This window comes from Protopterus annectens, chromosome 10.part0, assembly GCF_019279795.1.
Source record: "Protopterus annectens isolate FY-2018-M chromosome 10.part0, PAN1.0, whole genome shotgun sequence".
In the NCBI taxonomy this organism is placed as follows: Eukaryota; Metazoa; Chordata; order Ceratodontiformes; family Protopteridae; genus Protopterus; species Protopterus annectens.
Window position 1 is genome coordinate 1633946500 of NC_056744.1, and position 72089 is coordinate 1634018588.

Genomic DNA, 72089 nt, shown 5'->3' on the forward strand with positions numbered 1-72089 from the left:
TCAGGCCCATGATTGAGTACAATGCCCCATTTGGGATGTATCTTACCCGACACCTGCAGCAGTTGGAAAGACCCCAAAAGTTCCTCACCAAGAGGATAAAGGGTCTCAAACATATGTCATATGCTGCCCAGCTGAAGAAACTCCAGCTCTATTCAGTCGCATACCGCCTACTCAGAGGTGATCTATGCCTGACGTACAAGGTCATGTCCAATCCGGAATTAATGGACATGCTCCACCTCAGAAAATCCAAATCCATCAGAGCCACGAGAGCAAGAGATTTGAACCTCAACACAGAAATAAATTGGACGTGCTGGAGGGACAGATTCATAACCCAGAGGCTCACTACACTCTGGAACAGAATCCCAGTCCATGTTAGGCAGAGCCCCTCACTAACTCTCTTCAAGAGAAATCTTGACGAGTGGATGGGAGATCGTAGGTTTACCCCGGGGATCATCTCTGTGCCACTACTAGACAGAGGCACAGTAAACTAAACCCTAAATGGGCGTAGTATTCTCATCGTAAGGGGTGGTGAAAGCCACACACACTCTGGCTAGGCTTATAAATGTCCTAGGGCAGATAGCCTAGTACGAACCTATGAACCTAACCCAGTCCAAACCTACAGAATGAGGAATAACGTTGAATAAGTTAACAACATCCATGATGAGGAAAGTAAGGCCCACCTCATAGGCCAAATCTATAAGCTTACTCAAAAAATGCCAAGAGTCAATGCAGATGTGTTCCTCAGTTTTGAGCAAATTTTTAAGAATAGTGTCAATATATCTACCCATAAATGGGTCTTCGACTCAGCTGCACTGACTATAGGCCTCATGGGTGGATCATTTCTATCCTTGTGAATCTTAGGGATGCCGAAATACTCAGCACCCTAGGAAATTTTACAGTAAGAACGTCTAACAAAGTTACATCAATTTGCCCCTGATCAAACAGGTCTTTAAGTTGTAGATCAATCCTATAATAAGAAATGTTGACATAATCTAAAGAAACTTCCTCTTAAATAGCTCCATTTAGTAGTAAAATATTCAATGTTAAGTTGTCTATCTCGCCTTCGTTGTTGCTGGTTGAGATCGGAGCCGATCCTCGGCTCCGACTCAGCCATCTTCAATAGCTCAAGAGCTGTCTACTGGCTCGAGGCTACCCCTTATCCCATAATGCCTAGCGATAGCTACCCAGATCTCGTTTGCCGCTTCAGCTGCAAAATGTTGTTTTTCTGGCTCAGGCTTGTATATAGTTTTTTGTGTAACTTTTTCACTAGAATTTAACTTTTCTAGTATTTTATTATTAGCGATAGTTCGTTTCTGTGATAGATACTTGTTTATCTTATAGTATCCCTCTTTTTGTAGAACTCGTTTAACTTAGAGAGATGTCCTTCAAGGATGCATCTGCAGTCCTAACATATGGGTTGTCCTGCCTCAGGCAGCCCTTCGGTCGGCCGGATTCCAAAGTCTGGGTCTGGCCTTGGCTGATGTCGCACTTCACCCGACGTCATAGCTGCTGTTTATTGGGTATAAAGGCATCAGCCGACGCCATTTTCCCCAGTCTTTCTTGCCGCGTGGTGCCCGAAGCAGAAGCTGTTCGCAAGTGCCGGTCGGTCAGATCCAGAGATTTCTACTCCGAAGACTTCTAAAAAGCTAAGTACCCCGTTGGGGACTCTTTCTTGCCTCAGCCGATGTCAGAAAAAGTAAATAATTGTTTAACTTGTGGGAAACAAATACCTCATAAGGATTTCCACTCTTACTGCCTTCCTTGCTTAGGCCCAGACCACGACGTATCAGTTTGTCTAGCCTGTGCTTCCTTCAACCGACGGACACTTAGACGTCGGTCGGAGTTTGCAGAGGAGTTTTTTGGTCCCGCTTTTGCTTACAAAATGCCGTCGGAGACTCCGACTACACAAATAGCTAAAAAGCGCAAGGAAAAGGACCGACACTCGCGGCCCACGGTTTCGGCTGAAACCACGGTTAGGCCAACCGCGAGTGTCTTGGTTTCGGCTGAAACAGAGTCCTCGGTTCTTCCTTCGGCCGAAAGCATGCCTCCTACAGCCGAGGCCTCACAGAGCATGGTTGAATCTGCTACTGAAATTACTGCTACAGAAGCAGGTACCCAGGATTTGTCAGATACTATTCCTTTAGACATATCTACCCCTGCACGTGGGGCTGCTAGACCCCCTGCTTCTATGTCCTTCAAGGCTTTTGCCAGGGCTAAAGCAGCTAAATCTTCTAAGGCCTTACCTGCTAAAACTCCCCCACATAGGCCTACCTCTAGTTCACAAATACTCAGCCTGGCTGAGGATCTCATTTCTTTGATCAGGGGATCCCAACCTCACCCAGACAGGGCCTCTCAGCCCCCTTCAGATAAGAGGCCTAGGACTGAACCCCCGGAACCTGTCTCTACAGACTATTCCTCGGATGACTCGGACATTACAGACCCTCAGGAAGGCCCATATTCTCTGTATGAGGATTCTGATGCAGAAGACTCCATTCCTTCTGCTTCTCCTCCTGAAGAATTTTCTTTTGGGGAAACCTTACATGCTATGAGGGAACATTTCCAATGGCAGGGCCAGGATTTTTCAGATTCAAGGAAAAGGCTAAGGACTTTTTTACACTTACCACAGCATAGGCCTTTAGCCATTCCTCCAGTACTGACAGTAGTTGATGATGCATTTAATGATGCCTGTACTGCCCCTGATTCTCTTCCTCTGGCCCCTGCCAAGCCTGACAGATATTACAGGGCCCTGGACACACACTACCATTTGTATAAGGCTCCTGTTGCAGACCCTGAAACCATTTCACAGGGCCGAAGGTGTGGCAGCTGCTTCTGCCAAAAACCCTCTTCCCTCTGAAAGGGAATCTAGAGCATTAGAGAGATGGGGTAAAAAGGTTTATACTTCTGCTGCTCTTTCGGCTAGGGCCTTAGACTGTCAATTTCACATGATTCAGTATCAGGAATTTTTGTTAGACCAGCTAAATAAAAAACTGTCCTCTCCTGAACCTATAGACCGCAAGTCTCTTCAGGATTTGGTACATAACTCTCAGCAGGTCAGTAACCATTTCTTAAAATGTGGCTATGATGCACTGGAGGCTTCCTTTAGATCAGCTATGACTGGAACAGTGATTCGAAGACATGCATGGTTAAAATGAACAATCCTTACCAGATCATGTTAAATCAAAACTCCTAGATGCTCCCATGGAGAAACAAAGTTTGTTTGGCTCCCCTGCACAGGAGGTTCTAAAGAAGGTGGAAGAAAAAGCAAAATCTGTCCAAACAGTCAAGGATTTCTTACAGGTCCAACCTCCGAGGTTTAGCAGAAATTGGCCTTCGAAGAATTGGTCCTTTCCAGACAGCTCCAGAGCACAGAGAGGCAGAAATAGATGCCCAAGAGGCAGAAGTCAATCTAGGGGTGCCTACAGGGGACGTCAGTGGCAACCTACCAATCAGAGAAGTACTGCCACAGATTCAACTACAACCACTTCCACAGGACAGACACAATGACTTGGCTCTGATACCGCCTACTAGGGAACAACTGGAAGCTCCCTTGGAAAGCTAGCCTTATTTTCAGACAACTGGCATTACATTACAGGAGACAAATGGACTTTACAAACAATAGACAAGGGCTACAGGTTTCACTTCCACACTCTACCAAAAAAGAGGGGAATGCCAAACCTACCACCAAGCCAAAAAACAGACGCTCTAAGACAAATCAACAACTTACTAAGGATGAGAGCTATAGAAAAGGTGCCACCTATGGAACAAGGCCAAGGATTTTACTCCAGGCTCTTCCTGGTACCAAGAAAAGAAAATCAATGGAGACCTATTCTCGACTTGTCCGCACTGAACACATACCTCATTGTTCCAAAATTCAAAATGCTGACCCTCCAGCAGCTTCTTCCCATGCTGGGCAAGGAGTCTTGGCTGGTGACTCTAGATCTCAAGGAGGCATACCTGCACGTCCCTATACGACCAGATTGCAGAAGACACCTCAGATTTCTTGCAGGATCAGAGCATGATCAATTCTCAGCATTGCCCTTTGGCTTATCTACTGCGCCCAGAGTATTCACGAAATGCCTGGCATCAGTAATTGCTCATTGCAGGCTTCAGGGAATTCAAATTTACCCATACCTAAACGACTGCCTAATACAAGCGGACAACAAGGCAAAATTAACAAAAGATTTGGAAAATGTCATACAACTGTTGCAAGCCTTGGGATACACAGTCAACATGCAGAAGTCAAGACTAGTACCATCCCAAAGGATAACATTCTTGGGGGCAGAACTGGGCACATCAACTCAGATGGCTTTTCTCACAGAAGAAAAACAAAAGCAGCTACCAGGCTACTTCATGACATTAACAAAACAAACTCAGCTTACTGCAAGGAAAGTCTTGCAAGCCCTGGGTTACATGGCATCCTGCATAATATTGATTCCGCATGCCAGGCTACATATGAGAAAGTTACAATGGTATCTAAGGAATGTATGGTCTCAACACCAGCACAGTCTAGAAGACCACATTCCAATAATTCCATGCCTGAAGCAAGAATTCCGGTGGTGGGCTCAGGCCTGTCAGTTGAACAGAGGCTTGCCCTTCCACAAACCACAGCCAAGCCAGACCATCACCACGGACGCCTCAGACCTAGGATGGGGGGCACACATGGTGGACAAGTGTATATAAGGCCTGTGGACCCAAGACCAGCTGAATCTACACATAAATCTAAAGGAGATGCTGGCAGTGAAACATGCGATCCAGGCATTCATACCACTCCTTCAACAGGGTCATCTGCTGATAAGGACGGACAATACCACAGTCATGTGGTACATCAACAAACAGGGAGGTACACATTCATATCCTCTATGCCGGATGGCAATGGACCTGTGGAATGTGGCCCTGAACCTCAACATTCAACTTCAGGCCAGATTTGTACCAGGAAAAGAAAATTCTCTAGCAGACACCTTAAGCGGAACTACCACGGATGCTCACGAATGGATGCTGCATCCAGATATCTTCAAAGCCATAACGAAGAAATGGGGACTACCACAGATAGACCTGTTTGCCTCCCCACACAATCACCAATTGAAGAAATTCTGCACAAGAGCATACCACCTACTTGCTTGGAGGGTGGATTCACTTTCCTTCAGCTGGAAAAACCTGACAGCATATGCATTTCCACCTCTTCCCTTGATGTACAAAGTTCTACTGAAGATCAGAGAGGATCAACCAAGGGTAATTCTGATAGCTCCAGACTGGCCGAGGCAACATTGGTACCCACTACTGAGAAGCATGTCTCGGACACACGCATGGCATCTACCTCTATGTCCCTGACTACTAACACAGGACAACTACAAGATCCTACATCCAAACTTGAAAACACTGCAGCTAGCTGCTTGGAATATTGCATAAAACAAAATAACCCAGATTTATCTCAGAGGGTTAAGGACATTATCCTGGAGGCACGCAGACCCTCCACAACGAAGACTTATTCAGCCAAGTGGAAAAGATACCTCATTTGGAGTGCAGGAAAGGGAGAAAATGTCTCATTGGCAAACATAGCACACATCCTGGAATATTTAGCAGAGCTGTTCCACAATGGCCTGTCTTACTCCTCCATTAAGATTCATGCATCAGCAATTTCAGCAGAATACAACATGGATCCTCCTGTCTTCTCTCATCCTCTACTCAGGCAGTTCTTGAGAGGAATCAAAAATGTAAAGCCTCCAAGGAAACCACCTTTACCTACATGGGATCTCAACTTTGTGCTGGAAAAGTTAACTCTTCCCCCTTTTGAACCAGCAGCAACAGCAGAATTACAATTCTTGTCTTGGAAAACTGCTTTCCTACTAGCAATTACTTCAGCAAGAAGGGTATCTGAGTTACAGGCATTAATGGCAGTACAACCCTTCCTTATCTTCCATCAGGACAGAGTCTCTCTGAGAACCAACCCTACCTTTATGCCAAAAGTGGTCTCCAGAGTATCATTGAACCAAGCGATTCATTTACCTACATTCTTCCCCAACCCACAGAACAGGGGGGAAAGACTGCTACATACCTTGGATGTGCACAGACAATTACGCTACTATCTGGACAGAACTAAGACCAGCAGAAAAACTGACCAGCTTCTGGTAGCATATGCAACAGGAATGCAAGGAAAAGCAATTTCAAAACAGACAATCTCAAAATGGATAGGAAATTGCATTCGTTTTTGTTACTCTTTTCATGGTAAGACACCTCCTGATAATATCGGACCTCATTCCACAAGAGCTACAGCCACCACTACAGTTTTCTTATGAGGAGTGGCTACCAAAGACATTTTAGAAGCTGCTACCTGGAGCTCCGTGCATACATTTGCCAAGCATTACAATCTTCACTTGTACTCCAGATCCCGAGCAGGTTTTGCAACTGCTGTTTTGCAAGGGATCTTAACTACACCATCTTTATCTTAGTGCCTCCTCCCCCAGTTTGGCTATGGTATTCTACCCATATGTTAGGACTGCAGATGCATCCTTGAAGGACATAGTACAGTTTTGTACCTACCATAAATGTAGATGTCCGATAGGTATGCATCTGCAGTCAGGATTACCCACCCTCCTTCCCCTCTGTGGTAGGGTATATACCCCTCTTTTAGCTAGCTGGGGGAAATCTATTATGGTGTATTTGTTTGTATATATGTATATATATATATTTTTACATTGTTTGCTCTCTACTGTTTGGAATTATTTGCATTTATCCAAATTTAGCCTTACTAGAGGGCACCTGGCATCTGGGGCAAGAAACACTGAGGAAAATGGCGTCGGCTGATGCCTTTATACCCAATAAACAGCAGCTATGACGTCGGGTGAAGTGCGACATCAGCCGAGGCCAGACCCAGACTTTGGAATCCGGCCGACCGAAGGGCTGCCTGAGGCAGGACAACCCATATGTTAGGACTGCAGATGCATACCTATCGGACATCTACATTTATGGTAGGTACAAAACTGTACTTTCTCCCCCACCCCTCCCCCTCCTCTTCTTGTCAGGTTAGCCGTTTAAGTTAGAGGCTTTCCTTCTGCTTTTTTCTTATAGGCTAGCCGTTTAAATTAGAGGCTTTCCTATTATCTTTCAAAAAAAAAAAAACCTTTAGCTATAGTCTTTCTAGTAGGTGTGTTTTTTTGTAGACTGTATATTGCTTCTTGTTATTGTTGTCATAATTGGTTTCTTTCTATTGTAAAGGATGTCAAAGGAATCCAAGGTTTCTGGGTTCAAGAAGTGTGACTCATGCTATCAGAAAATGTCTCTGACAGATGGGCACACTTCTTGCATCTATTGTTTAGGCGCTGTGCACCTGCAGGACTCTTGTTCTATTTGCCATGCCTTTAGTCCAAGAGTCCTGCAGGAGCGTAAGAATAAGCTGATTCTTAGGGGTCTTTTAAAACCCCAGGATTCACCGGCCAAGAGCTCACAGCCAGTGAAATCCCCTAAATCCACTAAGCCGTCGGCTCCAAGTTCAGAGCCGTCTTCAGTTCAGGATTTACCTTCTGCGTCGGTTCCGGCTGACACCGACAAGACAGTCTCCCCGTCGGCACCATGAGAGGCTTCGGAGCCATCGCGGAGCCACAAGAGGTTGATGTCCCCTTCACTAGAGTCGGTGCATTTAGCTCCTCGGTCTCCTTTACTTCAGAGCGAGTGTAGTCACTGATCCTCTCACTCCTCTCGATCCTCTAGACTGTTGGATCATGTGGAGAGAGTGATCAGTAGGTTGCTAAAGTCGCAGGCACTAGCTAAATTGTTGTCCAGCCCTCCTCAACAGGTATCGGCTCCATCCATTTCTCCCGGTGTTCCTCCTCTGACTCCAATGAGTTTGGAGCCGGAGTTCGTTGGGGTTCGAGTAGTGGAACCGTCGGCTCTGATAACTCTTATCTCCTTCGGTTCCGACATCGGCTCCGATTCCCTCGGTGGTACCTTCCATTGAGGGATCTGGGCGCCGGGGCTCCCTTGTCGGCTCCAAGGGGGCGAGTGGCATCGGACCTTGTCCGACCCCGTTCTCCCTCTCGGAGCTTCGGCGCAGGTGAGCTCGGCTCCAACATCGGCCTCAGAGCCGTCCTCCTCAGTGCGGAGAAAGATTCCTATTTCTTCGGAACCGGAGCTTTCTCTGCATCGTGGCAGGGACACCTTTGATGGCATGCAGAGTGTGCTGTCCCCTGAGTCAGCTCCACTATCAGCCCCACCGGCTCTGTCCCCTGTAGTGCCTGTGCCAACCTCTGCTCCTTCTCCAGACCCTAAGCGTAGGAAACCGATGCTCCAGGACACCCCATTGGGTGTTCCCTCCTCTTCTGAGGCCTCTCCTGATCACTCAACAGAGCCCCCTCAGAAGAAAAAGTGTAAGAGGAAGCACATTGACTCCCCCGAGTCTGTCACTTCTGATACAGACTTAGATGATTCGGTAGGGTCTCCGAGATCCCCCTCTGAAGATGTTTCCTTCTCAGACATCCTATAAATGCTTAAGCAGAGGGGGAACTGGAATCCCCTAGCCCCTTCTGAGGATGAGTCTGTATTTCTGGATGCCTTCGGTTCCCGACCTTCCACCTCCTGGGTGTCTCCGCCTTTCGATCCACTTATGACAGTGGTGGCTTAGAAAGGCTTGGTCAGCTCCGGATACAGTGGAACCAACTCTGAGGAGACCTAGTAAATTCATTACAGCACCCCAGGATAAGCAGTTCCTTTTGAAAGGTGTCCCTGTTGATGCTATGGTGGTAGCAGCAGCCACCAAAAAAGAGTTAGTGGAGACCTCTTCGTCTGTCCATCCCCCTAATAAGGAGTCTAGAATGATGGACAGATACGGGAAGCGAATGTTCGCTTCAGCAACCTTCTCTATGAGGTCACTGAACTACCTGTGTGTTATTTTACCCGACTTCAAAGGGATCTCCTTAAAGAGCTTGGAGATACCCTCCAAGATCCAACAGCTGAGGGAGCACAAGCCAAGGTAGCTTCCCAGCTAGCGACGCTTAATTCTGTTGTTAACTCCTCCATGAGGCTCATTTCCTATGCAGCCAATGGGGCGAGTAGAGCCACAGGAACCGGGGTGGCCGTTAGGAGGCATGCGTGGATGCAGCTGTGTAACTTTGCGGAACCCTTTCGAGCGTCCTTCACCAACACTCCTTTTGATGGTTCCTTTCTTTTTGGACCACAGGTGAAAGACATTTGACTAGGTGTGAGCAAGAAGGTAAGAGTCTCTCTGCCGTGGGAGTCCATTTTTCCACTCCCTCTAGACCTTACCCCAAGCGTCAGAAGAGTGGGAAGATGTGGTTCCGTAAATCTCAGGGAGCCTTGCCTGACACACGTAGTGATTTTTCCTCCAGAGGCAGAGGGGGAAACAATAATAATAGACTCTGCCCTTGTGGCAGAGGGGGTCCACAGAACCAGGGCAACAGAGAATCCTTCTCTGATAAGCCCTTCCAGCATCCCTGAAGGGTTGCCCGGCTGCTCAACTTTGGAGGCAGTCGGGGGAAGACTTTCGCTGTACCCAAAAGCCTGGCAAAGTTTAACACAAGACAGATGGGCACGGTCCGTTATATCTGGAGGTTACAAAATTCCCTTCCATCAACCCCCTTTACAATCAAGGAAGACTCTTCCAGATGTTCCACCCAATCTGAAGGAGCAAGCAGTAATAGAAGTTTCAAAACTGCTAGGAAAAAGAGCCATCCAGGAAGTCCCGGCAGACCAGCACGGATCCGTAACTTACTCAAGGTTCTTTTTAGTACCAAACAAGACAGAGGATTGGAGTTTGATTCTGGATCTCAGCAGACTAAACAGGTTTGTGCAAAGAACAAAGTTTCGGATGGTCACGCTACAGTCTATTCTACCCTTTCTGGGTCAGGACAATTGGATGTGTTCGATAGATCTTCAGGACACGTACTACCATATAAAGATGGACAGGCACTCCAGGAGATATCTTCGCTTCCGGATGGGGGCCAGTCATTATCAGTTCAGAGCTCTGCCCTTTGGTCTCACCACAGCCCCCAGGGTGTTCACCAAATGTATGGCAGTGGTCACGGCTCACCTGAGGCATCAAGGATTCCAGATGTTATCATATCTAGATGGCTGGCTCCTTACTGCTACCACCAGGCATCAACTCATACAAGCACGGGACTACACAATAACAATCTGCTCCCAGCTCGGCATTACAATAAATTTCGAAAAATCTGCCTTGTTGCCCTGTCAGTCTATCACTTACATAGGAGCAGACTTAGATGCAAGGGATATGTTTGCAAGGCTACCACTAGAAAGGGTGTCTGCAATCCGTCAGCAGATACAGGTTCTGATGCAGAGCAAAAGGATCCAAGTCAGGTACATCTTCAAACTCTGGGTTCCATGGCAGTAGCCATTCTCCTAATCCTACTGGCGCACTTTCATATGAGAATTCTTCAGTGGCTTCTGTTTACGCAGTTGTCTTTCCAAGAGCTACCCATGACTCACATGATCATGATCACGGATGCATGCAAAAGACATCTTTCTTGGTGGATGGTCTCCCCACTAGTTACTCAGGGCAGACCTTTCATACAACCCCCTCTGGTAGCCACAGTGATGACAGACGCCTCCCTGATAGGGTGGGGGGTAGCATTATCTGGGCAGGAAAGTCCAAGGCACGTGGCAACCTCACGAGTACCATCTGCACATGAATGTCCTGGAAATGAGAGCCGTGCTTCTGGCGTTGCAAGCCCTTCAAAACTCTCTTCCTTCTGGGACCATTGCTATTCAAACGGACAACATGTCAGTGGTGTGGTACATCAACAAGCAGGGTGGAACCAGATCCTACCCCCTGTGTTGAGAAGCACTCAGACTTTGGCAGTGGGCGATTTCCTCCCAACGTTTTCTGATTGCGACGCACATCCCCGGGAGATCCAACGTCATAGCGGACAGGCTCAGCAGAGCTATCTTCATGCCTCATGAGTGGTCTCTGAATCAGGAAGTTGCGAATCTTGTTTTCCGCAAATGGGGGACAGCCTTGCTGTGATTTCTTTGCCACCCCCTTCAACAGCAAATGTAGCAACTACTTCTCCCTTCTTCCGCTTCCGGGTCACATACCCAGAGACGCTCTAGTCCACGATTGGCCCCAGGGACTTCTTTATGCCTTTCCTCCTTTCCCCCTGATAACCAAACTTATACAGAAAGCAGTATCATTGGGTTTCAAAATGATCCTCATTGCTCCCTACTGGCCTCGACAGATATGGTTCCCGTTCCTGCACCGTTACCTTCTCAATCAACCCTGGACTCTGGACCCAATTCCAGACCTCCTGGTTCATCAGTCAGGCGGGTTGCATCAATCCCTCAAAACTCTCCAGCTCACAGCTTGGTTGCTCCACTTCCAACCTTAGCCAGGCTTCCCAGCATTTCCCCAGCAGTCCGTGACATTATCGTCTCCTCTCTCAAGTCTACAACGAGAAAAACTTATGCTAGCAAATGGAAACGTTTTTCTTATTGGGCAAAGGCTAGGAATGTGCATCCATTTTCAGCCCCAGTCCACGAAATCCTGGAATTCCTAGCACAACTATTTCACTCCGGGTCCGCTTCTGCTACGATCAGGGTACAAATGGTGGCCATTTCTAACTTTCATGTTGGTTTCTCGAACTCTAACATTATGTCTCATAAGCTCTGTAAAGCTTTTTTGAGAGGGACAACTCTTCTTAGCCCTCCAGTGAGAGATCCCCCTCCTCCTTGGGACCTTAATTTAGTCCTAACCTCCTTAATTCTGCCCCCTTTTGAACCAGCAGCGTCCTGCTCTATCAAGTTTCTGTTTTGGAAGACACTCTTTCTTGTAGCTATTACTTCAGCCAGACGCGTCTCCGAACTTCAGGCTCTATGTGTTCATCCTCCATACTTGGTTTTTCATAAGGACAGGGTTGCTCTGAGGACTAATCCTTCGTTTCTCCCTAAAGTCTGCTCAGAAAATAATTTAAACCAATCTATAGATCTTCCTGTGTTTTTCCCTAATCATACCAACAGGGCAGAGTACAAACTACACCAATTGGACGTTCATAGGCAATTGCATTTTTACCTGCACAGAACTAAAGAAGTAAGGAAGTTGGACCAACTATACCTTTCTTATGCCTTGGGCAAACAAGGTCTCCCAGTTTCCAAGGTAACCTTGTCCAGATGGTTGTCGCACACTATTTCTTTCATTTATCAGTTAACTCATTATCCCCGGGTACCTTCTCATGGCGCCTCTGTGCTTAACACCGAGCGTGCCATGAGAAGATAGGAATTGCATTATGTTAACCCCGAGTGCCTTCTCCCAGCGCAGTTAACTTTGTAGTCTGATAGTAACTCCAATGTTGAAAATTAAGTTGAAAAAGTAACTGAACTCGGTCAGTTACCTTGTCAGCTTAATTTTCAGCATAGAGTTACGTGGTGGTTATATTCGAGTTTTCAGAGAAAATCGGCTTGCAAGTTACTCTGTACTTTCTTGTCATAGCAAGCCGATTTTCTATACAAGCAAGCTGTTCTGTCCAATCACAGTCCACATAACTCCTCCACCCCTGATCTAAAATCCTTTGTTCTGTGCTTATAATATATAATAAGCGCATACAATAAAGTTACTTCAGTATGTTGTCGTCATGTCAGCTGCGAAGTAAAAGTCCACTGAAGGTGACCGAGACAAGTAATATTCCAATGTTTTGTAAGGAGCTGACATTTAATAAAGTTATGAACTTGTGTTTTTAGGTAGCAGTGTTGAAAAACATACACAAATCCGCTTCTGTGTCAGCTGAAGCTGTTAAAAGTAATAACATAGTGTGTGCGTGTGTCTTGTTACAACATTCCAAAGGCCGATCTCCGTATGCATTTAGAAACTATGACCATTAAACTTCAGCAATTTCAAGTGTTTGAATGATGGTGTTTTTAACTTCTTAACGATCAGATTGCACAGTGAAGCTGTTGGTGCCCCAAGTACACTTCATATTAAAAACGTCATAAATTCTAAAATTGTATGCAGTTCCGTGCCCACATCTGTATTTGTGGATGAATGTAATGATTGCATTTTTTTCTTTCTTGCCAGCAGTGTTTGCAATGAACGGTACTGATGCTTTGGAGAAGCTCGGACCTTTGCAGCACTTTTGAAACACGAGGTGTGACTTAGATGTTGAATATGCCACCATTTTAGTTTAAACTTAAACTGTTTGCTGCTGCTGTGTTAGTCATATTTATATTAGGTGCACCTCTTCGCCAATGTAATTGTATAAAGTGATAGTAATGCGCTGTAATAAATGAAGGAAAGCACTTGTAATGGGCGTACTGGCTGACATTTGTTTTTGGGTTATGCATTAGAATAATGTAGTTTGAATGATGTATACGTTTGCCCTTTATTACTGGGAATTAGACTTTGAAAGACTAGATGCTGCATTTTATAGCTATGCACAGCTGTATTTCCTTCTGAAAAAGGCAGATAACTTACAATACAAAACAAAGACGGTGTTCGGCAGCAGGAAAGTATTTTGATCCTGAAACGGAAGTACTATTCATTTTGTTTGTAGAGATTTTGTGGTATGTGATTGGTACTGTCTGGCTATAGTCTATTTTGGTAGATTTAGCACTTCTCATCACATATTTATTACATGTTTTCATATTATTTGTGAGAGTAAGGGGACTTTTGGGATGTTATCAGTGTTTGTGTGTGCTTCTAAGTAGTATCCCACTGCTCGGTTTAGTTTGTGAACAGTGAAGCAACAAATACCAAAACAGTTGTCAAGACTGAGGTGCAGTATTTTGAAAAATCAATAATTTAACTGATCCCATAAATTGTTAATGACTACACATTCTTGTGCAGTTTTTATATTTTAACTTTAAAGCTGTGTTATCTTGATGTTAGGGAAAGCATTTTTGCAGCAGAATGTTCATTTGCTCTTTTTTTTTTGAGCTGTATCAGTTTTGAATTAGAGCCATACCTCAAGAAATCTGGACAAAGCCATAAATAAAAGTGGGACAAAGGGCCAGAAATGGGGACAATTTTAAAATATTACTCTTACAAACTTAGAAAGATGATAGAAAAGCATGTTTTGCATTAGCATCAATTTTCTGCAGGATATAAAGTCTGAAAAGCAAATGTCTGTCATTGTTTACTAACTTCAGTCTTTAATGATTTGCCACTAATTTGACAGAAAACTGGAATTTTATCAAAAATGGACCAAAAATGTGAGCCCAAAATCTGGACATTCTGCGAAAGTCTGTACAGTTGATAGGCTTAGAGTAAAATAACTATATGTGAGAGGGGCACAGTCTCCATATTATTGGGTGCAGGGGCTTGTCCCATGCAAAGAGCTTAATAAAATATAATAGGTTTATACAGTAAATGAAACATTTCACTGTGGTTAATATTGCAAATATGAACTAAAACTGGTTATATCTATGCTGTGTGTACTTCAGAACCCTTTTTGTTTGAACAAATAAAGCCTTATTAATCTGACTAATAAAACTTTTGTGCCATGAGCCTGTTTGTTCTACAGCCTGTTCAGCAGAAGTGAAACTTGATGGTAATTCCCCTTTACAGACTCTTCTCTTTAAAAGTAGTTTGACCTCTTTCACCTAATTAGTAATGTTTGTATTATTAGAGTGCTTTCTGTTAATGTAACAGTTGAGAGTAGCTAAATAAAACACCTCTAGTTTTGCAAAATGAATATCAAGCCCAGTCTCAACATTGTCTCCTTCAATGTTATATTTCAGAAATCATGACTAAAATGTGTTATATCCAGGCTACTGGAATTTAATAATATCACTGGAAAATTAATTTCTAAAAGTTATGCCTACTGCTTCTTCATTCAGTAATTGACTTGTGTTCATTTTACTGGAAATTTACGATGCAGTCGTGTATTTCCCTTTAGTTAAGAGTACTACTTCCGTAATCCGTAACATGCACATACCAATTTTTTTTTTTGTTAACTGGATTTGAAACGTTTTTGCAGCTCTTTTTAAATATGTCCCAAATAATCACATTAACTGGACTGTAATATTGTTAATGCATTTGTTTAGCCTTTGTACAGTTTTTTTTACTTCTTTATCATACCATAGGTTAATTTTTATTTACTTTTCTTTGGAGATGTTTTGGCAGTACTTGTAAGTAATGTAGATCACTTAGCTCACAATAAATAAAATGAAAATCTATTTAAATATGTGTATGTTTGTTTTTAAACAACAAAATAGCAATAACAGTTCATGGTAGTTGAGGACAGTAAATTACACAGTGTGTGCCCATACTTAACTATTGTCTTACCTACTATCAGATGGAAGAAGCTGCCTACATCTTTCATGCTCTGCCACATTATTCTGGGATATTCATTTTATTTGTATAATCATGACTTTAGCTCTGGACAGCCATTTATTTATTTATTTGCTAACCAGGGTCAGACTCAACCTTGAAGTACTGTCTGGTTAAGTGACTTGCTTAGAGTTGTATAGTAAGCAAAAGGAGGTTGAGGAAGTAATACCCTGGAACACAGGAAGCAGTGTAACATCTCGTAGCCCTAATCATCTGCGCTATATGCAAGAGTAACTTTAGCTCCATGAGAAAACAGAAAGTTATCGGGTAGCTTTCCTTTTGGTAGGTTTAATTTAAAAGATTATGATTTTTTTCTTATGACTAGATATGTTATGCTTTCCAACTTAATAGTATTTGCCATGTTTGTGGCTGAAAGGGTTAACACTAATATAACTTTCTTGCGTTTAGTCCTGCTGTCCAAAATGTTGTTGCTTGTACATACTGTTACACACGTTTCGTTTGGGGAAGTGTTTAATGTTGGTGATTGTGCATACCTCAAAATTGTACTGAAGGGGTTGCTTTGGTGAAGTGCTCATGATGGTGGTTGTACATACTCAGAAATGTTACTGAAGGGTTGTTTGAGGTAAACATTTCATTGAGGTGCATGTATACCCGGACATAGTAATGATTATAGTGTAATGTACCAGCATATAAGACATCAAATACACAATTGAGTAAATAGTATAATGTAAAATAAGCAGGCAATAAATCACTTCTGCTTGTAGTATTCTATTTGTGATTAGTAGTTGCATGAGTGAGATAAAGGTTATCACTTGCTGCCAGCTGCCAGCATGAAGCTACCATATTTTTGTGCATTGTTCCTGGCTTTGTCAGTCATGTGTGGGAGGAAGGGCTTAGTAATATGTAAGTGTTATACTATTTTACTGAATTACTCAGGTGTTCTCGTTACTGATATTGAGTCTGTGTTACTGAATGAATGCTAACGAATGCCTAGTCAGCAGGTTATGTGCAGCAATTATCACCTTTGTCTGATCCTGCATAACTTTGCAGTACTGAAAGGAAGGTCATTATCATAAGTACAGTTACAAAATAGCACTGAGTCATTATCACTTGTCTGGTAAAAGTCTCGGCTGCTGTAACTGTTACTTAGGTTCATAGATACTAGACTAACTGCCCTTGCAAGCCATTTTAAGCCTAGCCAATTATCCCTTGTGAGACTCAAACCCTGCACCTTGTGTTTGTAAGGCAAACACCTTAACGATTAGGCCATCCTTCCAACCGACTCACATAAGTAGAAGTCATTATCACTTTGATGAATGCACAAGGCAGATTGTGTTTTTTCTCTGCTTGTAGTCAAGCCACCCCCTCATTCTTCATCAAGTAATCTGGAAGCACTCTGCTGTTTGCTTATTTTGTAGTTTAGGGTGTTTAAAAGCACATTTATGACAGCATGTAAAAGCAATGGTTTATTTATATTAATAAAGAGGGAATATTACAGAGGAAGCTCAACTCGCATGGTTCTGACATGTACTAGATACTGTGACATGGTTTGGATATTTACAGTGCAACTTTTTAACTGTAATTGTTACTGCTTTGTGCCATGCTACTGCTGCTTGAGTAATCATGTTATTGTAACTGTATAGCTCTTGTGTGCACACAGAAGTGCCCAGGAAATCCTGTTCTTTACCTTCAAAGCACTGATCGACTTAGTAACCTTTGGCTCAGTAACAGAAAATGGATAAGAAAATACCTAATATCTACTGACATATCATTTGACTGGAAATTTCTTAGCAGATAACCTGTAAAATACTTTAGCTAGAAAAACGTAGATAGGTAATTATGTACACTTTGGTTTCATTGTATTTGTAAGGGATGGCACAACAGATAGTGTTATCGCCTCACACTCTCACAGCAAGAGGTTCCCCAGTTCAAATCTCAGCTGGGGTGGCATTTATGCAGAGTCTGCATGTCCCCTGTGTTCACATGGGTTTTCTCTGGTTGCTCCAATTTCTGCCCACATTCCAAAGGCATGCAGAAGGTAGATTGGACATTCTAAATTGGACACAGGTGTGAGTGCACATGTGAATGTGTGTGGTGTGGATGAACTACACAGCAGGGCTGCAAACCATGGACCTAGGTGATTGTCACTGTTGAAGTGATACCACTACCTCGTGCAGAAATGGGAAAAAGGGGTTGTGGACTGATGGATGGATATAGATATAGATATATATATATATATATATATATATATATATATAGAGAGAGAGAGAGAGAGAGTGGGACATAGATACAGAACTTATATATAGGTATGTGTGTGTGTAAGCAGCCTGGACAATATATGATTGACTTCAGTAATTGGCTTACTTTCTTGGTAGTGCCTACAAAGAATGCCATATTTTAGAAATAGTTGTGCATGACTAACGTTTTTAGTACGTTCTCTAATGCTGTGCGACATGAAATAATCATAGCTTCCTGTTAAATTTCGAGGGCATTGTCACTTTTATAGGGTACAATTTAGATATGCTTTATTTTTTTAAGATATTAATTTAAAGCCTGATCAACCTACCACAAAGGTCTTCTGAGCCTTTTGGGTTAGACTATAGATGAATAGCTTCTCAGTTGTGTGTAGACAAAATGAAACAGAATGAAGGGCATAATGTATTACATTAAGCATCACATTATTTTAGGATTGTGGAAGGATTTTTTTCATATTTTGGTAAATAACTTTGCAAGGAAGCATCTGAATGTGCCAAGTAATATCTCATTTTGAAGACAGTATTGCTGGTTCCAAAATGGTAAAAAAATTGTGCCTGTATGTTTGACACGTGCAGATATCAAAGTTTGTTTGGGACTTAGGTTATGGAAATTATGAGTTTTTTCATATTTTGGTAAATAACTTTGCAAGGGAGCATCTGAATGTGCCAAGTAATATCTAATTTTGAAGACAGTATTGCTGGTTCCAACATGGTAAAATAATTGTGCCTGTATGTTTGACACGTGCAGATATCAAAGTTTGTTTGGGACTTAAGTTATGGAAATTATGATTTGTTTTCATATTTTGGTAAATAACTTTGCAAGGGAGCATCTCATTGTATGAAGTAATACCTCATTTTGAAGACAGTGTTACTCCTTACAACATGGTAAAAGAACTGTGTCTGGGCACTGTACACACGTACAAATATCACAGTTTGTTTAGTCTTGTACGAATATGAAAATTACACATTTACAATACTTCTCATTATTATGCCCATATCTTTGCGAGGGAGCATGGTAATCGCACAAATGATGCATCATTTTGAAGCTGACATTCAGCTGCACAACTTCTACACTGATATGTCAGTTCTGTCTGTTACAGGTGATGAGATATTATGCTTTGTTTATTTATCAATTATGAGAAATAATATATGAATCATATTTCTGTGAATATCTCATGAAAGGAGCGTCACACAGTAATGGTTAAGGTATCATTTTAAAGTTGACATTCATAATAACAAATTAAATTCAAATTGTATCGATCTGCATGGTACATAGACCAAGATGTTGTGCTTTGCTTTTCCAAAAAGGTAAAAAAATTGCACAATATCAGCATTCCTTGCCAAATATTTAATAATGACTTTGATATGCCCTATCAACATTTACACTGTTGGAAAGGTCAGTCCTGTTGGAAAGGTCAGTGTCTGCTGAACAACTTTCGCGTTTACATTTTTAGTGTAGCTCTTATAGTTAAAGAGTTATGAACATTTGTTTTTTGTATAGTATTACAAATGGATTTTCTGAAAATGAGCTCAGGCTGCATTGTTGTTCGTATGGTGGTATTAAGCAGGCAGCTTTTTCTGAGCTGCTCCGGAGTGAATGAGTTAAGGAACAAAGAGTTACCTATTAAACTGAAAGGTCATTCTACTAGGGCCTTGGCCACCTCTGTAGCCTTCCAGTCTAGGTTGCCCATGGATTCCATCTGTGCAGCTGCCACGTGGGCAAACCCTCATACCTTTATTTCTCATTACAAGTTGGATATGGTCTCCAGGAGCAGAGCTGACTTTGGTTCCACTGTTCTGAAGAGTCTGTTCCACTGAGCCACCCAGGATTTTAGGTGCTAGGGACGCTGTCCCAACCAGCAAGAATGAAGGCGAGATAGACAACTTAACATAAAGAAGTTATGTACCTACCATAACGTTTCATATTAGTTGTCTTCATCTCGCCTTCCTTCTTGCGTCCCACCCTCCGTCCTCCTGTCCTAGTGGACCAAGAGGAGTTTTTCTGTTTCACTGGCTGTGTGTTCTCTGGTTTCCTCTATTTACTTAGAGAATATGGCAGGTATAATCAACTGATTTTATGACTGGTTTATTCTTTTGTTATGTCTGGAGTTAGCTATTTCAAACGAGATCTGGGTAGCTATCGCTAGTCATTATGGGATAAGGGGTAGCCTCAAGCCAGTAAACAGCTCTCGAGCTATTGAAGATGGCCGAATCAGAGCCAAGGATCGGCTCCGATTCCAACCAGCAAGAAGGAAGACGAGATGAAGACAACTAACATGGAACATTAAGGTAGGTACATAACTTCTTTTTCTGTTACTATAGTCCTGTTTAGACATAATAACAGCTCCACCTCCTTTATCGGGTTTCATAACCCTTAATGACTTTTCTAAACATAGTTTTTTCAAAAGGACACTCTCACTCGCAGATAGGTTGGAAAAAACAATGTTAGTCTGATGGCTTAACATAGCTCTAAATTCGAATTTACACATATTTTCAAAAAGAACAAGTGAACTAACAAGGGGGGAATTAAAAATATTCTTTTCCTTCAAAGTATTGGTATTTTCAACATAAGCAACAGCGTCGAACAACTGAAAATTAAGCTTTCTAACAAAGAGTTTTAAATCCAAAATTAATTCAACAAGGTTAGAGCGTTTGGCAGGCACATAGTTAAAGCCCTTACATAGCAAGTTAGCTGTATTAAAGTCCAAAATCTGCGTGGAAAAATTACAAATGAAGTCACCTGCACTGTTAGTGAAAATAGATGGTACCTCACTCAGTTCACTCTGTGAGTCAATAGGCTCAGCGTACCCATTACTCAAAACACATAAATCCTGTTGAAGTGAAACAGGGACTGAGTCAAACCAGTCTAGTCCCACCTGGTTTGTTGCCTCCTCGAATTGCGGTAAAAACGATTCTGGTAATGTCTCTGGTCCATGTAACTCCTCTGTGGCCGATAATTTACTTGCCTCATTTGATTCCGTATCCTCTCCGATCTTCTTAATGGTTCCCTCCCTAAAGGGATACTTTGATTTTGGCTTTTCCTATCATTGTGAAGCAGAATTCACCAAGTGTTGTTCACCCACTAATAGGGAACGTGAGCTGGGATTAGACCGTTGTGAGACAGGCTAGTTTTACACTACTGATGATGTGTTGTTGTGATAGTAATCCAGGTCGGTACGAGAGGAACTGCAAGTTCAGACATTTGGTGTATGCGCGTGCCTGAGGGGCCAGTGGTGCGAAGCTACCATCTGTGGGATTATGACTGAATGCCTCTAAGTCCAGGGAAGTAAATGGTGTGGGAACTGTTATGGCTAGCCTTGTATAGGCCCTAGGGCCGATAGCCTAGTACCAACCTATGAACCTAAGTCAGAATCCTGCCTAAACGTAATGATACTGCAGCCTGCAGATCTCCAGTTGGGGCCACTGATAGCTGTCTGCAAGGTCGTCGAAGAGCACTGCTGATCACTGGGTCAGAGCGTGGACTGAAGGGGCCGCCTGCTTCCAGCAGTGCACCACACGTTTGTGGGGAACCAGGTGCTAAATCCATTTAAAGAAAGTGCATCTGGCCAGTGCTGGATTTTTAGGTCTGTGCATACATGTCTGTATTCTTTGATTCACCTCCCTGATTGTATTAGATTATATTCCTTGTAAGCAATGAAACAAAATTTATGAACCAGTGATGACAAAAATATCAGTTTCAGAACATTTCAACCATAAAAGGCCACTCAGACATCTGTCATTACAATCCACCAATATCGGTCAATAAGCACAATCTCTGCAGAAGTGAAAGTCATCCAAATAATTCCACATTAAAGAGATATGTACCTAATAAAGAGGTTGCTACTGGGAAACACTTTACATTTCATTGTTTCATATACAAATTCAATGACTGCTCCCGTTAAAGAATTAATTGCATGTAACATTAAAAAAAAATATGGTAAGCTGGTAATATTGCAAGAGGGAATGAGTGACAAACTGACAAGTTCATAGTTACAAGGCATCTCGTACAAAGGAGGACACACTCAGGAGTGCAGACCCCCTGTCCCCCCATGAAGGTATGCAGTCAGTACTAGCCTTTTCATTCCTCCCTCCCCCTACCACCTCCTACAGGTGAGTTGCTAACAACATCAAGTGTTTCAGCTGTATGGCCTGAATGTATCCATAAAGACTTTAAAAGCAAAAGTAAAAAGTCATGGACTTTCATAGGTTCATAGGTAGGTACTAGGCTATCGGCCCAAGGGGTGTACGTAAGCCTAGCCAACAAGGTTCTCTGGCTTACGCCACCCAAGAAAGTTATTTTCCTGTACCACTGTCGAGCAGAGACACAGAAGTGATCCCCGGGGTGTATTTCCTATTTCCCATCCACACATCAAGATTTTTCTTGAAGAGTGCTAATGAAGATATTTGCTTGACATAGATGGGTAGCCTGTTCTAGAGTATGGGAAGTCTCTTGGACAGGAATCTATCCCTCCAGCATGTCCTGTTTATTAGTTTTGGCGCCAAATTGGATATATAAACTATTGTTAAGTTGTAATAGCAGGTTCTGAGGAAGTCTGTATGATAACAGATGAAAGCGCTTAACCCTACGGATTTTTATGCACAACTTTCATGTAAAATCTACGTATTTTTTATGTATTAAAGTTTCTCTTGTTCGAGCTGCACCGTACTTTATCCTGCTCAAGGAGTCTGTTATTCTTCTGTTGGTGGATTCTACAGTAGTCTGTTTATTGTGGTGACAAGGTTTAGGTCTCTAGAGCATGTAGTTCGGAAGGATTGGGATTTCTTTAGGTGTAGCATGTCCAACAGCTCTGGGTTTGACATAGCTTTAAATATTAGGCAGAGATCACCTCGGAGTAAGCGATATGTTACGGGGTAAAGCTGGAGTTTTTTGAGGTCAGTGTAGGGCATTTGTTTGAGGCCAGTAATCCTCTTTGTGAGGTACTTCTGTGGCCTTTCTCAGCTGCTGCAGTTGTCTTGTGAGGTACATTCCAAAAGGGGAGTTGTACTCTATAATGGGTCTAATGAGTGTCGAGCAGAGGGGAACAATTACCTCTTTTTTCCTGGATGAGAACCCTTTTATGATGAGGTGTGCCACTTAGAAGGACTTCCTGACTACTGTGGCGATGTGAATATCAAAGGAGAGACTACTGTCCACTTGGGTCCCAAGGTCTGTTATCACACATTCGGTGTTAAGTAGATTGCTGCCTATGTGGTAGTTTATGGGTGCAGAGTTTTTACCAAAGGTGATGACACTGCACTTTTTGGCATTGAGCTTGAGGCCATGGCTCTGACACCAGGCATCTGTCTCAGTGAGGCCCTTCTGTAGGATGTCCACATCATTTGGGGACTTGACTATGGCTCCTAGTTTGCAGTCATCTGCAAACTTCATTAGTCAGAGGCCTTCTGTGTTAGCCTATACTTCAGAGAAGTAGATACCAAACAGGAGAGGTCCCAGGACAGAACCCTGTGGTACTTCCACTTGTCACTGCTTTGAGGTCAGGTTTGGAGTCTGCATCTTTTACAGTGTGGGTTCTGTCAGTGAGCCAGTTGGCAACCCATCTTGTGACATAGGGATTTATACCTAGTTTAGTGAGTTTAGCTGTAATTCCAGAATGGGGGATGGTGTCAAAAGCCTTGGCGAGGTCAAGATAGGCTGTGTGAACCACTTTACCCTCATCTACGGCTTTGGTGACTGCCTCAAAGAAGTCGATCAGGTTCAGGAGGCATGATCTGCCTTTCACAAACCCGAACTGGGTGGGATCCAGAATTTGGAGGTTACCAATGTCTTTGTTTATGAGTTCCATGATGATACGTTCCATGGCCTTGCAGACCAGGCTCGTCAGGCTAATAGGTCGATAGTTCCCGGGATCAGTGGTGGCTTCCCCTTTGTGGAGTGGGATAACTGTTGCTGTGCGCCATTCAGTGGGCACAAAGCCTGATGCGGGGTTATTAGTGAACATGGTGCTTAAGTGGAGAGCCAGTTCATTCTGAAATTCGTGTAAAACTCAGCCTGGGATGTTATCCAGTCCCATGGATGCTGTGTTTTTGGCTTTAGAGAGTGCAGCTTTTACCTGCGTAGTTGTGATTACAGGGACTCTGCATTCTTCCTGTATAGATATGGGCCCTTTAGGGGGTGAGAGGGGGGTAAAGTTAGCACTGAATCTATCTGTCAGGATGTTGGCAATATCAGTTGGTTCTGTAATTTTCGTGCCGTTGTGTTGTAACTCAGAGCAGATCTGGGTGTTGCCATCGAGATTCTTGACATAGCTAAAGCATGCTCTGTGGTTGTCCTTAGAATTATTGGCAATTTTGTTTTTGTAGCTAGCTTTGGAGGATCTTATAAGGGATCTCAGCTTCTTATTGAGGCTGACCAGGGAGCTCCTCCACTCATGGGATTTTACTCTCTTTTGCAATAGTTTCTTCCTTCTGTTGTACAGTTTGTTAATGGCAGGGGACCACCAGATTGGCTTCCTTTTTTTGGAGGATAGCGTCTTGGTTCTGTTTGGGATAGCACGATCCATGCACTCATGTAAGTGCTTATAGAGTGCATTTGTGTAGGATTCAGCAGTTGTAACTGTATTGTCCATCTGCATGTGTGTCATGAAGTTCACCACTTCTGTCTTAAGCATGAAGTTGGCTTTGGAGAAATTTTTTATTGTGATTTCCTTAATGGGGGGTGGGGCGGGATGTGGCTATCATGGGTGATTAGCTTATGGACCAACGAGGAGTTGACTTCAGGTGTGGAACACCAGTCCCTCATGCTGGTAATGACTAGGTCTAGGATACTGTTGCCCCTGGTGGGGGTGTGGATAAGTTGATCCAGGTCATTGGAGTTTATGAATTCCAGAAAGCGTTGAGCTAAGGAGTTGGTACACGAGTAGTTTTTCCCAGTTAATGGTGGGGTAGTTGAAGTCGCCCATTATTAGGGTGTTTGGTTGAACCCTAATATTTTCCAGTACATCAAGAAAAGAGGAGTGGGAATCCTGGGGCATGGTGGGGGATCTGTAGCAAGCTACAATTTGGATTGCAGTTTTGCCCAGAGTTAGTTGCACTTGGATAACCTCGGATGCATTATGCTGAGCAAATAATTCAGAAGCCATATACCTGAAACAGTGCCCTTAAGGGGTCATTTGCATATATTCATGGGCTTCTATTACAAGAGGTCTAAACATTCCAGTAAGAAAGCCCATAGGCAGTAGTGAATTGTAGCAGTTGCATTGGTAGGAGCAGGACAACTTTTAGGTTTATTCGTTAGTACTAGGCTAACTGCCAAGTTAGGAGCCCACGCAGTGAAGGGTGACAACTAGAACTGCCCAATAAGGAGTGACAAAGTTACCAAGAGAGAATAGGTATGGGGGCAAGAAGGTGAGAGCTAAATGATAAGGCAGATGTGTGGTGGGGAAGGGGGAGTGACTTCTGTTCTGCTACTTTTTTGTTAGTTGTGGGCTAGCCATCTGCTAGCCATCAGAAAAACTGCAAGCTAATTGTTTATATAGACTTTTTAGCATTGAAATTAGACTTAATGGGTTCTTGTCAAACAGCTGCCTTCTTAAACACCCCCACAAAATGCTGGATGGATGGCTTAATATGTATATAGTCACCTGCAGTACAGCTCCATCTGTTCATAACAAAAAATCACTAGGCTAGCTGCCCTTGAAGTTCATTTTATGCCTAGCCGATGTCCCTTTTTTGTGCTCAAAGTAATCATATTTGGCTATAGATTGGCCTTATCCATCCCAGGGTAGGTAATCATATTGTTGTGTCTTTCGGCTTTTTTAGGGGTCGCCACATCGGAGCTCCGGACCGCTAATGATTGGGTAGTTGATTTTTACGTGCCAAGTTACCAACCCTGATGCACAACCTTCAGCGAAGGTACACCCATTCACGCATGTCTCCAGACAGAAGACGTCCTAGCTGAGTATCGAACCGGACGGTGTCTTACTGTAAGGTGACAACGCTACCGCAGCACCACCACCATAGGTATGGTAGGTAATCATATATTACTCTTAATAAGAATAACTGGGATCATATCATAGCTAATTTTAGGGCGCCCATAAACAGAATAATCCATTTAGGAGCTTATCATTGATTAATTAATTGATTGTTGCTTTAAGTAGGACTAAGCTATCTCCCCCAAGACAAATACTAAATCCAAACCTAAGGATGCTCAGATAAGAGGTTTCTCCACCAGTACTGTATTCCAGTCCCTTTATCTCTATTAACTTTACTACTGCACCTTTCTTCATGCTCACTTCCTGCTGTATGTATCTCTAACTTTACTACTGCACATTTCTTCATGCTCACTTCCTGCTGTATGTATCTCTATTAACTTTACTACTGCACCTTTCTTCATGCTCACTTCCTGCTGTATGTATCTCTATTAACTTTACTACTGCACCTTTCTTCATGCTCACTTCCTGCTGTATGTATCTCTATTAACTTTACTACTGCACCTTTCTTCATGCTCACTTCCTGCTGTATGTATCTCTATTAACTTTACTACTGCACCTTTCTTCATGCTCACTTCCTGCTTAATGTATCTCTATTAACTTTACTACTGCACCTTCCTTCATGCTCACTTCCTGCTGTATGTAACACTATTAACTTTACTACTGCACCTTTCTTCATGCTCAATTCCTGCTGTATGTAACACTATTAACTTTACTACTGCACCTTTCTTCATGCTGACTTCCTGCTGTATGTATCTCTATTAACTTTACTACTGCACCTTTCTTCATGCTCACTTCCTGTTGTATGTATCTCCATTAACTTTACTACTGCACCTTTCTTCATGCTCATTTTCTGCTGTATGTATCTCTGTTAACTTTACTACTGCACCTTTCTTCATGCTCACTTCCTGCTGTATGTATCTCTATTAACTTTACTACTGCACCTTTCTTCATGCTCACTTCCTGCTGTATGTATCTCTATTAACTTTACTACTGCACCTTTCTTCATGCTCACTTCCTGCTGTATGTATCTCTATTAACTTTACTACTGCACCTTTCTTCATGCTCACTTCCTGCTGTATGTATCTCTATTAACTTTACTACTGCACTTTTCTTCATGCTCACTTCCTGCTGTATGTATCTCTATTAACTTTACTACTGCACCTTTCTTCATGCTCACTTCCTGCTGTATGTATCTCTATTAACTTTACTACTGCACCTTTCTTCATGCTCACTTCCTGTTGTATGTATCTCTATTAACTTTACTACTGCACCTTTCTTCGTGCTCACTTCCTGCTGTATATCTCTATTAACTTTACTACTGCACCTTTCTTCATGCTCACTTCCTGCTGTATGTATCTCTATTAACTTTACTACTGCACTTTTCTTCATGCTCACTTCCTGCTGTATGTATCTCTATTAACTTTACTACTGCACCTTTCTTCATGCTCACTTCCTGCTGTATGTATCTCTATTAACTTTACGACTACACCTTTCTTCATGCTCACTTCCTGCTGTATGTATCTCTATTAACTTTACTACTGCACCTTTCTTCATGCTCACTTCCTGCTGTATGTATCTCTATTAACTTTACTACTGCACCTTTCTTCATGCTCACTTCCTGCTGTATGTATCTCTATTAACTTTACTACTGCACCTTTCTTCATGCTCACTTCCTGCTGTATGTATCTCTATTAACTTTACTACCGCACTTTTCATGCTGACTTCCTGCTGTATGTATCTCTATTAACTTTACTACCGCACCTTTCTTCATGCTCACTTCCTGCTGTATGTATCTCTATTAACTTTACTACTGCACCTTTCTTCATGCTCACTTCCTGTTGTATGTATCTCTATTAACTTTACTACTGCACCTTTCTTCATGCTCACTTCCTGCTGTATGTATCTTTAACTTTACTACTGCACCTTTCTTCATGCTCACTTCCTGCTGTATGTATCTCTATTAACTTTACTACTTCACCTTTCTTCATGCTCATTTTCTGCTGTATGTATCTCTGTTAACTTTACTACTGCACCTTTCTTCATGCTCACTTCCTGCTGTATGTATCTCTATTAACTTTACGACTGCACCTTTCTTCATGCTCACTTCCTGCTGTATGTATCTCTATTAACTTTACTACTGCACCTTTCTTCATGCTCACTTCCTGCTGTATGTATCTCTATTAACTTTACTACTGCACCTTTCTTCGTGCTCACTTCCTGCTGTATATCTCTATTAACTTTACTACTGCACCTTTCTTCATGTTCACTTCCTGCTGTATGTATCTCTATTAACTTTACTACTGCACCTTTCTTCATGCTCACTTCCTGCTGTATGTATCTCTATTAACTTTAGTACTGCACCTTTATTCGTGCTCACTTGCTGCTGTATGTATCTCTATTAACTTTACTACTGCACCTTTCTTCATGCTCACTTCCTGGTGTATGTATCTCTATTAACTTTACTACTGCACCTTTCTTCATGCTCACTTCCTGCTGTATGTATCTCTATTAACTTTACTACCGCATCTTTCTTCATGCTCACTTCCTGCTGTATGTATCTCTATTAACTTTACTACTGCACCTTTCTTCATGCTCACTTCCTGCTGTATGTATCTCTATTAACTTTAGTACTGCACCTTTATTCGTGCTCACTTGCTGCTGTATGTATCTCTATTAACTTTACTACTGCACCTTTCTTCATGCTCACTTCCTGGTGTATGTATCTCTATTAACTTTACTACTGCACCTTTCTTCATGCTCACTTCCTGCTGTATGTATCTCTATTAACTTTACTACTGCACCTTTCTTCATGCTCACTTCCTGCTGTATGTATCTCTATTAACTTTACTACTGCACCTTTCTTCATGCTCACTTCCTGCTGTATGTATCTCTAACTTTACTACTGCACCTTTCTTCATGCTCACTTCCTGCTGTATGTATCTCTATTAACTTTACTACTTCACCTTTCTTCATGTTCACTTCCTGCTGTATGTATCTCTATTAACTTTACTACTGCACCTTTCTTCATGCTCACTTCCTGCTGTATGTATCTCTATTAACTTTACTACTGCACCTTTCTTCATGCTCACTTCCTGCTGTATGTATCTCTAACTTTACTACTGTACCTTTCTTCATGCTCACTTCCTGGTGTATGTATCTCTATTAACTTTACTGCTGCACCTTTCTTCATGCTCACTTCCTGCTGTATGTATCTGTATTAACTTTACCACTGCACCTTTATTTATGCTCACTTCCTGCTGTATGTATCTGTATTAACTTTATACTGCACCTTTCTTCATGCTCACTTCCTGCTGTATGTATCTCTATTAACTTTACTACCGCACCTTTCTTCATGCTCATGTTCTGCTGTATGTATCTCCATTAACTTTACTACTGCACCTTTCTTTATGCTCACTTCCTGCTGTATGTATCTCTATTAACTTTACTACTGCACCTTCCTTCATGCTCACTTCCTGCTGTATGTACCTCTATTAACTTTACTACTGCACCTTTCTTCATGCTCACTTCCTGCTGTATGTATCTCTATTAACTTTACTACTTCACCTTTCTTCATGCTCACTTCCTGTTGTATGTATCTCCATTAAGTTTACTACTGCACCTTTCTTCATGCTCATTTTCTGCTGTATGTATCTCTGTTAACTTTACTACTGCACCTTTCTTCATGCTCACTTCCTGCTGTATGTATCTCTATTAACTTTACTACTGCACCTTTCTTCATGCTCACTTCCTGCTGTATGTATCTCTATTAACTTTACGACTGCACCTTTCTTCATGCTCACTTCCTGCTGTATGTATCTCTATTAACTTTACTACTGCACCTTTCTTCATGCTCACTTCCTGCTGTATGTATCTCTATTAACTTTACTACTGCACCTTTCTTCGTGCTCACTTCCTGCTGTATGTACCTCTATTAACTTTACTACTGCACCTTTCTTCATGCTCACTTCCTGCTGTATGTATCTCTATTAACTTTACTACTGCACCTTTCTTCATGCTCACTTCCTGCTGTATGTATCTCTATTAACTTTACTACTGCACTTTTCTTCGTGCTCACTTCCTGCTGTATGTATCTCTATTAACTTTACTACTGCACCTTTCTTCATGCTCACTTCCTGCTGTATGTATCTCTATTAACTTTACGACTACACCGTTCTTCATGCTCACTTCCTGCTGTATGTATCTCTATTAACTTTACTACTGCACCTTTCTTCATGCTCACTTCCTGCTGTATGTATCTCTATTAACTTTACTACTGCACCTTTCTTCATGCTCACTTCCTGCTGTATGTATCTCTATTAACTTTACTACTGCACCTTTCTTCATGCTCACTTCCTGCTGTATGTATCTCTATTAACTTTACTACCGCACTTTTCATGCTGACTTCCTGCTGTATGTATCTCTATTAACTTTACTACTGCACTTTTCATGCTGACTTCCTGCTGTATGTATCTCTATTAACTTTACTACCGCATCTTTCTTCATGCTCACTTCCTGCTGTATGTATCTTTAACTTTACTACTGCACCTTTCTTCATGCTCACTTCCTGCTGTATGTATCTCTATTAACTTTACTACTTCACCTTTCTTCATGCTCATTTTCTGCTGTATGTATCTCTGTTAACTTTACTACTGCACCTTTCTTCATGCTCACTTCCTGCTGTATGTATCTCTATTAACTTTACGACTGCACCTTTCTTCATGCTCACTTCCTGCTGTATGTATCTCTATTAACTTTACTACTGCACCTTTCTTCATGCTCACTTCCTGCTGTATGTATCTCTATTAACTTTACTACTGCACCTTTCTTCATGCTCACTTCCTGCTGTATCTCTATTAACTTTACTACTGCACCTTTCTTCATGCTCACTTCCTGCTGTATGTATCTCTATTAACTTTACTACTGCACTTTTCTTCATGCTCACTTCCTGCTGTATGTATCTCTATTAACTTTACTACTGCACCTTTCTTCGTGCTCACTTCCTGCTGTATATCTCTATTAACTTTACTACTGCACCTTTCTTCATGCTCACTTCCTGCTGTATGTATCTCTATTAACTTTACTACTGCACTTTTCTTCATGCTCACTTCCTGCTGTATGTATCTCTATTAACTTTACTACTGCACCTTTCTTCATGCTCACTTCCTGCTGTATGTATCTTTAACTTTACGACTACACCTTTCTTCATGCTCACTTCCTGCTGTATGTATCTCTATTAACTTTACTACTGCACCTTTCTTCATGCTCACTTCCTGCTGTATGTATCTCTATTAACTTTACTACTGCACCTTTCTTCATGCTCACTTCCTGCTGTATGTATCTCTATTAACTTTACTACTGCACCTTTCTTCATGCTCACTTCCTGCTGTATGTATCTCTATTAACTTTACTACCGCACTTTTCATGCTGACTTCCTGCTGTATGTATCTCTATTAACTTTACTACTGCACCTTTCTTCATGCTCACTTCCTGCTGTAACTCTATTAACTTTACTACTGCACCTTTCTTTATGCTCACTTCCTGCTGTATGTATCTCTATTAACTTTACTACTGCACCTTTCTTCATGCTCACTTCCTGCTGTATGTATCTATTAACTTTACTACTGCGCCTTTCTTCATGCTCACTTCCTGCTGTATGTACCTCTATTAACTTTACTACTGCACCTTTCTTCATGCTCACTTCCTGCTGTATATATCTCTATTAACTTTACTACTGCACCTTTCTTCATGCTCACTTCCTGCTGTATGTATCTCTATTAACTTTACGACTGCACCTTTCTTCATGCTCACTTCCTGCTGTATGTATCTCTATTAACTTTACTACTGCACCTTTCTTCATGCTCACTTCCTGTTGTATGTATCTCTATTAACTTTACTACTGCATCTTTCTTCATGCTCACTTCCTGCTGTATGTATCTCTAACTTTACTACTGCACATTTCTTCATGCTCACTTCCTGCTGTATGTATCTCTATTAACTTTACTACTGCACCTTTCTTCATGCTCACTTCCTGCTGTATGTATCTCTATTAACTTTACTACTGCATCTTTCTTCATGCTCACTTCCTGCTGTATGTATCTCTAACTTTACTACTGCACATTTCTTCATGCTCACTTCCTGCTGTATGTATCTCTATTAACTTTACTACTGCACCTTTCTTCATGCTCACTTCCTGCTGGATGTATCTCTATTAACTTTACTACTGCACCTTTCTTCATGCTCACTTCCTGCTGTATGTATATCTGTTAACGTTACTACTGCACCTTTCTTCATGCTTACTTCCTGCTGTATGTTGAATCCTTTCCCATACATGGACATCAAACGATATGCAAAGCTGTAGTTGAGACTTGAACTCTGACCTGACTAAAAGAAGCATGAGTTCCATACTTCCCGAAAGCAGATGGTCTCGTTATTCAGCTGTATTTATAGGAACCACGCTTTTAAATGGGGGACTTACTGACTTCCTTAGAAACCGCTTAGCTTCCTATATGTTGAGTGTTATGTATAGCTTAATGATTACTTGTTTAGGTATATTTATCCTTCTGCCCTGTACTAATGGTTGCTATCCTTTGGGAAAGAATGCACACGTACCATATGGAGTCACATACTCAAAACAAATTCTTAAATTCTGTCTCTGATTTAACTTAAGGACCCAGGATTTATGGTTTGTGAATAACTCAGACAATATTAATTTATTTTCAGTACAAACCTAGACTCAGGACAAGCCAGTAATATTATTAATTCATTGAAGTTGGAATGATCCCCTTCCCTAACTGCTAGAAAAAAATGCACATGTGCCGTGCTGAAATGCAGAACGTTTAATATGTCGTTGAAGCTTTAAAATGCAGCTTTCATTGGCTAGCTGATAACAGTTACACTAACCCTCTACACTCAAAGCCAACAAAGGGTATAGTGCATAATTAACTGCTAGGCACTACCATTCTTCTCAAATTCTTTGTTCAAGAGTTCTGAACAGATACAAAATAATGAGTAGACAGACGGTGATTTTCTCTTACAAACTAAAGATATTTTCCCACCATCACCATTGCATAACACCTACTTACTTACTTACTTATTGAAAATGTAACACTTGATCATTGAAGAAGAAAGAAAGAAAACAAAGTTACAGTATACAATGCACTACTTCAAAAGAAGATGGTTTTTGTTTGTTAGGTAGTTTAATTGTATAATAGCAGTTAACCAGGTCAGAGTACAAGTACTTGAAGTTTACACACAGCAGCAGCTGCCAGACTGAATCATTGTCCTTTACATATATAAAGAAACCATACCAGCAATGGGGAAAGTCACCATTACAAACCATACCAGCAATGGGGAAAGTCACCATTACAAACCATACCAGCAATGGGGAAAGTCACCATTACAAACCATAACAGCAATGGGGAAAGTCACCATTACAAACCATACCAGCAATGGGGAAAGTCACCATTACAAACCATAGCAGCAATGGGGAAAGTCGCCATTACAAACCATGGGAGCAATGGGGAAAGTCACCATTACAAACCATACCAACAGTGGGGAAAGTCACCATTACAAACCATACCAGCAAAGGGGAAAGTCACCATTACAAACCATACCAGCAAAGGGGAAAGTCACCATTACAAACCATACCAGCAATAGAGAAAGTCACCATTACAAACCATACCAGCAGTGGGGAAAGTCACCACTACAAACCATAACAGCAATGGGGAAAGTCACCATTACAAACCATACCAGCAATGGGGAAAGTCGCCATTACAAACCATAGCAGCAAAGGGGAAAGTCACCATTACAAACCATACCAGCAGTGGGGAAAGTCACCATTACAAACCATACCAGCAATGGGGAAAGTCACCATTAAAAACCATAACAGCAATGGGGAAAGTCACCATTAAAAACCATAACAGCAATGGGGAAAGTCACCATTACAAACCATGCAAGCAAAGGGGAAAGTCACCATTACGAACCATACCAGCAAAGGGGAAAGTCACCATTACAAACCATACCAGCAAAGGGGAAAGTCACCATTACAAACCATACCAGCAATGGGGAAAGTCACCATTACAAACCATACAAGCAAAGGGGAAAGTCACCATTACAAACCATACAAGCAAAGGGGAAAGTCACCATTACAAACCATACCAGCAATGGGGAAAGTCACCATTACAAACCATACCAGCAAAGGGGAAAGTCACCATTACAAACCATACCAGCAATGGGGAAAGTCACCATTACAATCCATACCAGCAATGGGGAAAGTCACCATTACAAACCATAACAGCAATGGGGAAAGTCACCATTACAAACCATACCAGCGATGGGGAAAACCAGCATTACAAACCATAACAGCAATGGGGAAAGTCACCATTAAAAACCATAACAGCAATGGGGAAAGTCACCATTACAAACCATGCCAGCAATGGGGAAAGTCACCATTACAAACCATACAAGCAAAGGGGAAAGTCACCATTACAAACCATACCAGCAATGGGGAAAGTCACCATTACAAACCATACCAGCAATGGGGAAAGTCACCCCTACAAACAATACCAGCGATGGGGACAGTCACCATTACAAACCATACCAGCGATGGGGAAAGTCACCATTACAAACCATACCAGCAAAGGGGAAAGTCACCATTACAAACCATACCAGCAAAGGGGAAAGTCACCATTACAAACCATACCAGCAATAGAGAAAGTCACCATTACAAACCATACCAGCAGTGGGGAAAGTCACCACTACAAACCATAACAGCAATGGGGAAAGTCACCATTACAAACCATACCAGCAATGGGGAAAGTCGCCATTACAAACCATAGCAGCAAAGGGGAAAGTCACCATTACAAACCATACCAGCAGTGGGGAAAGTCACCATTAAAAACCATAACAGCAATGGGGAAAGTCACCATTAAAAACCATAACAGCAATGGGGAAAGTCACCATTACAAACCATGCAAGCAAATGGGAAAGTCACCATTACGAACCATACCAGCAAAGGGGAAAGTCACCATTACAAACCATACCAGCAAAGGGGAAAGTCACCATTACAAACCATACCAGCAATGGGGAAAGTCACCATTACAAACCATACAAGCAAAGGGGAAAGTCACCATTACAAACCATACAAGCAAAGGGGAAAGTCACCATTACAAACCATATCAGCAATGGGGAAAGTCACCATTACAAACCATACCAGCAAAGGGGAAAGTCACCATTACAAACCATACCAGCAATGGGGAAAGTCACCATTACAATCCATACCAGCGATGGGGAAAGTCACCATTACAAACCATAACAGCAATGGGGAAAGTCACCATTACAAACCATACCAGCGATGGGGAAAACCAGCATTACAAACCATAACAGCAATGGGGAAAGTCACCATTAAAAACCATAACAGCAATGGGGAAAGTCACCATTACAAACCATGCCAGCAATGGGGAAAGTCACCATTACAAACCATACAAGCAAAGGGGAAAGTCACCATTACAAACCATACCAGCAATGGGGAAAGTCACCATTACAAACCATACCAGCAATGGGGAAAGTCACCCCTACAAACAATACCAGCGATGGGGGCAGTCACCATTACAAACCATACCAGCGATGGGGAAAGTCACCATTACAAACCAAACCAGCAATGGGGAAAGTCACCATTACAAACCATACCAGCAGTGGAGAAAGTCACCATTACAAACCATACCAGCGATGGGGAAAGTCACTATTACAAACAATACCAGCGATGGGGACAGTCACCATTACAAACCATACCAGCGATGGGGAAAGTCACCATTACAAACCATACCAGCGATGGGAAAAGTCACCATTACAAACAATACCAGCGATGGGGAAAGTCACCATTACAAACAATACCAATGATGGGGGCAGTCACCATTACAAACCATACCAGCGATGGGGAAAGTCACCATTACAAACAATACCAGCGATGGGGAAAGTCACCATTACAAACAATACCAGCAGTGGAGAAAGTCACCATTACAAACCATACCAGCCATGGGGAAAGTCCCCATTACTTGCACTCTAATATGATTTATTGCCAAACCTTCAATTCTCATGAATGCTGGGGAAAGTCACTATTACAAACAATACCAGCGATGGGGACAGTCACCATTACAAACAATACCAGCGATGGGGACAGTCACCATTACAAACCATACCAGCGATGGGGAAAGTCACCATTACAAACAATACCAGCGATGGGAAAAGTCACCATTACAAACCATACCAGCAATGGGGAAAGTCCCCATTACTTGCACTCTAATATGATTTATTGCCAAACCTTCAATTCTCATGAATACTGATCACATTTGCCAGCCTACTATGTTATGCTTAAGCATTTTTAATCATTTTCTGTCTCTGGCTGTCATGTCATGTCTTTGGAATGTGGGAAAAAACAGGAGCACCAGGAGGAAACCCACATGAATACAGGGAGGACATGCAGACTCTACACAAAAGGTACCCCAACCGAGAATAGAACCAGAGAACCTCTTACTGTGAGACGACAACACTAGTTATCAACAAACTTTTTATTTAGCTGAGATAATAAATATAACAGGAAATAATTTTTTAGCATTAGCCCAGGTAATAAGTTACATGCAAAGGAGATCACTGTGTATACAGAAGTAAAAGCTATCCGTACATAAAAGGTACTAGTATGCATTGTCCAACATCAAATAACCAAGTTACCAAAAAACAGAGGCCCATTTCTTCTTTCACAATTTATTTTATAACCCCCACAGTAATGCCAGATTATACTTGTGAGTTCTAAGTGATAGGCAGGTGGTGTAAGCACTGTTCCCTGGCCTGTGTATGACAGTATTGTCAGTTATAGATGTCACCTGCATACAACTCTGTCTTAGAAATGAGCCAAGAAAAAACCTATACATTTTGCATTGACGCACATTGAAGTCTGAAACAGAAATGCGTGGCAGTATTTTCAAACTTCAAAGATACCACCCCTACACACACACACACACACACACACACACACACACACACACACACACACACACACACACACACACACACACACACACACACACATACACAGCAACATCTTGGAGATCAGGAGGTAAGGTCCCTAAAAATAAAAAAGTAACAAATGTACTTGCCTCAATTTTCCCTTAAACTGCCATTACTTCAGTCTGCCTTCAGCTTTCTTGTGTTTTGCAGAAAGCTTGAATGCTGAATCCTCAGGATGCTTCAGTAGGAAGTTGAACACTGAATGCCCTTGCTGTGAAGAGGGATCCTGTAGCAGTCTGGGTGTAATCAATGCCTTCTCTATAAAGAGAAAGTGAACAAGGCTGCTACAGGAACCCCTATTTATTTACCCCAGCAAAGAATTTTGAGGTGTGGAGTCAGAGATTACGCAAGAGGTGGCCATGACAGCGTGAATCTGATTGGCTGCCACTGCTTGCATCACTGTTGGAGCCAGTTAATGCAGGCTAAAGTTTGAGTAATGCCTAATGCCAATAAGGGAAATTATAGTTTTAGAAGATTTTTAGACTTTTTTTATATTTTTTGAATAAATGCAGCTGAAGGAAGAAATACAGTGTGCCTTCACCACTGGGACATCCCTGCTAAATATAAATTCAGTGCAGAGAAAATCAGCTAGCTTCATCAGATCACAGCCACAGAAAGCCAGTTTTCTTTAAAAAAATTCTGCATAAACTGTAGTTAACTCCAGTGCAAAAATAAAGTTGAGAAGGTACTTAAATTCAGGTACCTTTTCAAATTAGTTTTCATCAGTGGAGGTGTGTACTGTTTGTGAACATAGTTATGCTGCTAAACAGCACTAGAATGTAATGTACAAGGATTGGTACCACTTCAGGAAGCACTCGGATGTAACCTTAGATATGCCCTGTGGTGGTTAATGAGTTAAACATAAAGTTTATTGTAACAGGAGATTGGTGATATGAATGGAAATTAGCCCCAGGCAGGTGTCAGTGGTTCAGCCTGATTTTGTTATGTGAGATATCTCTGTGGGGCTGTGAGAATGCAGTCCCATACCGTGACACTAGGGCAGTCCAGCTATTAAGCATAAAGCTTATTGTGACAGGAGACTGGTGATATGAAAGGGAATTTGCCACAGGCAGGTGTCAGTGCATCAGCCTGATTTTGTTATCAGTGAAACATCCCTGTGGCTGTGAGAATGCAGTCCCATGCTGTGACACTAGGCAGTCCAGCTATTAAACATAAAGCTTTTTGTAACAGGAGATTGGTGATATGAATGGGAATTAGCCCCACACAGGTGTCAGTGCATCAGCCTGATTTTGTTATCAGTGAGACATCCCTGTGACTGTGCGAGTGCAGTCCCATGCTGTGACCCTAGGGATATCCAGCTGTTAAACATAAAGCTTATTGTAACAGGAGATTGGTGATATGAATGGGAATTAGCCCCACACAGGTGTCAGTGTATCAGCCTGATTTTGTTATTAGTGAGACATCCCTGTGGCTGTGTGAGTGCAGTCCCATGCTGTGACCCTAGGGATATCCAGCTGTTAAACATAAAGCTTATTGTAACAGGAGATTGGTGATATGAATGGGAATTAGCCCCACACAGGTGTCAGTGTATCAGCCTGATTTTGTTATTAGTGAGACATCCCTGTGGCTGTGTGAGTGCAGTCCCATGCTGTGACCCTAGGGATATCCAGCTGTTAAACATAAAGCTTATTGTAACAGGAGATTGGTGATATGAATGGGAATTAGCCCCACACAGGTGTCAGTGTATCAGCCTGATTTTGTTATTAGTGAGACATCCCTGTGGCTGTGTGAGTGCAGTCCCATGCTGTGACCCTAGGGATATCCAGCTGTTAAACATAAAGCTTATTGTAACAGGAGATTGGTGATATGAATGGGAATTAGCCCCACACAGGTGTCAGTGTATCAGCCTGATTTTGTTATTAGTGAGACATCCCTGTGGCTGTGTGAGTGCATTCCCACGCTGTGACACTGGGGCAGTCCAGCTATTAAACATACTGCACCTTTCTGTAGGAATGTAGGAAGACACCGAAAAATATTGGGTGTGAAAGGAGAAATAAGTTAGTAGGAGGTTGGGAGGGTAGGGAGAGAGAGAGGAGAGGAGAGCAGAGAGACAAAGAAAAAGGAAGGTGGAGATTAGGTGTTGGTTGTAGGGCAAAGGCAGATCCATGAGTTAAATAGGTAATTTTTTAGTAAAAGCTTAAACTTTTTGGTTATTATCTATACTGGTAATATTGTTTGGAAAGTTGTTCCATAGCTTTTTTGTTGAGTTTGCATACATCTGTAAGTAGTCTGTCTGCAGAATAAGAGATAGAGATTTCTGATGGGAACATGGATATGCAAAAAAGATGTTACGGCAGGACAGCTGTCAGGTTTGTATATTAGCTTTTTGTGCAATTGTAATTTGTAGGTAGTGAAGATAGTGGGGAAATTCTAGTCAGTTTAGCTTTTTAAGGGTGTTTCCATGCATAAATTGCCCCAGCTACAGTGCAAAAGCTGCTTGGTATTGCCATCTGTTGCCATCCATACAGGTTGATTCTGTGCATTAGGTGAAACCTACCTGGCTTCCATTAAGAGTCACGGTGATGAGTCCCTCCCGGCAGAATGGGTAAGCTGCTGTCATCCATTCATTCCAACCTGCCACAGCTAGCACCTTCACCTCCTAGATCACTAAACGATCCTTGGCTACTTTTGTTTTAGTCAGGGCTTTATCCTTTTGATCTCAAACGTTAGCTACAACTTCCCTTCAGCATTTGTCAAGACTTACAAAGAGCCATTTACACCAAATAAAGTTGATCGTTATGTGGATGGTATTCTTCCACTGGTAAACCATGCCAAATAAGAATGTCTCATCTCTGGCAAGCATATATGAGTGTGTGATTAAATAGGGCACCAACAGGAAAACTGTGAATGAAATCATTAGCGTGGCGCTACTGCACATGAGATGGTGATTTTCTTGAATCAGGTAATATATATTTCATCCCTGTTGGGAAAACCCCAGTTCTCATGAACTACTACATCGATGGTAGTCCACTGAACACAGAAGAAATTATAAGAGATCTGGGAACACAGGTTGACAGCAACCTCTCTTTTGACCACCACACTGCCACTGTGGTCAGAAAGTCCTTCTACGTTGCACATCTCATTACTAAGGGTTTTGCATCCAGGAAGAAAGAGGTCATTGTCTCCCTCTACTCTACCCTCATTAGGCCAATCATCTAGTACAATGCCCCATTTGGCATGTACCTCACTAGACACCTGCAACAACTGGAAAGGCTGCAAAAGTACTACACAAAGAGAATCCTAGGCCTTAAACACTTGTCCTATATGAACAGACTCAAAAAACTCCAATGATTCTCTGTCTCATATCGTCTACTTAGAGGTGATCTCTGCTTGACTTACAAAGCCATGTCTGACCCAGCTCTGTTAGAAATGGTACATCTAAAGAAATCTCAATTCCTTCACACCACACACTCCAGAGACCTCAACCTCATTACCACAATCAACAGAACGTGCTGCAGGAACAGGTTCATAACCCAGGGACTGCCCATGCTATGGAATAGACTTCCCATACATGTCAACCACAAGACCTCACTGGCCCTCTTCATTATTTATGTATTTGTTCATTCATCTGATGTGTACACAGTCATATAAATGGCTGTAAGTAATGGTTACATCTGTGAGTGTTTGTATGTGTGTGTCTGTGTCTGTGTGTGTGTAAATACTTTATTCCTGCATCCACGGTAGTTATGGTGTAAAGGCCTTAAATCTGTTGTAATAAACAGTAACATATGAGCCATATTCTTTGGGATGATCCATGCTTTTATTATTTATTGAAAGTTCACAGTGTTTTCATTACTTAGCAGTGAATAAATCGGACATCATGAAGTCTAAGAGTAATAATATTCTAACTATGAATACTTTAATTCTTTGTATGCATGTAGGTGTGAATGCAGTGTGTTTAGGTTACAGCAGTTTGTCTGGCAGCTACTGCAGGTGAGTTAGGGTATGAGCTGTTAACGAGCTGCTGCTTTTAGTATATGGTTTGATTCCCTCAGCCTTTGTCTGTCTTCCATGTGACTCTGCACAATCATTTTACTGAACAGCACACCTGGACTGCTACAGAAAGGGTGCAATTCTGTCCAGTGGGTTGTCCCAGTGTGTCAGCAAATGCTTTACAGATTTGTCTTTTGATTTATTGCACTATTCACAAAGCTGCTAATTAGTGCTTCACTGTATGCTACTTCATAACAAATCTCAGCAGGTTACTTGTTGTTTATTAGGTCGCCAGATCCAGTTTCAATACTAGGGAGTTTTAAGAGAAAAGGACTTTACTGTTCAAGCTGTCTGTTTTCAACAATTTTGTTTGTTTAGTAAATGGCTGTGAATGCTTTTGCTATAAAATTTGAAATACGGTTTAAAATTAAAATCCAAATCTCTGATCAGTGCAAAACAAGCACAGTTTGCTGCTCTTGAATTTGTATTATGAGATTTTTTTCTCTTTTTCATGAGACAAAAATGTCTTTGTGCTATTCTCTTACTTTATTGTATTATCTACCAACTTGATTTCTTACTGAAACATACTAATACTTCATCATGCCTTTGATATAGGGCAGCACTGATACTACTGTCAGTATACCCTGTGTCTAGATAGACGTCCTTATCCAGCTGTGGATATGCCAGGCATGTGGCCTGACTCAAGATATCCTTTAAAGCTTTCATGGCTTTTTCTTGTTCTTTCCCTCATACCCAGGGTTCTGAGTTTTTCAGCAGCTTGGTAAGGGGCTATGCTACTTTTACATTGTCCTGAATAAACTGTCTTGAGTAATTACATATACCTAGAAGGCTTCTTAGTCTCATCTGTTTTTTTTTTTTTTTTGGAGGGTAGATTCATTGGCTAGCCTATATATTGTTGTTTTGAATGCATAAACCATCTGGCCCAATTTCATACTCTAGATACTTGCCCTTGTTTCAGTACCACAATCCTTTTGTGGGGGGACAATTTGGTCCCAGCATTATTTTGCTGGTTTAACACATAGGTCACTTTAGCAATAGGATCGCTTTTGATTAGTTCATCCTCTTAAATCAGATTCCCTCTACTTTCTGTATCAGGCATGGTCATGTGCAGGAAGGCACTGAAATCTGCAGCTGAGTTCAGTCTTCCAAATGACACCTACTCCAAAGGTACTGTTTTTGACCAAAGGAGAAAGCCAATTTGTAGGAGTCTTGGGGATGGACCTTGAGGGTCCAGAATCCATTTGAGATATCCATTGTAGTAAAGTGTTTTGCATTTTCAACCCTAGTCAAGCATTGATCCATAAGCTTCTATTTTCTGAAGACATGAATTTTATAGTAAAGGATGTGTGAAGGAGCAACAGACAAAGCAGGTTTATTAAAGGGAATTTCCATCTTCACTTGCAGTTTAAACTACATTACAAGGTATCCTTTCTTCTATGCATTTAAATAATTAAAGAAAATGACTGGACTGGCTTTCTTGGGGAGTGACCAACCTGTGGGCGTGGCTCATAGGCGTGTTTCGTGAATATGACATGGGTGGGGCTTAAAGTGCGCCAGAGCACTACTTCGCCTAGGGCACCATATCAGCTAAGGCCGGCCCTGCATCCTGTGACACTAGGGCAGTCTAGCTATTAAACATAAAGCTTATTTGTAACAGAAGATTGGTGATAAAATCTGTATGGTGGACATCTACAATAAATGAACTTGATGACAAAAGGAAAAAATTGCTATCCAAGACCAAGAAGAACCAGGTGCCGAACTGGAGGTAATGTCTCCTTAGCCTGAACAAGCAAATAAGAGCACTAGTGAAATCTTCCAAAGCAAACTTTGAGTCCAAATTGGCTACATCTACTAGAGACGATCATAAGGCCTTCTTTTCACATATGTCCGCAATCTCAAAGAAAGCACCCAGGTCTGTTCAGAACTGGTGGTCAAGGACACCACATATACAAATGCAGTAGCTGTAGCAATGTTCCTGGCTGACAGATTCAGCAAATACTTTACCCCTCTGTCCCCCCTGTCAGTAAATCAGGGCATCCCCAGTACCTGTCCCCTTCCCCTTATATTTAGGGAACAGGTCATCATTGCTCTTTCAAAGGCAAAAAATACAGCCTCCATGGGATACGATAACATCACAGGCTGCATCCTACGTGAACTCAGGCAGGAACTTGCAGCACCACTAGGCACCCTATTCAACCAAAGCCTGAGTACTGGCTTTGCCCCAGCTGAGTGGAGGACAGTCACTATCATCCCTTTACACAAAGGTGGAGCATCCACTGATCTGGGAAATTATAGACCCATCAGGTTAACTAGCCTGATCTGCAAGGCCATGGAATGGATTATCATGGACCTAGTTAACAAGGACATTGGCAGCCTCCAAACACTTGATCCCGCACAGTTTGGCTTTGTCAAGGAGAGGTCATTTCTGCTAAATTTGGTTGACATCTTTGAGACCATCACCAAAGCCATGGATGAGGGGAAGACTGTGCACACCGCCTACCTTGACCTGGCCAAAGGCCTGTAACAAGCGGTGTACCGCAGAGTTTGGTCTTGGGGCCTCTGTTGTATGGGATATACTTTTCTAAGGTGCAGGCCAAAACCAGTGGGCTATGGCTGACCAAGTTTGCAGATGACTGCAAGCTGGGTGCTGTCATCAATTCCCCTAGTGATGTGGGCATCCTCCAAGAGGGTATCACTCAGACATATAGTGCCAGAAATATGGCCTCAAGTTGAATACCAAAAAATGCATCATCCTTTTTGGGGAGAGTGAGGTCCCTACAAATTATCCCATTAATAACATCCTAAACACTCAATCAGTCGTTAGGGATTTGGCACCCAGGTTGATAGCAACCTGACTTTTGAACACCATGTTGCTTTCTTTGTATGGAAAGCCTTCTACATGGCCCACCCCATAAGTAAGGGCATCTCATCCAGGGACAAGGAGGCCATAACATCCCTGTATTCTTCCCTTATAAGGCCCATTATCGAGTACAATGCACCTTTTGGCATGTACCTCGCAAAGCAGGTGCAGCAGCTGGAGAGACCACAGAGGTTCCTCACCAGGACAATACAGGGCCTCAAACATCTACCATACACATATAGGCTAAAAGTCCTATCCCTCTATTCTGTTTCATACGGACTCCTCAGAGGTGACCTCTGTCTGGCATACAGGTCATTCATGGACCCCCAACTCGATGGGACTGCTGCATATCCACAAATCGGGCTCCACTCGTATAACCCGCATGCACAGCCTCAACCTGGTCTGTGACATCAACAAGACTTGTTGGGGGGACAGATTTGTGTCCCAGAGACTCCCCCATCTATGGAATAGACTCCCTGTCCACATCAAACAGAGTACCTCTTTACCCCTTTTTAAGCGCAACCTGGATAACTGGATGGGAAACAGAAAATATACCCCTGGGATTCCACCCATGTCCCTGCTGGACAGGGGCAGCAAGTGCTGATTTGTCTAAACATGGGCTAAGCTCTTGGCTAGGCTTATAAGGGCCTCAGGGCCAATAGCCTAGTAACCTCCTATGATCCTATGAATGAGAATTAGCCTCAGGCAGGTGTCAGTGCATCACCCTGATTTTGTTATGTCAGACATCCCTGTGGCTGTGTGAATGCAGTCCCATGCCGTGACACTAGGGCAATCCAGCTATTAAACATAAAGCTTTATTGTAACAGGAGATTGGTGATATGAATGTGAATTAGCCCCTGGCAGGGGTCAGTGCATCAGCCTAATTGTGTTATCAGCGAGTCATCCCTGTGGTTATGTGAATGCAGTCTCATGCCTTGACACTGGAGTGGTCCATCTATTAAACAGAGTGCACTGCATTCCCTGAGCTGGTCTCTCTTTCATCTTGAAGTAAAAATGCCCTGTACTTTATGAATTCACTACTTTGTGCAAATAAGCCACATCTAGTTTTAAGAGAATTAAATTTAATTAAGAGAATTAAAGATAAATAAGCAACTTCTCACCAAAGCAGCAAAGATTTCAATAGCACATTCCCACCTTATCTCCACCCTACATTATGCCTGTCCAATATATACCAACCTAAGGCAATGTGATTTAAACAAGCTAGAGACCTGCTACAACAAAATCTCCAAATTCACCACAGGGGCATCCTACCGCAGTCACCACTGTCTCTCACTTTCTGAACTAGGCTGACTTGAACTCCCTCACCTCTTTCAATGGTATCAACTCTCACTTGCCCACAAACTAGTAAATCATCCACTAAATGTCCCACCCCTCCAGAATCTACTCCAACCCTATCGCACCACCAGACCACTAAGATCCAGCAACAAAAATCACTTGTAGATGACTAAAGCCAGTAACTCTGCTGGTAAAGCACTGTTCTCTTGCACCATAGCCAAATTATGGAACTCCCTCCCACCCACAATTACCTCCATACCATCATGCACCCACTTCAAAACTTTACTAAAAGCGCACCTAAAAACATGCTGTCTATGCCCTTGCAACTCCCACTCTAATATCACCCTCCCCATCCAACCACTACCTTTCTTTCCACTCCACTAACTACCTTGATTATAGCAAGCTCAGATGCCCATAAGCCAGTACTTATTATACAGCAGGAACTTCTCATTGTAACATTTGATCTGAAGTAGGAGATTCATTTGTCTGCAACCTGTGGGTTATGGATCCGATATCGGATCCGAACCGGCATGGTTTTCCAGCTATGGATCCAAGCTCTCAGCTCCTCCCCTCACCCATAATGCCCTGCTCTACCCTCATGACCTCAGATCTCGTTTGCCGCGCATGGTGACTGGATTTGTTTCTCAAGCTCTCAAGCTAAGTGCTAGTTTAAGTGTTAAATTTCAGAATTTTAAAGTTGTTATTGATTTTTTGTGTGAAAGTGTAGGTTCCTCCTTTGATATATTTACTTTTTAGAGTTAATCTAAAGTTATATCCCTCCCCTCGCTGTTGGCGTAGTGTGTGTGTGTTGGGCCTGTGAGTGTATTTTTGTTGTTAGTTACTTTTAGTTTTAGTAACTTCTGTGTTAGATTGGGATGGCAGACCAACCCAAATCTATCTTCTCTAAATGCTCCGAGTGTGGCCATAAGCTTTCCCCAGCTGATGGCCACACTCGGTGTTAGATGCCTGGGGGTTGAACACCTCACATCTGGTTGTTCCATTTGTGCAGGGTTCAACCCCAGGGCATTGAAGGAGCGGAGGTCCAAGCTTGTTCTGGCGGGCCTTTTACCGCCGGACTCGGCTCCGCCTCCGCTCCTTCGGGAGTAACCGTGCCTACGGTTATCCCTCTCGGCACCCCTCCTCCTCCTGGGACTCAACCTCCCGTTTCTGGTTGGAGGAGAGGGATGCTAGAAAAGGACGGAGGGAGAAGCACCATAAGCGGCGGGCGAGACCTCTGTTTCGGCCCGCCAGCCATGAGCTTCTCCCGGCTTGTCGGCTCCATCGTCGGCTCGGTCTCCTCCTTCTCGGCTCCGGTCTCCAGTGTGTTTTCACGGGACCTGAGGAGGAGGAGACCCGATCTCCGTCGAGGCTATCGAGGAGGCACTCAGGCCTACCTCGGTAGCCTCGTCGAGATCCACGATAGCCTTTCGATGCTGATCTGGACCGGATGATGAGAAGGTTCATCCAGGCCCAGATGCAGATGGGAGTGCTCTTGCCTCCCCTCTGGGGAGCTCAACACCCTTTTCAAACCGATTGCTCCTTCTCCGACCCGCTATCCGGGTTCGAGCAGCTGGAGCCGAGCAGCTCGGCGGGGTGGGTCGGCGCCGATAGTACTTTTGCCGGATCCGACCCTGCCATCGAGTGCATCGGATCCAACCTCTCGGAGCCTGGATCCGAGCCTCGGATCCGGGGATCAGTGCTCGCCGGCGCTGTCTGTGTCAGAGCGCACTGTCGCCGGATCCGGCCGGCGCCGGCTCGATCCACTCTTCGGATCCGAGGGAGCCGATTGTCGGATCCTTTGGTGAGGTCGGCTCCCTTCGGCATTTGATGTAGTGGAGAGGGCCCTGTTGAGGGACTCCGGACCCCGGCACTTGTTTTGGCTCCGTCCCGCGCTCCCTCTGCACTGGGCCAGGCTTCCACCATCCGGCCCTTGGGACAGCCCGCTTCTGTGCCCCAAGCTGCTCCAATGGAACAAGTTGCTGCTTGCGAGGAGTCCTCTGACAGCCCCCCAGAGGATGTTCCTCGCAAGCATACGTGCAAAGGAGGCACATTGACTCCCGAGTCTCTCATGGAAGACACGGACTTGGAGGAAGGGAAGGCTCCCCACGGTCACCCCGAGGATGTCTCATTTGGAGACATCATGGAAATGCTCCGTATAAGGGGGGGGTCTGCCCCCAAGTCTTCCTCGGACGAGTCCGTGTTCTTGGAGGCATTTGAAGTGGGCCCGTCTACCTCTTGGGTGTCCCCTCCTGCCGACCCCCTGGTGGACCTCATTACCACCAGGGCGTGGAATGAACCGGACACCGTGGAGCCAATTCCTAAGAGGCCCGATAGGATCCTCAGCCCACCGTCCGACCGTGCCCATTGGAGTAAGGGCCTCCGGTAGATGCCATGTTGACGGCGGCCACCAAGAGGAACTTGCTCAGGAGAGTCCCTCAGTCCATCCCCCAAGCAAGAAGTCTCGGATGATGGACCGCTTGGGGAAGCGGATGTTTAGTTCAGCGACCTTCTCGGTAAGGGCGCTGAACTACCTGGCACACGTCATTAGGATGCAGCGAGATCTCATTAAAGAATCGCTGCATCTCCCAAAGTCCATGTCGGAGGAGGACAGGGTTCTGCACTCCACCCGCATGGCCACTCTTAGATCAGTTTCTAATACCTCTATCGGCTACTCTCCCACGCTATGGAAGGCGCTAGAGCGCAGGGGCAGGCCTAGTCACTGGGCGTCAGGCCTGGCTCCGTCCTGCGATTTTCTGAGCCCTTCAAAGCGTCGTTTGAGCGCCCCGCCGATGGTTCTGCCCTCTTTGCCAAAACCGTTCGCGAAACCTTGACTCAGGCGAGAAGGGCGGGAAGACGCTGTCTGCCGTCGGAATCGCTTCTCTGCACCCCAGAGGCCCTACTCTAGGAACCAAAAGGGTCAGAAGAAGATGTGGTTCCGGAAGTCGCAGCAGTCCCAGCCTGCTCCGGACAACCAGTCCTTCCGTGGCAGAGGACAGGGAGGGCGCCGCCCTAGAGGCAGAGGGGCTCCCAGAAATTTCGGGTCCAGAGAACCTTTCTCTGAGCGGCCCGCGCAACCCTGAGGGGTTGCCCGGCTGCTCCACTCTGGAGGCAGTCGGGGGACGTTTTTCGGGGCACCTAGCGGCATGGGAGTCCATAACATCAGACCGCTGGGTTCTCCAAATCCTATCCAGAGGATACCGCATCCCTTTTCTTCACTTTCCAAAGTTGAAGTCCCTCCCAGACGTTCCACCCGGTCAGCGGGAGGCCGCTTTGGCAGAAATTGGCCATCTGCTAAAGAAAAGAGCCATCCAGCCCGTCCCCAGACCAGATCGGATCAGGGTTCTACTCAGGTTCTTTTTAGTGCCAAAGAAGACGGGGAACTAAGACCAATTCTAGACCTTTCTCTCTTGAATCTGGCAGTCCCCAAGGAAAAATTCCGAATGGTCACTCTGCAGTCTATTCTCCCCCTTCTGGGAGAAAATCACTGGATGTGCTCTATAGACCTCAAAGATGCGTACTACCACATCCTGATAGACAGACACTCCAGGAGGTTCCTCCGCTTCCGGCTGGGAGCCAGTCACTACCAGTTCCGGGTCCTTCCCTTTGGTCTCACCACAGCCCCCAGGGTGTTCACCAAAGTATTAGCAGTGGTAGCGGCCCACCTGAGGCTTCAGGGGGTGCAGGTCTTTCCCTACCTGGACGACTGGCTTCTTACCGCCCCAACAAGGCATCTACTATTATTGGCGCGAGACTCCTTTCTCCATCTTGCTCCCTTTCTGGGCATTACAATAAATACAAAGAAATCCAACCTGGCGCCCACACAGCTCATAGATTTTATAGGGGCCAGGCTAGACACAAGGAGTTTACGAGCCTTCCTCACTGCGGACAGAGTTGAAAATCTGCAGCTCCAGGCGCGGGCCATTCTCCACTCAAGTTCTGTTCCGGCGGAGTTGGTCCTGAGGGCTCTAGGGTCCATGGCGTCTGCTATAGCACTTCTCCCTCTTGCCAGGCTCAATATCGCATCCTCCAGTGGACTCTCTTAGTACAGTGGTCATACCTTGCTCTCCTATGCATCATCCCATTGCGATCAGCAAGCCTCGCAGGGGGTCCCTCCTGTGGTGGGTTCACTCTCCAGATCCCCACGGAGGCCGCCCTTTTGTCCTTCTCCCCTCGCCACGGTGACCACGGACGCCTCCGCCTCGGGTGGGGGCATTTGGGCGGACCGTCCAAGGCACGTGGAACGACACAGAGACCTTACTGCATATCAACGTTCTAGAGATGAGAGCAGTGCTCTTAGCGTTGCTAGCACTTCAGGACTTTCTTCCCTTGGGAACAATTGCGATTCAATCGGACAACATGTCTGTGGTCTGGTACATCAACAAGCAAGGGGGAACAAGGTCTTACCCCCTTTGTCGAGAAGCCATGAGAGTTTGGGAATGGGCAATCTCCACCAACCGCTTTCTAATAGGAACGCACATTCCGGGTCGGTCCAACATCCTAGCGGACAAGCTCAGTCGCACCATTCTGACCCCTTACGAGTGGTCTCTCAATTTTCAAGTAGCGGAACGCATATTCGCACGGTGGGGAACTCCTTCATGCGATCTTTTTGCCTCTCCCTCAAACACCAAGTGCGACAGTTTTTTCGCTCTGATACCCCCTCCAGGAGGTTCTCCAAGAGACGCTCTGGTGCATGCTTGGCCACCCGGTCTTCTTTACGCTTATCCACCCTTGCCTCTGATGCTCCAAGTTCTTCAGAAAGCCTCTCTGGTGGGTTGCAGAATGATTCTCATTGCTCCGTTCTGGCCTCGACAGATCTGGTTCCCCTTTCTAAGGTCTCACTCGGTGAATCCTCCTTGGATTCTAGATCCCATTCCGGATCTGATATCCCATCCATCCTGCATACCTCCTCCGAACCTGGACAACCTGAAGCTGACCGCTTGGCTGTTCCAGTTCCACTCTTGATTAGGACTCCCGGTATTTCGTCACCTGTTAAGGCAATACTGGTGGCAGCTCATAAACCGTCCACTAGGAAAGTATACTGCAGCAAGTGGAAACGGTTTTCTTTGTGGGCGGAGCGGCAAGGCCTGAATCCCTTCACGGTTCCTCTCCCCTTAGTGCTTGACTTTCTAACCACTCTTTTTAACGATGGTGCCAGCAGTTCCACAGTCAAAGTACAACTGGCGGCAATTTCTCATTATCACATTGGACATGTCTCTAATCCTCTTATGTCAGCCAAGTTGTGTAAAATTTTCCTAAAAGGTACTTTTCTTCTCAGGCCCCCTGTAAAACAAGCGGTTCCTCCTTGGGACCTCTCTTTGGTTCTCCAGGCCTTGACCGCCCCCTTCGAACCAGCTGACTCGGTGGATCTCAAATTCTTGTCTTACAAGACAGCCTTTTTGGTAGCGATTACATCGGCCAAGAGAGTTTCAGAGCTTCAAGCATTATCAGTTAAACCTCCTTACTTGGTATTTCATCCGGACCGTGTTTACCTCAGGACCAACCCGTCCTTTCTTCCTAAAGTTGCTTCTGAAGCAAACATTAATCAGTCCATTAACCTCCCTGTTTTCTTCCCTAAATATGAAAACAAAGGTGAATACAAGCTTCACTCATTAGATGTCCACAGGCAACTTAGATTTTATCTAAACAGAACGGCTGGTCATAGGCAATCCGACCAGTTGTTTATTTCCTTTGCTAAATTTAATTTGGGCAAGCCAATTTCTAAAGTTTCTCTGTCTCGGTGGATTTCACAGTGCATCTTATTGGCTTATCAAGCTTCAGGAAGGCCCGCACCGGAGGGTGTACATGCCCATTCAACCCGGTCAGTATCTACCTCGGCAGCCTTCAAGGCTAGGATTCCTCTAGATGATATTTGTGCAGCAGCCACGTGGGCTTCATCTCATTTTATTTCCCACTATAAGTTGGATCTTGCATCTAGGGGTAGAGCATCATTTGGCTCCGCGGTGCTCCGGAATATCCTTCCATGATGGCCGCCCAAGATTCAGGTAGCTGGGGACTCTGTCCCACAGGTTGCAGACAAATGAATCTCCTACTTCAGATTTAGAAGTTATGTACTCACCATAACGTTCCATCTGAGTAGGTGTATTCATTTGTCTGCAACCATCCCGCCCTCCTATCCCCCTGGCCTTTCAGTTTCCTGCATATTATCTGTTACCCTTTTCAGGGTGTTCTTGCTGTTGGCAAACTCGATCTGAGGTCATGAGGGTAGAGCAGGGCATTATGGGTGAGGGGAGGAGCTGAGAGCTTGGATCCATAGCTGGAAAACCATGCCGGTTCGGATCCGATATCGGATCCATAACCCACAGGTTGCAGACAAATGAATACACCTACTCAGATGGAACGTTATGGTGAGTACATAACTTCTAATTAATGTCTGTTATGTACTTCACAGATAAAGGTTCTAGTTATCTACTGATGTACTATGTTCTTCATCTGTAAATATGTTGTAAGTAGTTGCTATGTAAATTGTTAATCGCTGTGTAATCCAGTGTAACTACTTTCTGTTTATTTTAACTGTGGAGCTTTTCTCCCTGTGCCTCCGCTGAAAATGTACCTACGTCCAGTCCGACACTCCTGGTCAACAAAAATAAATAAATAAATGAGAGAATTCTGAAATGTTTGCCTCTGGGGAAACCTCTGAGAAGGAAAGAAAATTATCTCCAAATGGTTTGCTTTTGTTTCCTGGGTTTAGTCAAACATTCTTCACTCGAGGCCTGAGGAAAAAAGGTTCCAACAGATTACAACCATTTTAGGTAGATATTCAGTAATATACGTGATCAGACATTAATACACTAACAAACAGACATTTGCAAATTAGTTTGCATTTATATCAAATAAATGAAACTATTATAGTACATAAGGTAGTTATACAGTTAGTCGATGTTGACCATTGAGCATTGAAGAGATGCTTGTAGGTTTGTCATACTAATCACAGATCTTGGGGTTAGTCCATAGAAATTCAAAGAAATGGAAGTGAGGGATGAAAGTTGGTAGTACAGGAAAATGTTAATTGTAGATGAAGTTGGGTATTAAGCAGGTTCAAAGACAATTATAAGTGGTTACCATAAAGGTTACGTTATAACTGTCTGTCGTACCATTTCTATTCATATATGTGGTTACCATAAGGGTTATGTTAGATGAACAGAGGTGGGATGGCAGACAGGTATATGTGGTTACCATAAGGGTTATGTTAAATGAATAGAGGTTGTATGGCAAACAGTTTCTTAAAACTATGTATATGACTAGGAAATGCTAGTAAAACTATTCAGATGTTGAAGACTGATTGTGGAATGTAGGGTAATGAGTGAAGCAAAATGGCTTGCCATATGGCGAGCTGAAGATTACAGGGCCATTTGTTGAGATATACAGGAACAGATGCATTATTTGATAGGTGAAATGTTAGTTGTGCTTTAAATGACTTTACATTCTGAGTTGATTTCAGTGGCAGTGGGATGGGGTTCCATAGTTCCGTTGCAGTGTACTGATCATAACTTGTCCTGTTATGATCATATACTCTCCTCTATATGCAGTGACACAGACATTAATTAAGAGGGGTTATTCTCCTTGGGATAACCTTTACAATCCATGTTGGTTGGTGACACATTGTAATGAAGTAACATTTAATGTGGTCATCCAAAATTTATATCTAAGTAACATATCATTAAAATTCTAAAATGTGATCATCCTGTGCTCTTAGCTTTATCACCATTTTTGAGTCATTCCATTTTTTTTATGAAGTAACTGAAGAACTTCCTCCTTTAAAAGAAACAGACATAGATTCATAGGTATATACTAGGCTAATGACGACTAGGGCCCTTACAGGTTCATAGGTGTATACTAGGCTAATGACAACTAGGGCCCTTACAGGTTCATAGGTATATACTAGGCTAATGATGACTAAGGCCCTTACAGGTTCATAGGTATATACTAGGCTAATGACGACTAGGCCCTTACAGGTTCATAGCTATATACTAGGCTAATGACCACTAGGGCCCTTACAGGTTCATAGGTGTATACTAGGCTAATGATCACTAGGGCCCTTACAGGTTCATAGGTATATACTAGGCTAATGACCACTAGGGCCCTTACAGGTTCATAGGTATATACTAAGCTAATGACGACTAGGGCCCTTACAGGTTCATAGGTGTATACTAGGCTAATGACGACTAGGGCCCTTACAGGTTCATAGGTGTATACTAGGCTAATGACAACTAGGGCCCTTACAGGTTCATAGGTGTATACAAGGCTAATGACCACTAGGGCCCTTACAGGTTCATAGGTGTATACAAGGCTAATGACCACTAAGGCCCTTACAGGTTCATAGGTGTATACTAGGCTAATGACCACTAGGGCCCTTACAGGTTCATAGGTGTATACTAGGCTAGTGATGACTAGGGCCCTTACAGGTTCATAGGTGTATACTAGGCTAATGGCCACTAGGGCCCTTACAGGTTCATAGGTGTATACTAGGCTAATGATGACTAGGGCCCTTACAGGTTCATAGGTGTATACTAGGCTAATGGCCACTAGGGCCCTTACAGGTTCATAGGTGTATACAAGGCTAATGACTACTAGGGCTCTTACAGGTTCATAGGTGTATACTAGGATAATGACCACTATGGCCATTACAGCTTCATAGATGTGTACTAGGCTAATGACCACTAGGGCCCTTACAGGTTCATAGGTGTTATACTAGGCTAATGACCACTAGAGCCCTTACAGGTTCATAGGTGTATACTAGGCTAATGACCACTAGGGCCCTTACGGGTTCATAGCTGTAGACTAGGCTAACAACCACTAGGGTTCTTACAGGTTCATAGGTGTATACTAGGCTAATGACCACTAGGGCCCTTATAGGTTCATACGTGTATGCTAGGCTAATGACCACTAGGGCCCTTGTAAGCCTAGCCATGCAACCCAAATGTGACCCAAAATTTGATTTATGTAGGTGGTGATTTACTGACTGCTTCTGTCCATCGGAGACATATGAGCCAGACCAGGGGTGAATTTCCGATTACTCGGCCATTGGTCCAAGTTGTGCTTAAATAGGGATAGAGAGGAACTCTGCTTCACATGGATGGGGAGACTACTCCAGAAAATGGGAATTTTCTGAGAAACATATCTGTCTAGCATGTCCTATTTATGTCATAAACAAAATGTAGGTCCTTTAATCTAATGTTTCTCTTGTTTTATGGATGTGCAAAAGGTTTATTAAAACAGGGTCCAGAGATGTCTTGTATGCCAGGCAAAGATCACCTCTCACAAGTCTCTATGATACCGAGTAAGGAGACAGGGCTTTGAGGTGATCAGTATAGGACATTGTGTTTATTCTGTGTATTCTTTGTAAGGAACCTTTTGTGGATGTTTCTGTTCCTGCACATGTCTCATCAGGTATATACTGGAGTGGGCATTATACTGTATGATAGGGTGGAGTACAGTGGTATGATGATCTCTCTGGACCTAGATGCCATGCCCTTGCTTATAACTTGAGCAACATTGAAGGATTTTCTTACTACCTTGGACATGTTGGTTGAAGGCTAGGTTAGTACCTACATGAGTTACTACCTTGGACATGTTGGTTGAAGGCTAGGTTGGTACCTACATGAGTTACTACCTTGGACATGTTGGTTGAAGGCTAGGTTAGTACCTACATGAGTTACTACCTTGGACATGTTGGTTGAAGGCTAGGTTGGTACCTACATGAGTTACTACCTTGGACATGTTGGTTGAAGGCTAGGTTGGTACCTACATGAGTTACTACCTTGGACATGGTTGAAGGCTAGGTAAGCACCTACATGATTTACTACCTTGGACATGTTGGTTGAAGGCTAAGTTAGTACCTGCACGAGTTACTACCTTGGACATGTTGGTTGAAGGCTAGGTTAGTACCTACATGAGTTACTATCTTGGACATGTTGGTTGAAGGCTAGGTTAGTACCTACATGAGTTACTACCTTGGATATCTTGGTTGAAGGCTAGGTTAGTACAGACATGAGTTACTACCTTGGACATGGTTGAAGCCTAGGTTAGTACCTACATGAGTTACTACTTTGTACATGGTTGAAGGCTAGGTTAGTACCGACATGAGTTACTACCTTGGACGTGTTGGTTGAAGGCTAAGTTAGTACCTACATGAGTTACTTGGACATGTTGGTTGAAGGCTAGGTTAGTACCTACATGAGTTACTACCTTGGACATGTTGGTTGAAGGCTAGGTTAGTATATACATGAGTTACTACCTTGGACATGTTGGTTGAAGGCTAGGTTAGTATCTACATGAGTTACTAGCTTGGATGTGTTGGTTGAAGGCTAAGTTAGTATCTACATGAGTTCTCAGATCCCTAACTAGTGAATCAATTTTTAAGGGTGTTTTATTGATGATATAGTTTTTCGGGGGGGGGGGGGACTTTCCAAAAGGTATTATAATGCATTTCTTGGTGTTGCGTTTTAAGCCATGGCTTTGGCACCAAGCGTTTGTCTGTATTAGACCTTCCTGAAGGGTGTTCTCATCTTGGGGTTGTTTGGTGACTGATCTCAGTTTGCAGTCATCTCTGAACTTGCTTAGCCAGGGGATTTGACATCCGAGAAGTAGATGCCAAAGAGGAGTGGGCCCAGCACAGATACCATGGGGACTCTACTGGTGACTGGCCTTTTTGTTGAAATAGCCTCACCAATTCTAACCTCTTGAGTTTTATCTCCGTGCTAGCTGTCCAGCATGTTATGAAGGGGTTTATACCTAGTTCTGTATGTTTGTTGACAGTGCCTGAATGGGGTATTGTATCAAAGACTCTAGCTAGATCTAGGTAGGCAGTATGTACCATTTAACCCTCATCCATTGTCTTGGTGATCATTTCAAGGAAGTCCACCAGATTCAGTAATCGTGACTTTCCTTTGACAATGTCAAACTGAGATGGCTCCAATGTCTGGAGGTCTCCTATGTCCTTGCTGATAATTTCCTTGATATTTCTTTCCATGGCTAAGTAAGTAAGGCTAGTCAGGCTAGTGGGTCTGTAGTTTCCAGGATCTGTTGAAGGTCCTCGCTTATGAAGGGGGGTGACCATTGCAGTCCTATTTTCACAAGGGAGAAAGCCTGTTTAAGACTATAGTTAATGAATGACTCCAGGGGTCCTGATAAGTAATATTTTAGACTATTCAGGAAGCATCCTAAGATGTTATCTGGGCCCGCTGAGGCTGTGGTGGCTTTAATGGGTGCAGCCAGTACATGCTCCCTAGCTACAGTTAGAGGGGTTACATTAAACAATATTATTCGGGGGACGGTTGGGGTGGGGTAAAGTTAGAATAGAATTTGCACACTAACAGGTTTGCTATATCACCCGGCCCAGTGAATGTGGTACCATTAACCACCAGCTTTGTGCTGCCCTTCAGTTTTCTGACACAGCTGTAGAAGGCCTTATGGCCATCTTTCATGTTGGAGGCTATCTTAACCTTAAAGCTGGCTTTGCATGACCTAATTAACCTTCTTAGTTGCGTCTTTACTTCGATGAGAGAGTTTCTATCTTTCTGGGAATTACTCTTCCTTATTTTTGCCATAATTTTTATCCTTTTGTTGTGTATCCTGTTTAATTTAAGATGCCACCAGTGCAGTTTGTATCTGAGGCTACTCCTGGTAGCTACAGCATCTTGTATGTAGCCATTGATATGGCTGTACATAGGTAGACCTATTGTTTCAGGTAGGGGATATATTACAGAGCCTTTATCCCTTTTTCTAACTAGCAAATTGAAGCCTTTACTTTCTTCCATCCGCTCTAGATTACGTGATACCACTAATTTTTTACAAATTATTTCGGATACACAACTTGAGCCGGATTGGCGTATGTGTACCTTTGATGTAAGCGCATTGTACACGAACATCCCCCATTCTGGTGGTTTGGAAGCTTTGGCCTTCTGGCTTAATAGCTCTGGTTTATATTCCCCAGACTTTAACGAATTTTTGTTGGACATGGCATCATATGTACTAACTAACAACGTTTTCTTCTATCAGGATATTTGTTATTGGCAGACTAAAGGTACAGCCATGGGTTCCTCTTTTGCTCCCATTTATGCGGACCTTTTTATGGCCTATGTTGAAAATGATCTTATATACAACAGCAATAATAACATCTATTTGAAACATCTTGACATCTGGAGACGTTACCTTGATGATTGCTGGGCTGTATGGAAGGGGGACCTTGGAGGTTTGTTTGAATTCCTAACATATCTCAGCAATAATAAATGGGGTTTGGAGTTTACCTTACATTATGACCATCATCACATTACTTTTCTTGACGTATGTTAATAGGTTATTAGATCATACTTTGGGAACCCTTGTGCATAGGAAACATCCAGAATATAATACTATTCTACATGCCTCCAGTTTTCATCCCCCACATATCGCTAAGAATATTCCCAAATCTCAATTTATTAGGTCTAAACGCATTTGTTCTGATGAGTCCTCCTTTCAAGCTGAAAGTAGGGAGTTAACCAGACGTTTTAGATCAAGGGGATACAAAATGGGGCATGTTTTTGATGCTATCAACCAAGTTAACCATATGAATAGGGATGACCTATTGGTATATAAGAATGTGGATAAACCTACTCATCAACCCATCAGATTTACCACTACTTATGGCAGGAATTCGGATAGCCTTATCCAGAGTGTCAATAGACATTGGAACTTATTATTGTATGACAACGAATTGTCTAATATTGTTCCTGAACGGTGCCTTTTCTCTTTTAGGAAAGGCAGAAATCTGGGCAGTCAATTTAACCATTATAAACATGCGTATGCTAACAGTCACCCAGAACCAATACAAACTACTATTACTGGCAGTATACCTATCGGTTGTTATCCCTGCGGACATTGCACTCATTGTAATAAAGTTTCCAAAACAAAAGAATTTACTAGTAGAAATTCTGCCACTGTATATGATATAAAATTTTTTGCTAATTGTAGCTCCGATTGGATAGTATATCTAGCCACATGCACATGTGGCACATTTTATATTGGTCAAACTTCCAGACCATTAAGATTAAGGATTTCGGAGCACATTAGCAATATCAAAAAGGGCAGAATTCACAATGCTCTATACAAACATCACCAAACACACTCTACAGCTAGTTTTCATTTCACTATTATTGATATTATTCATGGCAAACAAGTGAATAAAACAGGCTGGCATTCACTATTAAATTCTAAAGAGAAGAAATGGATTATCAAGTTAGGTGGCTTATTCCCGCCAGGTTTAAATTACAAGTTTTAGATCTATCCAATCATGTTTGTTTGCAGTGTATTTAATTTCAGCTTTGCAGTTGCTTGTTTAACACTGAGGAAGGCTGTGTCTAGTTTACCAGCCGAAACCGGTTTGTGCATACTCTCTGCTTTAATTTTTACATGTTATAATAAAAGCAATTTAAAGGGTCATGTTCTGCTGGCTCCTGCTTTTTGTTTTGTTGGATTCCCTATTGAGCCGTGCAGTTGTTTCCATGCATGTTTTTTCTTGATACCTTGTACAGAGTTTCTGACAGCAATGCATCATAGGCTGCTGTGTTGTCTGGGGTTGGAAGGGCAGTGAATTTTGACAAAACATCTTTTAAATAAAAATAATTTGTTTTTAAATAGTTTCTGTTACTGGTTTTAATGAGATCACAGAGTTGATTTTGATTTCAAAATAGACAGCTTTATGGTGATGGTGTTTCCAGGAAGGATGAAACATTGAGGGGATGCAGCATTCTCCCTTATTTGCCAGCATGATGTCCAGTATGTTGGAGCATCTGGTGGTCATATTCACTGTTTGGTCAATGGTGTTTGTATTTACAAAGTCCAGGAATCTGTCTGCCTATAGGTTTGAGGTTGTGTAGGATTCCAGTCTATAGAAGGGTAATTAGTCTCCCATGAGTAAGATGTTAAGTTGGGCGATAAGTGTCACCAGTAGATCTAAGTGTGCTTAGTGAGCTTCTTGGGACGTGCAGGGTGATCCAGTAGATCTAAGTGTGCATAGTGAGCTTCTTGGGACGTGCAGGGTGATCTATAGCTGGCCAGGATATTGTACAGCATTTTGTCTATGGTGACGTTCAGGTGTAGGAACTGCAGCACATGATCCTGTTTGACCATCCAAGAGTTATGCTTGTTGGTGTATATTAAGACACCTCCTCCTTTAGCCCTTGTATCTGCAGCTAATGGTGTAAAAGTATTGAAGGCACTAAAACCTTGCACTTCCATGGTACTCTGTGCTGGTTTAAACCATGTCTTGGTAACTGCACAGATGTCTATTCATGAGTATAAGGAGGGCTTGGAGGTGGTGTAGCTTTTTATTTAGGCTCCTGACATTGAGCAGTAACACTTTAAAGTTCTGTGGTAACTGCACAGATGTCTGTATTCATGGGTCTAAGGTGGACGGTGGGGGGTGTAGGTTTTTATTTAGGCGCCTGGCATTGAGCAGTAACACTTTAAGGTTTTGTGGTAACTGCACAGATGTCTGTATTCATGAGTGTAAGGAGGGCTCGGAGGGGGTGTAGATTTTTATTTAGGCTCCTGGCATTGAACACTTTAAGGTTCTGTGGTAACTGCACAGATGTCTGTATTCATGAGTGTAATGGGTGCTGGGAGGGGGTGTAGCTTTTTATTTAAGCTCCTGGCATTGAGCAGTAACACTTTAATGTTCGGTGGTAACTGCACAAATGTCTGTATTCATGAGTGTAAGGATGGCTTGGGAGGGGGTGTCGCTCTTTATTTAGGCTCCTGGCATTGAGCAGTAATACATTAAGGTTCCATGGTAACTGCACATATGCCTGTATTCATGAGTGTAAGGAGGGCTTGGAGGGGGTGTAGTTTTTTATTTAGGCTCTTGGCATTGAGCAGTAACATTCTGTGGTATCTGCACAGATGTCTGTATTCATGAGTGTAAGGGGGGCTGGGAGGGGGTGTAGCTTTTTATTTAGACTCCTGGCATTGAGCAGTAACACTTTAAGGTTCTGTGGTAACTGCACAGATGTTTATATTCATCAGTGTAAGAAGGTCTTGGAGGGGGTGTAGCTTTTTTTTCTTTAGGCTCCTGGCATTGAGCAGTAACACTTTAAGGGTGTGGTAACTGCACAGATGTCTGTATTCATGAGTGTAAGGGGGGCTGGTAGGGAGTGTATATTTTTATTTAGGCTCCTGGCATTAAGCAGTAACAATTTAAGGTTCTGCGGTAACTGCACTGATGTCTGTATTCATGAATGTAAGGAGGGCTGGGAGGGGGGTATAGCTTTTTGTTTAGGCTCCTGGCATTAAGCAGTAACACTTTGAGGTTCTGTGGTAACTGCACAGATGTCTGTATTCATGAGTGTCTGGAGGGCTTGGGAGGGGGTGTAGCTTTCTAGTTAGGCTCCTGGCATTGAGCAGTAACACTTTGACATTTGGTGGTAACTGCACAGATGTCTATATTCATGAGTGTAAGGAGGGCTTGGAGGGGGTGTACCTTTTTATTTATGCTCCTGGCATTGAGTAATGACACTTTAAGGTACTGTGGTAACTGCACAGATGTCTTTGTTCATGAGTGTAAGGAGGGCTTGGAGGGGGTATAGCTTTTTATTGAGGCTCCTGGCATTGAGCAGTAACACTTTAAGGTTCTGTGGTAATTGCACAGATGTCTGTATTCATGAGTGTAAGGGGGGCTGGGAGGGGGTGCAACTTTTTATTTAGGCTCCTGGCATTGAGCAGTACAACTTTAAGGTTCTGTGGTAGTGGCACAGATGTCTGTATTCATGAATCTAAGCAAGGTTGGGAGGGGGTGCAGCTTTTTATTTAGGCTCCTGGCATTGAACATTAACACTTTAAGGTTCTGTGGTAACAGCACAGATGTCTGTATTTATGAGTGTAAGGGGGGCTGGGAGGGGGTGTAACTTTTTATTTAGGCTCCTGGGATTGAGAAGTAACACTTTAAGGTTCTGTGGTAACTGCTCTGATTTCTGTATTCATGAGTGCAAGGAGGGCTGGGAGGGGGTGTAACTTTTTATTTAGGCTCCTGGCATTGAGCAGTAACACTTTAAGGTTCTGTGATAACTGCACAGATATCTGTATTCATGAGTGTAAGGAGGGATTGGAGGGGGTGTAGCTTTTTATTTCGGCTCCTGGCATTGAGAAGTAACAATGAAAGGTTCTTTGGTAATTGCACAGATGTCTGGATTCATGAGTGTAAGGAGTACTTGGAGGAGTGTAGCTTTTTATTTATACTCCTGCATTGAGCAGTAACACTTAAAGGTTCTGTTGTAACTGCACAGATGTCTGTATTCATGAGTGTAAGGAGAGCTGGAGGGGGTGCAGCTTTTTATTTAGGCTGCTGGCATTGAGCAGTAACACTTTGAGGTTCTGTGGTAATTGCACAGATGTCTGTATTCATGAGTGTAAGGAATGCTTTTGAGGGGGCGTAGCTTTCTATTTAGACTCCTAGCATTGTGCAGTAACACTTGAAGGTTCTGTGGTAACTGTAGAGATGTCTGTATTCATGAGTGTAAGGGGGGCATGGAGGGGTTGCAGCTTTTTATTTAGGCTCCTGGCATTGAGCAGTAACATGTTAGGGTTCTGTGGTAACTGAACAGATGAATATATTCTTGAGTGTAAGGGGGCTGGGAGGAGGTGTAGCTTTTTATTTAGGCTCCTGGCATTGAGCAGTAACACTTTAAGGTTCTGTGGTAACTGCACAAGATGTCTGTATTCATGAGTGTATGGCGGCCTGGGAGGGGGTGAAGCTTTTTATTTAGCCTTTTGGCATTGCGCAGTAACACTTTAAGGTTCTTTGGTAACTGCACAGATGGCTGTATTCCTGAGTGTATGGATGGCTGGGGGTGTAGCTTTTTATTTAGGCTCCTGGCATTGAGCAGTAACACTTTAAGGTTCTGTGGTAACTGCATAGATGTCTATATTCATGAGTGTAAGGGGGGCTGGGAGGTGTGTAGCTTTTTATTTAGACTCGTGGCTTTGAACACTTTGAGGGTCTGTGGTGACTGCACTGATTTCTGTATTTGTGAATGTAAGGGGGGCTTTGAGGGGTGTAGCTTTTTTTCTGGGCTCCTGGCATTGAGCAAAAACACTTAAGGTTCTGTGGTAACTGCACACGTCTGAATTTATGATTGTAAGGAGGGCTGGGAGGGGGTGTAGCTTTTTATTTATGCTCCTGGCACTGAGCAGTACCACTTTGAGCATCTGTGGTAGCTGCACAGTTGCCTGTATTCATGAGTGTAAGGAAGGCTTGGGAGGGGGTGTAGCTTTTTATTTAGACTCCTGGCATTGAGCATTAAGACTTTAAGGTTCTGTGGTAACTGCAAAGATGTCCATATTCATGAGTGTAAGCAGGGCTGGGAGGTGGTGTAGCTTTTTATTTAGGCTCCTGGCATTGAGCAGTAACCATTTAAGGGTCTGTGGTAACTGCACTGATTTCTGAATTCATGAGTGTAAGGGGGGTTGGGAGGTGGTGCAGCTTTTTATTTACGCTCCTTGCATGAAGCAGTAACACTTTAAGGTTATGTGGTGACTGCACAGATGTCTGTATTCATGAGTGTAAGGAGGGTTGGGAGGGAGTATAGCTTTTTATTTAGGCTCCTGGCATTGAGCAGTAACACTTTAAGGTTCTCTGGTGACTGCACAGATGTCTGTATTCGTGAGTGTAAGGTGGGCTGGGAGTGGTTGTAGCTTTTTATTTGGGCTCCTGGCATTGAGCAGTAAGGTTCTGTGGTAACTGCACAGATGTCTGTATTCATGATTGCAAGGAGGTCTTGGGAGGTGGTGTAGCTTTCTATTTAGGCTCCTGGCATTGAGCAGCAACACTTTAACGTTCTCTGGTAACTGCACAGATGTCTATATTCATGAGTGTAAAAGGGCTTGGAGTGGGGTGTAGATTTTTATTTAGACTCCTGACATTGAGCAGTAACCAGATGCCTATCTTCATGAGTGTAAGGAGGGCTTGGAGGGAGTGTAGCTTTTTATTTAGGCGCCCGGTATTGAGTAGTAACACTTTAAGGTTCTGTGGTAACTGCACAGATGTCTGTATGCATGAATGGATGAAGGGCTGGGAGGGGGAGTAGCTTTTTATATAGCCTCCTGGCATTGAGCTGTAACAATTTAAGGTTCTGTGGTAATTGCACAGATGTCTGCATTCGTGAGTGTAAGGTGGGCTGGGAGGGGATGCAGCTTTTTATTTGGGCCCTGGCATTGAGCAGTAACACTTTAAGGTTCTGTGGTAACTGCACAGATGTCTGTGTTCAGGAGTGTAAAGGGGGCTGTGAGGGTAGTGTACCTTTTTATTTAGGCTCCTGGCATTGAGCAGTAACACTTTAAGGTTCTGTGGTAACTGCACTGATGTCTGTGTTCATGAGTGTATGGAGGGCTTGGAGGGGATGTAGCTTTTTTTTATTTAGGCTCCTGGAATTAAGCAGTAACACTTTAAGGTTCTGTGGTAATTGCACAGATATCTGTATTCATTGATCTAAGGGAGGCTGGGAGTGGGTGCATCTTTTTATTTAGGCTCCTTGCATTGAGCAGTAACACTTTAAGGTTCAGTGGTAACTGCACTGATGTCTGTATTCTTGAGTATAAGAAGGGCTTGGAAGAGAGTGTCGCTTTTTTTTAGGCTCCTGGCATTGTGCACTAACACATTAAGGTTCTGTGGTAACTGCACATATGTCTGTATTCATGAGTGTAAGGGGGGCTGGGAGGGAATGTAGATTTTTATTTAGGCTCCTTGCATTGAGCAGTAACAGTTTAAGGTTCCGTGGTAACTGCGCTGATGTCTGTATTCACGAGTGTAAGTAGGGCTGTGAGGGGGTGTAGCTTTTTATTTAGACTCGTAACAGTTTCAGGTTCTCTGGAAACTTCACAGATGTCTGTATTCATGAGTGTAAGGGAAGCTGGGAGGGGTTGCAGCTTTATTATTTAGGCTCCTGGCATTGAGCAGTAACACTTTGAGGTTCTGTGGTAACTGCACAGATGTCTGTATTCATGAGTGTACGGGGGGCTGGGAGGGGTGTAGCTTTTTATTTGGACTCCTGGCATTGAGCTGTAACACTTTAAGGTTCTGTGGCAACTGCTCAGATGTCTGTATTCATTAGTGTAAGGGGGGCTGGGAGGGGTGTAGCTTTTTATTTAGACTCCTGGCTTTGAACACTTTGAGGGTCTGTGATGACTGCACAGATGTCTGTATTCATGAGTGTAAGGGGCGCTTGGAGGGGGTGTAGCTTTTTGTCTGGGCTCCTGGCATTGAGCAGTAACACTTTGAGGTTCTGTGGTAACTGCACAGATGTCTGCATTCATGAGTTTAAGGATGGCTGTGAGGGGGTGTAGTTTTTATTTAGTCTCCTGGTATTGAGCAGTAACACTTTAAGGTTCTGTGGTAACTGCACAGATGTCTGTATTCATGAGTGTAATGAGGGCTTGGGAGGGGGTGTAGCTTTTTATTTAGGCTCCTAGGACTGAGCAGTAACAATTTAACATTTGGTGGTAACTGCACAGATGTCTATATTCATGAGTGTAAGGAGGGCTTGGAGGGGGTGTAGCTTTTTATTTATGCTCCTGGCATTGAGCAATGACACTTTAGGGTTCTGTGGGAACTGCACAGATGTCTGTATTCATGAGTGTATGGGGGGGGGGTGTAGCTTTTTATTTAGGCTCCTGGCATTGAACAGTAACACTGAAAGGTTCTGTGGTAATTGCACAGATGTCTATATTCTTGAGTGTAAGGAGGGCTGGGAGGGGGGTTAGCTTTTTATTTAGGCACCTGGCAGTGAGTAGTAACACTTTAAGGTTCTGTGGTAACTGCACAGATGTCTGTATTCATGAGTGTAAGGGGGGCTGAGAGGGGTGTAGCTTTTTATTTAGACTCCTGGCTTTGAACACTTTGAGGGTCTGTGGTGACTGCACAGATGTCTGTATTCATGAGTGTAAGGGGGGGTTTGGAGGGGGTGTACCTTTTTATCTGGGCTCCTGGCATTGAGCAGTAACACTTTGAGGTTCTGTGGTAACTGCACAGATGCCTGTATTCATAAGTGTTAGGAGGGTTGGGAGGGGTGTAGCTTTTTATTTAGGCTCTTGGCATTGAGCAGTAGTAACGCTTTAAGGTTCTATGGTAAATGCACAGATGTCTGTATTCATGAGTGTAAGGAGGACTGTGAGGGGGTGTAGCTTTTTATTTAGGCTCCTGCATTGAGCAGTAACACTTTAAGGTTCTGTGGTAACTGCGCATATCTCTGTATTCATGAGTGTAAAGGGAGTTGGGAGGGAGTATACATTTTTATTTAGGCTTCTGAAATTGAGCAGTAACAATTTACGGTTCTGTGGTAACTGCACTGGTGTCTGTATTCATGAGTGTAAGGAGGGCTGGGAGGGGGTGTAGCTTTTTATTTAGGCTCTTGACATTGAGCAGTAACACTTTGAGGTATTGTGAGTGTAAAGAGGGCTTGGGAGGGGATGTAGCTTTTTATTTAGGATCCTGGCACTGAGCAGTAACACTTTGAGGTTCTCTTGTAACTGCACAGATGTCTGTATTCATGAGTGTAATGGGGGCTGGGAGGGGTGTAGCTTTTTATTTAGACTCCTGGCTTTGAACACTTTGAGGGTCTGTGGTGACTGCACAGATGTCTGTATTCGTGAGTGTAAGGTGGACTTGGAGGGAGTTTAGCTTTTTATTTAGGCTCCTGGCATTGAGCAGTAACACTTTAAGGTTCTGTGGTAACTGCACAGATGTCTGTATTCATGAGTGTATGGAGGGCTGGGAGTGGGTGTAGCTTTTTATTTAGGCTCCTGGCATTGAGCAGTAACACGTTTAATGTTCTGTGGTAACTGCACAGATGTCTCTATTCATGAGTGTAAGAAGGGCTTGGAGGGGGTGTAGCTTTTTATATAGGCTCCCGGCATTTTGCTGTAACACCTTGAGGTTCTGTGATAACTGCACAGATATCTGCATTCTTGAGTGTAAGGAAGGCTCGGAGGGGGTGTAGCTTTTTATTTAGGCTCCTGGCATTGAGCAGTAACACTTTAAGGTTCTGTGGTAACTGCACAGATGTCTGTATTCATGAGTGTATGGAGGGCTGGGAGGGGTGTAGCTTTTTATTTAGGCTCCTGGTATTGTGCAGTAACACATTAAGGTTCTGTGGTAACTGGACAGATGCCTGTATTCATGAGTGTAAGGAGGGCTTGGAGGTGGTGTAGCTTTTTATTTAGGCTTCTGGCACTGAGCAGTAACAATTTAACATTTGGTGGTAACTGCACAGATGTCTGTATTCATGAGTGTAAGGGGGGCTATGAGGCAATTTAGCTTTTTATTTAGGCTCCTGGCATTCAGCAGTAACACTTTAAGGTTCTCTGGGAACTGCACAGATGTCTGTATTCTTGAGTGTAAGGAGGGCTTGGGATGGGGTGTAGCTTTTTATTTCGACTCCTGGCATTGAGCAGTAACAGTTTCAGGTAATGTGGAAACTTCATAGATGTCTGTACTCATGAGTGTAAGGGGGGCTGGCAGGGGTTGCAGCTTTTTATTTAGGCTCCTGGCATTGAGCAGTAACACTTTAAGGTTCTGTTTTAACTGCACAGATGTCTGTATTCATGAGTGTAAGGAGGGCTGGGAGGGAGTGTAGCTTTTTATTTAGGCTCTTGGCACTGAGGAGTAACAATTTAACATTTGGTGGTAACTGCACAGATGTCTATATTCATGAGTGTAAGGAGGGCTTGGAGGGGTTTAGCTTTTTATTTTGGCTCCTGGCATTGAGCAGTAACACTAAAAGATTCTGTGGTAATTGCACTGATGTCTATATTCTTGAGTGTAAGAAGGGCTGGGAGGGGGTGTAGCTTTTTATTTAGGCACCTGGCATTGAGCCATAACACATTAATGTTCTATGGTAACTGCACAGATATCTGTATTCACAAGTGTAAGGGGGGGCTGGGAGACGGTGTAGATTTTTATTTCGGCTCCTGGCATTTAGTAGTAACACTAAGGTTCTGTGGTAACTGCACACATGCCTGTATTCATGAGTGTAAGTAGGGCTTGGGAGGGGATCTAGCTTTTTATTTAGGATCCTGACACTGAGCAGCTGGCATTGAGCCATAACACATTAATGTTCTATGGTAACTGCACAGATATCTGTATTCACAAGTGTAAGGGGGGGCTGGGAGACGGTGTAGATTTTTATTTCGGCTCCTGGCATTTAGTAGTAACACTAAGGTTCTCTTGTAACTGCACAGATGTCTGTATTCATGAGTGTAAGGGGGACTGGGAGGTGTGTAGCTTTTTATTTAGACTCCTGGCTTTGAACACTGAGGGTCTGTGGTGACTGCACAGATGTCTGTATTCATGAGTGTAAGGGGGGCTTGGAGGGGGTTTAGCTTTTTATCTGGGCTCCTGGCATTGAGCAGTAACACTTTAAGGTTCTGTGGTAACTGTACAGATGTCTATATTCTTGAGTGTAAGGAGGGCTTGGAGGGGGTGTAGCTTTTTATTTAGGCTCCTGGCATTGAACCATAACACTGAGGTTCTGTGGTAACTGCACAGATGTCTTTATTCATGAGTGTAATGGGGGCTGGGAGGAGGTGTAGCTTTTTATTTAGGCTGTAGGCATTGAGCAGTAACACTTCTTTGGTAACTGTACAGCATGTCTATATTCATAAGTGTAAGGAATTCTTGGAGGGGGGTGTAGGTTCTTATTTAAACTCCTGGCATTGAGCAGTAACACTTTAAGGTTTTGTGGTAACTGCACAGGTGTCTATATTCATGAGTGTAAAGAGGGCTGGGAGGGGATGTAGCTTTTTAGTTAGGCTCTTGGCATTGAGCAATAACACTTTAAGGTTATGTGGTAACTGCACAGATGTCTGTGTTCATGTGTAAGGAGGACTTGGAGGGGGTGTAGGTTTTTATTTAGGCTCCTGGCATTGAGCAGTAACACTTTAAGGTTCTGTGGTAACTGCACAGATGTCTGTATTCATGATTGTATGGAGGGCTGAGAGGGGGTGTAGCTTTTTTTATTTAGGCTCCTGGCATTGAGCAGTAACACTTTAACATTCTGTGGTAACTGCAGTGTTGTCTGTATTCATGAGTGTAAGAAGGGATTGGAGGGGGTGTAGCTTTTTATTTAGGCTCCTGGCATTTTGTTGTAACACCTTAAGGTTCTGTGGTAACTGCACAGATATCTGCATTCTTGAGTGTAAGGAAGGCTGGGAGGGGGTGTAGTGTTTTATTTAAGCTCCTGGCATTGAGCAGTAACACTTTTAGGTTCTGTGGTAACTGCACAGATGCCTTATTCATGAGTGTTAGTAGGGGTGGGAGGGGTGTAGCTTTTTATTTACGCTCCTGGCATTGAGCAGGAGGGCTTGGAGAGGGTGTAGCTTTTTATTTCGGCTCCTGACATTTAGCAGTATCTGAGGTTCTGTGGTAACTGCACAAATATCTGTATTCTTGAGTGTAAGGAGGGCTGGGAGGGGTTGTAGTGTTTTATTTAAGCTCCAACAAAAAACAAGTAATCTCCGTGGTATCCTCGAAGTCTCAAATCAACCCAAGTGTAGTGGATCCAAAAACAAAACAGTGTAAGAAACTTCTCTGTGTGGAAGATTTTCAGTCCGTATATTTCTAGTTAATCACTGTATATTAATCAGATCAGACACTAGTAGTAGAAGTCGCGAACTTAAACTCGTCAAAATAAAACAAAAAATAATAATAGAAAATATATAATTGTACAGCATTACTAAGTATTCGAAAGGAGAAAGCCGAAAGACAACAACAACTAAGTATTCGAAAGTTATCCAAGCAATGCAGGCAGTCTGTTTCCAGTCGAAAATCCTTTAGTAATGCTGTACAATTATATATTTTCTATTATTATTTTTTGTTTTGTTTTGACTTAAGACGAGTTTAAGTTTGCTACTTCTAGTTCTGTTGTCTGATCTGATTAACATACAATGATTAACTAGAAATATATGGACTGAAAATCTTCCACACAGAGAAGTTTCTTACACTGTTTTTTTTTTTTAAGCTCCTGGCATTGAGCAGTAACACTTTTAGGTTCTGTGGAAACTGCACAGATGCCTGTATTCATGAGTGTAAGGAGGGCTAGGAGGGGGTGTAGCTTTTTATTTAGACTCCTTGCAATGAGCAGTATCACTTTAAGCTTTTGTGGTAACTGCACAGACATCTATATTCATGAGTGGAGGGAGGGCTTGGAGTGGTGTCGCTTTTTGTTTAGGCTCCTGGAGTTGAGCAGTAACACTTTAAGGTGCTGTGGTAACTGCACAGATGTCTGTATTCATGATTGTATGGAGGGCTGGGTGGGGGTGTAGCTTTTTATTTAGGCTCCTTGCATTGAGCAGTAACAATTTAAGGTTCTGTGGAACTGCACATATGTCAATATTCATGAGTGTAAGGAGGGCTGGTAGTGGGTGTAGCTTTTTATTTAGGCTGCTGGCATTGAGCAGTAACACTTTAAGGTTCTGTGTTAACTGCACAGAAGTCTGTATTCATGAGTGTAAGGAGGGCTTTCAGGGGGTGTAGCTTTTATTTAGGCTCCTGACATTGAGCAGTAACACTTTAAGGTTCTGTGGTAACTGCACAGCTTGTAATAACCAACACTGCTGTTAAATAGAACAATGACCAAAAAAACAAACGTTGAGAGCAAAAACCTTTATCAAAAACAAAACTTTCAGGCCAAAACCCTTTTTCAATGCTTAACTGCACAGCTGTCTGTATTCATGAATGTAAGCAGGGCTTGGAGGGGGTGTAGCTTTTTATTTCGGCTCCTGACATTGAGAATTAACACTTTGAGGTTCTGTGGTGACTGCAGAGATGTCTGTATTCATGAGTGTCAGGAGGGCTTGGGAGGGCGTGTAGCTTTTTATTTAGGTTCCTGGCATTGAGCAGTAACACTTTAAGGTGCTGTGGTAACCACAGATGTCTGTTTTTATGAGTGTAAGGTGGTCTTTGAGGGGGTGTAGTTTTTTATTTAGGCTCTTGACATTGAGGAGTAACACTTTAAGGTTCTGTGGTAGCTGCACATATGTCTGTATTCATGAGTGTAAGGAGGTCTTGGCGAGGGGGGGGGGTGTAGAATTTTATTTAGGCTCCTGGCATTGAGAAGTAACACTTTAAGGTTCTGTGGTAACTGCATAGATGTCTGTATTCATGAGTGTAAGGAGGGCTTGGAGGGGATGTAGCTTTTTATTTAGGCTCCTGGCATTGACCCGTAACTAAGATTTTGTGGTAACTGCACAAATGTCTGTATTCATGAGTGTATGGGGTGGCTGGGAGGGGGTGTAGCTTTTTATTTGGGCTCCTGGCATTAAGCAGTAACACTGTAAGGTTCTGTGGTAACTGCACAGGTGTCTGTATTCATGAGTATATGGAGGGCAGGGAGGGGATGTAGCTTTGTATTTAGCCTCCAGGCATTGAGCAGTAACACTTTAAGGTTCTGTGGTAACTGCACAGATGTCTATATTCATGAGTGTATGGAGGGCTGGGAGGGTGTGTAGCTTTTTTATTTAGGCTCCTGGCATTGAGCAGTAACACTTTAATGTTCTGTGGTAACTGCACAGATGTCTGTATTCATGAGTGTAAGGAGGGCTGCTAGGGGTGTAACTTTTTATTTAGGCTCCAGTCATTTAGCAGTAACACTTTAAGGTTCTGTGGTACCTGCACAGATGTCTGTATTCATGATAGTAAGGGGGGCTGGGAGGGGGTGTAGCTTTTTATTTGCACTCCTGACATTGAGCAGTAACACTTTAAGGTTCTGTGGTAACTGCACACATGTTTGTATTCATGAGTGTAAGGAGGGCTGGGATGGTGTGCAGCTTTTTATTTGGCCTCCTGGCATTGAGGACTAACACTTTAGGGTTCTGTGGTAACTGCACAGATGTCTGTATTGATGAATGTAAGGAGGGCTTGGGAGGGGGTGTAGTTTTTTATTTAGGCTCCTGGCATTGAGCAGTAACACTTTAATGTTCTGTGGTAACTGCACAGATGTCTGTATTCATGAGTGTAAGGAGGGCTGGGAGGGGTTGCAGCTTTTTATTTAGGCTCCTGGCATTGAGCAGTAACATTTTAAGGTTCTTTGGTAACTGCACAGATGTCTATATTCATGAGTGTAAGGAGGGCTGGAAGGGGGTGTAGCTTTTTATTTAGTCTCCTGGCATTTAACAGTAACTCTTTAAGGTTCTGTGGTAACTGCAATGATTCCTGAATTCATGAGTGTAAGGGGGGTTGAGAGGTGGTGCAGCTTTTTATTTACTCTCCTTCCATTAAGCAGTAACACTTCAAGGTTATGTGGTGACTGCACATATGTCTGTATTCATGAGTGTAAGGAGGGTTGGGAGGGAGTATAGCTTTTTATTTAGGTTCCTGGCATTGAGCAGTAACACTTTGAGGTTCTGTGGTAACTGCACAGATGTCTGTATTCATGAGTGTAAGGAGGTCTTGGGAGGTGGTGTTGCTTTCTATTTAGGCTCCTGGCATTGAGCAGTAACACTTTAAGGTTCTCTGGTCACTGCACAGATGTCTGTATTCATGAGTGTAAGAGGGCTTGGAGTGGGGTGTAGATTTTTATTTAGACTCCTGGCATTGAGCAGTAACACTTTAACATTCGGTGGTAACTGCACAGATGTCTGTATTCATGAATGTAAGTTGGGCTGGGGGGGGGTGTAGCTTTTTTTTTTAGGCTCCTGGCATTGAGCAATAACACTTTAAGGTTCTGTGGTAACTGCAGAGATGTCTTTATGAGTTTAAGGGGGGCTGGGAGGGGGTGTAGCTTTTTATTTAGGCTCCTGGCATTGAGCAGTAACACTTTAACGTTCTTTGGTAACTGCACAGATGTCTTTATTCATGAATGTAAGGAGGGCTTGGAGTGGTTGTAGCTTTTTATTTAGGCTCCTGGCATTGAACAGTAACTAGATGCCTATATTCATGAGTGTAAGGAGGGCTTTGAGGGAGTGTAGCTTTTTATTTAGCCTCCTGGCATTGAGCAGGAACACTTTAAGATGCTGTTGAGTTGATTTTGTTATTTTGGTAGGTTTGTCAGTTTGCCATTGCTTAAAAAAGCACTATTGAGGTAGATAAAGTTTTAGCCAGTATTGAAAAGCCTAGTGCGGAGAGGTGCGGACTATCCTTGGCAAAGCAACTTGGTATTTTAACTACTGTATGTCTCACCAAGCTGAGAAATACCAGATCCCCTTAGAATGACACCAGAAAGGCAGCCAGTTGAAATGAATAAATTTTTGCTCATATTGTGGCATCATTTTTTGTGACGGTAATATGCTTCTCAATGGTAGTCTCATACCAGTGTGGTACATAGTTTGAAAACTCCATAATGTCTCTTCTTATAGTCCAGGGAGGTACATCTCCAGTTATTTACACCGACATAGGCCGTGATGGAATCATACTGGTATAAGTGTTGTAATGACTCTAGTGCTTTTGTGATGTGGGGGTTTTT